The 72089-nt window shown below is 36.4% G+C and overlaps 6 protein-coding genes across 6 annotated transcripts; all 6 read right to left on the minus strand.

The window, feature by feature from the left end:
* Window positions 1-7224: 7224 nt before the first annotated feature.
* LOC131872288 (aspartic proteinase nepenthesin-1-like) lies at window positions 7225-8550 on the minus strand. Its single transcript, XM_059216044.1, has one exon. It carries the CDS (start codon window positions 8548-8550, stop codon window positions 7225-7227), a length of 1326 nt encoding a protein of 441 aa, XP_059072027.1.
* Window positions 8551-18638: 10088 nt separating this feature from the next.
* On the minus strand, window positions 18639-19964 carry LOC131872289 (aspartic proteinase nepenthesin-1-like). Its single transcript, XM_059216045.1, has one exon. It carries the CDS (start codon window positions 19962-19964, stop codon window positions 18639-18641), a length of 1326 nt encoding a protein of 441 aa, XP_059072028.1.
* A 10088-nt stretch (window positions 19965-30052) lies between these two features.
* Window positions 30053-31378, minus strand: LOC131872290 (aspartic proteinase nepenthesin-1-like). Its single transcript, XM_059216046.1, has one exon. It carries the CDS (start codon window positions 31376-31378, stop codon window positions 30053-30055), a length of 1326 nt encoding a protein of 441 aa, XP_059072029.1.
* Window positions 31379-41466: 10088 nt separating this feature from the next.
* LOC131872291 (aspartic proteinase nepenthesin-1-like) lies at window positions 41467-42792 on the minus strand. Its single transcript, XM_059216047.1, has one exon. It carries the CDS (start codon window positions 42790-42792, stop codon window positions 41467-41469), a length of 1326 nt encoding a protein of 441 aa, XP_059072030.1.
* A 10088-nt stretch (window positions 42793-52880) lies between these two features.
* Window positions 52881-54206, minus strand: LOC131872292 (aspartic proteinase nepenthesin-1-like). Its single transcript, XM_059216048.1, has one exon. It carries the CDS (start codon window positions 54204-54206, stop codon window positions 52881-52883), a length of 1326 nt encoding a protein of 441 aa, XP_059072031.1.
* Window positions 54207-64294: 10088 nt separating this feature from the next.
* Window positions 64295-65620, minus strand: LOC131872293 (aspartic proteinase nepenthesin-1-like). The gene has a single exon (XM_059216049.1). The coding sequence runs from the start codon at window positions 65618-65620 to the stop codon at window positions 64295-64297; it is 1326 nt and encodes a 441-aa protein (XP_059072032.1).
* Window positions 65621-72089: the final 6469 nt, after the last annotated feature.

The raw sequence follows: 72089 nt of genomic DNA on the forward strand, positions 1-72089 counted from the left end.
TTTGTATGTGTTAAAATGACTATGTTAGTGGGTTTTAAGTTATTTACTTATTATTCTGTTAATGTATTATATATAATAATAATATTATTGAATAGAAACCTATTTGTTTAAATAGTTCAAGTAATTTATGGTGAAAATGTAAATAGAATAGAATAATTTTTTATTTTCAAATAGAAATAAACTATACAAATCATGTAAATTGTATTAGTATTATTGTAATATTATCATAAAAACTCGACCTTCAAGGACCCAACAAAAAAACAGATGCGAACCAACCCATAAAAACCAGGGAAAAGCAGCCCCATAGAACAACAGACAAGAACAATACAGAATTTCTACATAACAAAACTACAACACTTTGACCAATTTGTCATTCTTCTGAATGACATCCTCATTGATTTTCTGAACTTTCTTAATGATGTTGTCAACACGGGTCACACCCTTATCTTTTCTATGGAGCCTCGTCGCTCGACCAAGTAGGGGCTTCTCTTTCGTATCCAGATCCGCATCCACATCCTCTGAGGGAGCCCTAAGTTTCTTACAGGTACCAGCATTCACAACCTTATCTTTCTTCACCATCTCAGTGCTACCAGTGGGGCACTTGCCCTGAGAAATATAATGAAGAACTTCAGCCTATTCATTGAGTCTACGTAGACCAATGCTAGTATTGTTCATGGCAGACATACTCACCTCCACCACCACACTCAAACTATGCTGATGTTTATAAGTCATTTTCCAAAGCCTTAATGTGCTCTTCATGTTCCTCCTTAAGGTCTTTAATACCATTAGCCAGGGTATGCGTATTCGAGACCTAGTACTGTCGAGGTCCCCATTAGGTGGATTGGCCTTCTCTTTGAGATTATTAATCTCTTGAAAAATCTAGGTGAATTGGGCATTTTGGTTATCCTTTAAATTCCTCAAGTTAATATTCGTAATCGTATTCTCAGGGACCGACAAACCATCTCCTTAGGAGTAAACCCACCACCAAGAGTAGGTATAGAAACATTGACACCCTAATCCTCCGCAGGCCCGTCCAAATCAATCTGAGAGGCATTCGGTCGCTTAGAATAATTCTCGTTGACATTGTTAAATACTTTGGTTTTGTCAATAGCTCTTGACATAGAAACGCTGGCCACTCTTTTAACCTTCACATCAGAACTACCGTCCACCGAATTAGGGACATGTTCAGGGTCATCCTCCTCGTTAGATAAAATAATTTATTTTCTGCTAGTACGGTTAGGGATTTTAGACGATGAGGGTCCTTGTTTGTTATAAATGTGAAAGACTTCGTTCCCATCGAAGTCCACCTCTTCATCAGAAGAGATTTCCCCATAATGAATATGGACATTCTTCTTGTATTCTATACCAGTTTTAGCACTCGTATTCCTCTCGACATTGATAGTCTTGGCATACTTCATAATCAACGGGAATAAGCCCTCATGGAGAACAAGGGAGGATGCACATTTCTCGTGAGCCCTAATGCTATTATTCAATGATGAGACCAAATAAAAGGCCAAGGAAATGCACTTGTGATGCCGAAAATGATTAATAATGACAAAGTGATAGCTAAGTAAGCTACAGAATTTACCATCAACGGTGAGGCGGCGCACGATAACCTCTGAGACCTCGTACCATGGCTTTGAAAGTGATTTTTTCTCCCACCCAACATTATTATTCTTTCTCACCTTCTCCCTTTCCTTCGGCGGGAAAAAGGTTTTCATCGCCACCATCGCACATTTCTTATGCTTGTAGAATTTGGTGCCCTTGTTCAGAATTTTGGACACCTTAGCCACCATCTCCTCATTAACCTCCAGCTCCATACCATAGACACAGATAAAACCATCCTTCCACCCATTAAGAAAGGCCTCAGTAACAAGGGCATCCACACCATGAAGCATCTCGATATAACTAGTCAAAACTCCTACCGAAAGTTCTTTCCATACTGCTTCCTTATTTCGTCATTTTTCGCAGACTATGGGATCCAAACGGTTCCTATCTCCCCTAATATTAAAAAATACTAATTCTCAACAACCTGCAACACAAACAGAGTTGACATAAACCATATAAAAACAATTAAAAAAGCCACCAGAAAGTTCGTCTTTCCCCTCATAAAAGAAGTCTTGCCCACGACACTTTGGAAGATGTCATTCTCCATCATTTCCAAAAGCCCCTTGAGCTTCGCAAGCATCATAATCATTACGGAGTAGGTTAAGAAGATCCACTGGGATCTTATCATAAATGTTCCAAAGTTTCCTACTTGCCAAGTCGGCCCCAATGTTGGCCTAAATATCCGCAACCTTATTACCTTCATGGTAGACATGTGAAATGTTAAATTCACAGAAGCCCCTGAGAGGAATTAGGCTATCTTGAATAATATGTTTAATCAACCAAATAGGAGAGGAGGAAGTCGTTAAACAATGATGTTTAGGGAGTCACACTCCAACCAGACCCTTCTCAAACCTTTCTCTTTGGCCAATTTGATATTGGTATAAATTGTGAAGGCCTCATTAAAGTGATTTGTCTGGGTACCCAAAGAGAGGGCCATTGTCGAGACCATCCTGCCATTGTTATCACGCACCACTTCCCCACATCCAGCAGGTCTGGGATTCCCATTCGCCACACCATCAATTAATGTTACTTTAGGTCCAATATTTTTTTTAAATGTTATAAAAATTGATTAACAAGATATGAGAAAGAGTTTATTGAATTAATAGATAGAGAGAGAAATCAATCCAATGTCATTTCTTTCAATGAAATGGAAAATATTTTTGCAGGAAGAGCATCATCAAGAATCAAGACAATAGATAAAGTAGTAAATGTTGTCAAGTGAGTGCTAAGATCAACTTTCCCATTGGACTTCTCAAAACATGGTACCTCTGTTTTCTTTGAGATGGGATTCTTTAGGACGGTATATGAAAGTAGTCCACGTGTGCAATATGGTGGAAGAGTTAGTTGGGATTAGGTTTGGCTTGTGCTGGCCAATTATTCAGATGTCCAAATCTCTACTACGATACATAATTTATAAGGATTATTTCCATAAAAAAATAAACCAACTGAATAATTGTAGTGCTCTATTGTATTTAAGTTAAGAGTGTAAAATTATCCCTTTCCCAATTGAATGATCCTTCTTCCTTTCTAGCTATACATTGAATAATAAATAAGTATTTTCCAGCATCTATATCCGTTGCGACAAGAATCTTCGATAGAAAAATAATAATAATAAGTAAAGAAAAATGAAATGGCATTATACTAGAATACATTATTTTCATGACCCAAAATAGTAAATTAATGGATACTAAGCGATTGGAGCTAGTTAAATGCCTTGCTGAAGGAGTAATTACCAAAATAAAAGAAAAAAGAGAAAAGAGGAGACTATGTTTAAACTGGTTCAATTTAAAACTTCCTAATAGTATCCTCATGTGGCATACATTGCCAAGCACTAAGAAAGAATTTTTTATATCATTGTAGATCTAAATGCATCTCACCTTAGGTGGTTAATCGGGTCAATGGAGATGGAAAAATCCTTTACAAAGGCTGCACATTATCTAGTAAGCACAATAGTTTTAAAAGATAATAAATAAATAATAAGAATGAAATTAGAACAAGAATTTAATCAAGTGTAAATGCACTCCACTCATCACCTTCGTCGCCCAATTGAATAAACTAAGAAAATATAAGCTAAGCTACTAGTTTAGATGTTGTCCAATGCCCTTAGAAACTATATGAATAGCATGTTGGACACCTTATCCACCATCTCCTCATCAACCTCCAGCTCCATACCATAGACACAGAGCACACCATACTTCCACCCATGAACAAAGGCCTCGGTAACAAGGGCATCCGCACCATGAAGCGTCTCGATATAACTAGTAAAAACACTTATCGAAAGTTCTTTGCATACTGCTTCCTTATTTCATCATTTTTCATAGACTATGGGCTCCAAACGGTTCCTATCTCCCCCAATCTTGGAAAATACCGATTCTCAACAACCTGCAACACAAACAGAGTTGAGCTAAACAAAAACAATCAAAAACGCCACCAGAAAGTTTGACTTTCCCCTCATAGAAGAAGTCTTGCCCAGGACACTTTGGAAGACGTCATTCTCCATCATTTCCGAAAGCCCCTTGAGCTTCGCACGCATCATGATCATTACGGAGTAGGTTAAGAAGATCCTCTGGGATCCGATCATAAATGTTCCAAACTTTCCTACTTGGCAAGTCGGCCCCAATGTTGGCCTAAATATCGGCAACCTTATTACCTTCACGATAGACATGTGAAATGGTAAATTCGTAGAATCCCCTGAGAAGCATTAGGCTATCTTCAATAATATGTTTAATCGACCAACTAGGGGAGGAGGAAGTTGTTAAACAATTAATGATGTTTAGGGAGTCACACTCCAAGAAGACCCTTCTCAAACCTTTCTCTTTGGCCAATTTGATATTGGTATACGTTGTGAAGGCCTCACTAAAGTGGTTTGTCTAGGTACCCAAAGAGAGGGCCACCATCGAGACCATCCTGCCATTATTATCACGCACCACTCCCCCATATCCAGCAGGTCCGGGATTCCCCTTCGCTGCACCATCAATTAATGTTACTTTAGGTCCAATATTTTTTTTTAAACGTTATAAAAATTGATTAACAAGATATGAGAAAGAGTTTATTGAATTAATAGATAAAGGGAAAAATCAATCCAATGTCATTTGTTTCAATGAAATGAAAAAGATTTTTGCAGGAAGAGAATCCTCAAGAATCAAGCCAATAGATAAAGTAGTAAATGTTGTCAAGTGAGTGCTAAGATCAACTTTCCCATTGGACTTCTCGAAACATGGTACCTCTATGTGCTTTGAGATGGGATTCTTTAGGACGGTATATGAAAGTAGTCTACGTGTGCAATATGATGGAAGAGTTAGTTGGGATTAGGTTTGGCCTGTGCCGGCCAATTATTCAAATGTCGACATCTCTACTATGATACATGATTTATAAGGAGTGCTTCCATAAAAAAGTAAACCAACCGAATAATTGTAGTGCTCTATTGTATTTAAGTTAAGAGTGTAAAATTATCCCTTTCCCAATTGAATGATCCTTCTTCCTTTCTAGCTATACATTGAATAATAAATAAATATTTTCCAGCATCTATATCCGTTGCAACAAGAATCTTCGATAGAAAAATAATAATAATAATAATAAGTAAAGAAAAATGAAATGGCATTATACTAGAATACATTATTTTCATGACCCAAAATAGTAAATTAATGGATACAAAGCAATTGTAGCTAGTTAAATGCCTTGCTGAAGGAGTAATTACCAAAATAAAATAAAAAAAGAAAAGAGGAGGCTCTGTTTAAACTGGTTCAATCTAAAACTTCCTAATATTATCCTCGTGTGACATACATTGTCGAGCATTGAGAAACATAGAATTTTTTATATCGCTTGTAGCTCTAAATGCATCTCACCTTAGGTGGTTGATAGGGTCGAGGGAGATGGAAAAATCCTTAACAAAGGTTGCACATTATCTAGTTAGCACAATAGTTTTACAAGATAATAAATAAATAATAAGAATGAAATTAGAACAAGAATTTAATCAAATGTAAATGCACTCCACTCTTCACCTTCATCGCCCAATTGGATAAACTAAGAAAATATAAGCTAAGATGTTAGTTTAGATGTTGTCCAATGCCCTTAGAAACTATATGAATAGCATATTGGGCCGCCATCCCTCCTCTTACCCTCCTTGCATTGTCAAGGTGAAATAAGTATGAGGTTGATTTAATAATTATTTTAAATTTATATGTTTTATTTATTATTCATTGTGTGTTTCTTACTTGTTAATGCTTTATCAATTGTAAACTATGTAATACTACGAATACTTTTTCCTTGGAATATATAATTAGTTCTCTCTCCCTCTATATTAAGGATATTTTTTAAGAAATTATTGTTTATTTAAATAAATATAATAATATCTATTTAAGAATTATCTCAACCAATATTTTATTCATCTGAGAAGTTTTTTGGCTATCTAAAAATCTAATAAGTGTCAACTCTCTCAAATAATTGATTTTAGTATCCTTTGTGTTCATTGGACTATAATAATACGTAAGTAGACACTGCAACATAGATCATGTGAAATTGAAATTAACATGTTAGGATTTACAAGGTGAAAGAGTGAAGATACTATGATTTTTTGTAGGCAATCAAAACTTTTCTCAATAATTGTGTTATTATGTTGTAGTCCACTAATATTTTAATTTTTTAGGTCACGAAAAAAAGTTCCAAAACCTAATGCAATCCTATTAAAATGTTGAAAACAAGTAATCATGTCACATTATCAATGGCTGAAAATTGATGTGTGGTCTAACATCCATACTCTGAAGCACAAATACATTACATAATTTAATTTTATTATCTAAGGTGCGTTGTAGTGTAGTAGCAACCTTTCAAATGAGAGGCCCCGATTCACCATCAATAAGTTTTCTATATAAGATTTGTGTAAGATGTCATCGAATGCACTATAAAGCGCTGATAGGTAATCGTGAATCGTGATATAGGCATAGCCTTAAATATTAGCACTTTTAAATAAATTGCAAAGGCTCCAAAATGATATTCTTAATTCTCGAGAACTCGTCTTCTCTAGTAGAAAATTATACAATAGTAATTGTGAGAAAATTAGAGAGACCTTCTTAGCAACAACCTTACCTTATATATAGGCTACATTAAATTGTGTTTGATCTTAGTAATGTGAAATGCGGACATGATTGAAAATAAGTATTATTTGAATGTATAAATCACAGACACGGATCTTAAAGTTAAATACCATTAAAAATATTCATAGGCATACAATAATTTATTTTACACTTAAGACTTGAAGAAAAGATAAGACCATTACAAATGCTTTATAATTATATAAATTCTCTTGTCGTTGTTTTAACTCGCAATTTATATTTTGATAATCAATTATCGCACCTTCATTTCCATGCCAAAATAACACACATAGTGTAGCATATCATAAGGAACCATAAATGAAGGTCCCCGAGAACAACAGGGGCCAAACAATTTTACTGAAAATAAGCAGCTACGAAGATGAAAATTTACATGATTCGCATATCGGACAGTGCAATAGGCAGACGCAGGAGACGAGATCACATATTGCATTCGAAGGACAGAGGAAGAGGAAATGAGAGAGACAGAAAAAGAGAAGAAGAAGAATTAGAAGAGGGAGATGATGATTTAAAGAGAATCACACTTAGTGGGCTTGAAAGAGAGCGTGTTCTGAGCATTGTTGTAAAGGATATGGAAGTTTTGCTGCTGTATGTTTCCGAAGATGGAAGGATTCCCCGATGGTTCACCCAACATTGCCAGGCACAAGAGATTTTCAGATGCCTGAATGAAAAAGTTGTCTGCCGGAAGCTCGTAATCCACGCCGCCTTTGAAGTTGAAGACGAGGGTTGGCAAGGTGAGGTGAGCGGATGATGTGTGGTAACAAAGATCCAAACCTGTAGAAGAGCCGTCTACAGGAGTGAGATCAATGGCGGACTGAATTGCTTCCTTAAGAGGAGAGTAGGCAGCCTGGTCCAGGATGGTAACAGTGGTTCCGGAGTCGATGATCATACCTCCGCTGCCGTCCGATTGCAGATCGAAAGTTCCAGGAGGAATATCTAGTGCCTTACCATTGAGGGTGATTCCTGTAATAGGAATGTACCAGAAAGTGGGAATGATACTGCTCTTGATGAGTGGGAGAGTCTTGGCTCCTCCGCTCAAGGAAGCACCCTCGCCGAAAAAGAGGGGGCTGGTTTGTGAAGAAGAGTCGGTGATGGGCAAAAGACAGTAAGAGAACATGTTCTCTGCTTTGGAACCCAGCTGTGAGATAAGGGAGAGACCACCTCTTCCCAGTCCCACAAGGCCACCACCCTGAGAGAATCCTTGTCCTTCGTTGTCATGCCCGCATCCAAATGCAATGCCTTTAACCTTGCTGCTCCCAATTGACAATGTCTCGTAAGCCAGGTCGCCGCTGGTGAAGGAACCATCGCCATACTGATACATAAAGGTACAATCTGGATTGCATCCGGTTTGCGTACTCCCCAAGGCGTCACAAAGAGAATCACCGCAGGGAATTGTGGAAAATGTGGGGGACTTGGAGGGGTCGAAGATTGGCGTAGGCTGAGAGAAGCAGTCCTTGCAAGGCTTGCACTGAGTCCAAATCAGATCGCTCCCCGTGTCCACAATCGCTTCGAAGCTCACAGAGGGCGTTCCCAGTGCAACGCTCATCAGAAATTCTCCATCCCCTACTTCAACGGGCGTTTCAGCGTCTAATTGCCCTCTTATCAATGCCTCTATCTTCTTCATTCGCTTCTTACTTCGATCCACAGCCAAACCCAATCTCTCAGAAAAACCCAACTCTCTCTCTGATCTGCGCGTCATATTCACCCTTATTTTTACATTTTCATCGCTGCTAGACTTCGGCCAACCACTAAACAGTCTGTCCGAAGAACATGATATCGTTGGAATAGTAAAGCATATCAAGACCACAAAACCCAACAGCTTTGAACGCTCCATTTCTCTTTTTCTTTTCTAAACCTCGAAACCTTTTTCTGCTCTCATCTACTCCACTCCATGCAATATATATACACAGAGAGAGTGAGAAGGAGCCTTAAATCAAAATCAACAGATTCCCCGACGTGTCCACATAACAATATCGATCCTCTTAGAAGGATAGACGAATTTATTTAATTTCCCCTTCTCTATCTCTGCCCGTCTGGAATTGTTCTAGAAGTAGAATAGACTGCTGCAATTCGAAGTGAATCGTATTTTTTTCTGTCCATACCTTCACTAAGTATTTCCGTACACTTAACTCGTAATCCAGTTCCCTCTTCCCATTGAATTTTGTGGACCCATTCAGATCGAAATTCCAAAACGTGTTGTAACCGGAGGGTTAGTTTTCTAAAAATATTTAAAATTAGTTTACACATAATTATTCTTAGTCGGTTTATCCGGCTTTCCAACTTATTCTCATTCTTGTTTATCTCATTCTTAAATTTTGCTCTAATTAGTTTATTCATTTTTAAGATTTAGAGATTTTACTTGTACAAAACTGTTATATTCAATGCTCTATTATGTATTCACATTACCGTATCCTATCATAAAGTTCTATTCAAGGATTTATACCAGAAAGAAAAAGTACATGAAAGTTAATGTAATCTATGTGGTTGAACATCCACATATATAAATCATCTAAATTGAATTTTATTTTTATTCTCGTTCTTATTTATCTTATTTCTCAATTTTACTTGTGCAGAAGTGTTATATGCAATGTTCTATTATATATTCACATTGCCATATCCTATCATAACGTTTTGCTCAAGGATTTATACCAGAAGGAAAAAGTAGATAAAAGTTAGCGTAATCTATGTGGTTGAACATGCAAGTATATAAATCATCTAAATTGAATTTAAGAATCCATCTTTTAAGAATTGGGTATGTAGTTGTATCAGTGATAAGCATGAAAGTCATGTCAACTAGGGATCACTCCCCATGTCCACGATTGTTTTATGTCAAATCCATAGATATGCGTAAGTTCTATATGTGTGAATATAAATTCTTCCCTAACATTTGATCTAATAAATCTCACTTTTCGTCAATTTACCTTGAAGTTAACTCTTCACTAATTGTCAAGTATTCGCAATAGTTAAAATCACATTAGGGAGCCTGGTAGATCACTAGGGTCAAGTTCTCCTAGGTTATCCTTCGGAATGGTCGGCTTCACGAGCCTGGCCAATTTAGGTAAATGGAAAAGAAGCATGCAAATTTCCCAAGATGAAAACTTTGATGGAGATAGATTCATCTTGGTGCTCCAACCAAAAGCGTTTCTATGATAAATGTTTCATTTATGCAAATTCGTATTCAATGAATTCTCAAAGCGACTGCATGTTAAATAAATGCACATTGAATTCTTTCAAAAACCAAAATGTTCAATAAATCACATAAAACAGGTACTAAATGTAATTATGATAGAATAAAAGGTTTGGAGTTAAAAAATTCGAATTTAAATTGCTAAATCTCAAGGGTCAGTATTGTATGGTGCAATATTGATTGGACGCCCCATTATTGACCAATAACAGAAAAAAGGCTAATACTTATGTAGAGAATAAATGCCTAGACATTGAGGTGTGGATGGAGAATAATCTAATAATAAATGTGATACATACGAATGTGTGCATGAATCCACGGGATAAGATAGAATATAACGGGGTGTATGTAAATTAATAAGGGTGGCTAATTAGAGAATGGGCCAAGATTTCGACAAGATTGCATCATTTCTTGATATATGGTTGAATTAATCCATCCTCTAATAATATACCCAAAACTAAGGATAGTTTGACTAGATTAAAATATTTTACCATTATGTTTTGACCATACATTGACGTGCATGTGAATCCTAAAATAGTAATACATCTCAAAGCATATGGAATGTGGAATATATCGTTTAAATTAGATGCTTGGACGTCAAATAATAGTTAATATAGATAGAGTAATGGACCTTGGCACATACTAGCATGTGATACTCATTCTTTACATTTGAATCCTTCATGAGAGCCTAAAAAATAGAGAAATTATGTATAGTGAGTAGCTTATATCTCAAGAATTAAATAGACATCAATAAAATACGTGAACCTATTTAACAATCTAGAAGATTAAGAAATATGAAAATGAGTAGTAAGTTTAGGGGTATCTTCATGTGCAAAAGGTTCTGTGACGTAGTGCCCTATGGTATATTGATACTACCACATCCTATCATATAAAAGCTTTATTTAGAAATGGTGATTGCATGCTTCATATGAGAGAAATTATAGAAGAGGGAAAATAGTACATGAATTTATTATGCCGAAGGCGTCTCTTATATGAATTGGATGAGCTGTTTTTGGGCATCAACGATTGTGAGTAAAGGAGACAGCATTGCAAGACGATTGGGAATATTGGAGCTGCCCGCTGTCCATTAGTTTTATTCTTCATTTTTTGTCAGAATGTGTGCACTGCCCATCATCTCTCGATCTTCTCATTTTACCACTATCTCTCCTCTTGCAGTCACGATCAGATGAGATTTTTTCGAAAATTCTACTCCTCCATTAATGCAAACATAGTACTCTCAAATATTTGAGCTCTCACAATCTAAATTTTAGGGTTCCTGCCACTTGTTCCGTGTGCCTCTTTAATAATTCATAAATGTCATTATTTTCTTGTTTTTTATTTCTATACAATTTAGTTGTTGCACGGTTTCCCATGATAAGTGAATGGTGGGACCTTTTTTAATTACTAAGTACACTCAACCTTTATGTTTCCATTTGTCTAAATCAAACCATCTAGTAATTCCGAAACCCTAAAAAAGTTGTATGGGTTTTATAGACACTTCAAAATTTACTATGTTTGTATGTGTTAAAATGACTATGTTAGTGGGTTTTAAGTTATTTACTTATTATTCTGTTAATGTATTATATATAATAATAATATTATTGAATAGAAACCTATTTGTTTAAATAGTTCAAGTAATTTATGGTGAAAATGTAAATAGAATAGAATAATTTTTTATTTTCAAATAGAAATAAACTATACAAATCATGTAAATTGTATTAGTATTATTGTAATATTATCATAAAAACTCGACCTTCAAGGACCCAACAAAAAAACAGATGCGAACCAACCCATAAAAACCAGGGAAAAGCAGCCCCATAGAACAACAGACAAGAACAATACAGAATTTCTACATAACAAAACTACAACACTTTGACCAATTTGTCATTCTTCTGAATGACATCCTCATTGATTTTCTGAACTTTCTTAATGATGTTGTCAACACGGGTCACACCCTTATCTTTTCTATGGAGCCTCGTCGCTCGACCAAGTAGGGGCTTCTCTTTCGTATCCAGATCCGCATCCACATCCTCTGAGGGAGCCCTAAGTTTCTTACAGGTACCGGCATTCACAACCTTATCTTTCTTCACCATCTCAGTGCTACCAGTGGGGCACTTGCCCTGAGAAATATAATGAAGAACTTCAGCCTATTCATTGAGTCTACGTAGACCAATGCTAGTATTGTTCATGGCAGACATACTCACCTCCACCACCACACTCAAACTATGCTGATGTTTATAAGTCATTTTCCAAAGCCTTAATGTGCTCTTCATGTTCCTCCTTAAGGTCTTTAATACCATTAGCCAGGGTATGCGTATTCGAGACCTAGTACTGTCGAGGTCCCCATTAGGTGGATTGGCCTTCTCTTTGAGATTATTAATCTCTTGAAAAATCTAGGTGAATTGGGCATTTTGGTTATCCTTTAAATTCCTCAAGTTAATATTCGTAATCGTATTCTCAGGGACCGACAAACCATCTCCTTAGGAGTAAACCCACCACCAAGAGTAGGTATAGAAACATTGACACCCTAATCCTCCGCAGGCCCGTCCAAATCAATCTGAGAGGCATTCGGTCGCTTAGAATAATTCTCGTTGACATTGTTAAATACTTTGGTTTTGTCAATAGCTCTTGACATAGAAACGCTGGCCACTCTTTTAACCTTCACATCAGAACTACCGTCCACCGAATTAGGGACATGTTCAGGGTCATCCTCCTCGTTAGATAAAATAATTTATTTTCTGCTAGTACGGTTAGGGATTTTAGACGATGAGGGTCCTTGTTTGTTATAAATGTGAAAGACTTCGTTCCCATCGAAGTCCACCTCTTCATCAGAAGAGATTTCCCCATAATGAATATGGACATTCTTCTTGTATTCTATACCAGTTTTAGCACTCGTATTCCTCTCGACATTGATAGTCTTGGCATACTTCATAATCAACGGGAATAAGCCCTCATGGAGAACAAGGGAGGATGCACATTTCTCGTGAGCCCTAATGCTATTATTCAATGATGAGACCAAATAAAAGGCCAAGGAAATGCACTTGTGATGCCGAAAATGATTAATAATGACAAAGTGATAGCTAAGTAAGCTACAGAATTTACCATCAACGGTGAGGCGGCGCACGATAACCTCTGAGACCTCGTACCATGGCTTTGAAAGTGATTTTTTCTCCCACCCAACATTATTATTCTTTCTCACCTTCTCCCTTTCCTTCGGCGGGAAAAAGGTTTTCATCGCCACCATCGCACATTTCTTATGCTTGTAGAATTTGGTGCCCTTGTTCAGAATTTTGGACACCTTAGCCACCATCTCCTCATTAACCTCCAGCTCCATACCATAGACACAGATAAAACCATCCTTCCACCCATTAAGAAAGGCCTCAGTAACAAGGGCATCCACACCATGAAGCATCTCGATATAACTAGTCAAAACTCCTACCGAAAGTTCTTTCCATACTGCTTCCTTATTTCGTCATTTTTCGCAGACTATGGGATCCAAACGGTTCCTATCTCCCCTAATATTAAAAAATACTAATTCTCAACAACCTGCAACACAAACAGAGTTGACATAAACCATATAAAAACAATTAAAAAAGCCACCAGAAAGTTCGTCTTTCCCCTCATAAAAGAAGTCTTGCCCACGACACTTTGGAAGATGTCATTCTCCATCATTTCCAAAAGCCCCTTGAGCTTCGCAAGCATCATAATCATTACGGAGTAGGTTAAGAAGATCCACTGGGATCTTATCATAAATGTTCCAAAGTTTCCTACTTGCCAAGTCGGCCCCAATGTTGGCCTAAATATCCGCAACCTTATTACCTTCATGGTAGACATGTGAAATGTTAAATTCACAGAAGCCCCTGAGAGGAATTAGGCTATCTTGAATAATATGTTTAATCAACCAAATAGGAGAGGAGGAAGTCGTTAAACAATGATGTTTAGGGAGTCACACTCCAACCAGACCCTTCTCAAACCTTTCTCTTTGGCCAATTTGATATTGGTATAAATTGTGAAGGCCTCATTAAAGTGATTTGTCTGGGTACCCAAAGAGAGGGCCATTGTCGAGACCATCCTGCCATTGTTATCACGCACCACTTCCCCACATCCAGCAGGTCTGGGATTCCCATTCGCCACACCATCAATTAATGTTACTTTAGGTCCAATATTTTTTTTAAATGTTATAAAAATTGATTAACAAGATATGAGAAAGAGTTTATTGAATTAATAGATAGAGAGAGAAATCAATCCAATGTCATTTCTTTCAATGAAATGGAAAATATTTTTGCAGGAAGAGCATCATCAAGAATCAAGACAATAGATAAAGTAGTAAATGTTGTCAAGTGAGTGCTAAGATCAACTTTCCCATTGGACTTCTCAAAACATGGTACCTCTGTTTTCTTTGAGATGGGATTCTTTAGGACGGTATATGAAAGTAGTCCACGTGTGCAATATGGTGGAAGAGTTAGTTGGGATTAGGTTTGGCTTGTGCTGGCCAATTATTCAGATGTCCAAATCTCTACTACGATACATAATTTATAAGGATTATTTCCATAAAAAAATAAACCAACTGAATAATTGTAGTGCTCTATTGTATTTAAGTTAAGAGTGTAAAATTATCCCTTTCCCAATTGAATGATCCTTCTTCCTTTCTAGCTATACATTGAATAATAAATAAGTATTTTCCAGCATCTATATCCGTTGCGACAAGAATCTTCGATAGAAAAATAATAATAATAAGTAAAGAAAAATGAAATGGCATTATACTAGAATACATTATTTTCATGACCCAAAATAGTAAATTAATGGATACTAAGCGATTGGAGCTAGTTAAATGCCTTGCTGAAGGAGTAATTACCAAAATAAAAGAAAAAAGAGAAAAGAGGAGACTATGTTTAAACTGGTTCAATTTAAAACTTCCTAATAGTATCCTCATGTGGCATACATTGCCAAGCACTAAGAAAGAATTTTTTATATCATTGTAGATCTAAATGCATCTCACCTTAGGTGGTTAATCGGGTCAATGGAGATGGAAAAATCCTTTACAAAGGCTGCACATTATCTAGTAAGCACAATAGTTTTAAAAGATAATAAATAAATAATAAGAATGAAATTAGAACAAGAATTTAATCAAGTGTAAATGCACTCCACTCATCACCTTCGTCGCCCAATTGAATAAACTAAGAAAATATAAGCTAAGCTACTAGTTTAGATGTTGTCCAATGCCCTTAGAAACTATATGAATAGCATGTTGGACACCTTATCCACCATCTCCTCATCAACCTCCAGCTCCATACCATAGACACAGAGCACACCATACTTCCACCCATGAACAAAGGCCTCGGTAACAAGGGCATCCGCACCATGAAGCGTCTCGATATAACTAGTAAAAACACTTATCGAAAGTTCTTTGCATACTGCTTCCTTATTTCATCATTTTTCATAGACTATGGGCTCCAAACGGTTCCTATCTCCCCCAATCTTGGAAAATACCGATTCTCAACAACCTGCAACACAAACAGAGTTGAGCTAAACAAAAACAATCAAAAACGCCACCAGAAAGTTTGACTTTCCCCTCATAGAAGAAGTCTTGCCCAGGACACTTTGGAAGACGTCATTCTCCATCATTTCCGAAAGCCCCTTGAGCTTCGCACGCATCATGATCATTACGGAGTAGGTTAAGAAGATCCTCTGGGATCCGATCATAAATGTTCCAAACTTTCCTACTTGGCAAGTCGGCCCCAATGTTGGCCTAAATATCGGCAACCTTATTACCTTCACGATAGACATGTGAAATGGTAAATTCGTAGAATCCCCTGAGAAGCATTAGGCTATCTTCAATAATATGTTTAATCGACCAACTAGGGGAGGAGGAAGTTGTTAAACAATTAATGATGTTTAGGGAGTCACACTCCAAGAAGACCCTTCTCAAACCTTTCTCTTTGGCCAATTTGATATTGGTATACGTTGTGAAGGCCTCACTAAAGTGGTTTGTCTAGGTACCCAAAGAGAGGGCCACCATCGAGACCATCCTGCCATTATTATCACGCACCACTCCCCCATATCCAGCAGGTCCGGGATTCCCCTTCGCTGCACCATCAATTAATGTTACTTTAGGTCCAATATTTTTTTTTAAACGTTATAAAAATTGATTAACAAGATATGAGAAAGAGTTTATTGAATTAATAGATAAAGGGAAAAATCAATCCAATGTCATTTGTTTCAATGAAATGAAAAAGATTTTTGCAGGAAGAGAATCCTCAAGAATCAAGCCAATAGATAAAGTAGTAAATGTTGTCAAGTGAGTGCTAAGATCAACTTTCCCATTGGACTTCTCGAAACATGGTACCTCTATGTGCTTTGAGATGGGATTCTTTAGGACGGTATATGAAAGTAGTCTACGTGTGCAATATGATGGAAGAGTTAGTTGGGATTAGGTTTGGCCTGTGCCGGCCAATTATTCAAATGTCGACATCTCTACTATGATACATGATTTATAAGGAGTGCTTCCATAAAAAAGTAAACCAACCGAATAATTGTAGTGCTCTATTGTATTTAAGTTAAGAGTGTAAAATTATCCCTTTCCCAATTGAATGATCCTTCTTCCTTTCTAGCTATACATTGAATAATAAATAAATATTTTCCAGCATCTATATCCGTTGCAACAAGAATCTTCGATAGAAAAATAATAATAATAATAATAAGTAAAGAAAAATGAAATGGCATTATACTAGAATACATTATTTTCATGACCCAAAATAGTAAATTAATGGATACAAAGCAATTGTAGCTAGTTAAATGCCTTGCTGAAGGAGTAATTACCAAAATAAAATAAAAAAAGAAAAGAGGAGGCTCTGTTTAAACTGGTTCAATCTAAAACTTCCTAATATTATCCTCGTGTGACATACATTGTCGAGCATTGAGAAACATAGAATTTTTTATATCGCTTGTAGCTCTAAATGCATCTCACCTTAGGTGGTTGATAGGGTCGAGGGAGATGGAAAAATCCTTAACAAAGGTTGCACATTATCTAGTTAGCACAATAGTTTTACAAGATAATAAATAAATAATAAGAATGAAATTAGAACAAGAATTTAATCAAATGTAAATGCACTCCACTCTTCACCTTCATCGCCCAATTGGATAAACTAAGAAAATATAAGCTAAGATGTTAGTTTAGATGTTGTCCAATGCCCTTAGAAACTATATGAATAGCATATTGGGCCGCCATCCCTCCTCTTACCCTCCTTGCATTGTCAAGGTGAAATAAGTATGAGGTTGATTTAATAATTATTTTAAATTTATATGTTTTATTTATTATTCATTGTGTGTTTCTTACTTGTTAATGCTTTATCAATTGTAAACTATGTAATACTACGAATACTTTTTCCTTGGAATATATAATTAGTTCTCTCTCCCTCTATATTAAGGATATTTTTTAAGAAATTATTGTTTATTTAAATAAATATAATAATATCTATTTAAGAATTATCTCAACCAATATTTTATTCATCTGAGAAGTTTTTTGGCTATCTAAAAATCTAATAAGTGTCAACTCTCTCAAATAATTGATTTTAGTATCCTTTGTGTTCATTGGACTATAATAATACGTAAGTAGACACTGCAACATAGATCATGTGAAATTGAAATTAACATGTTAGGATTTACAAGGTGAAAGAGTGAAGATACTATGATTTTTTGTAGGCAATCAAAACTTTTCTCAATAATTGTGTTATTATGTTGTAGTCCACTAATATTTTAATTTTTTAGGTCACGAAAAAAAGTTCCAAAACCTAATGCAATCCTATTAAAATGTTGAAAACAAGTAATCATGTCACATTATCAATGGCTGAAAATTGATGTGTGGTCTAACATCCATACTCTGAAGCACAAATACATTACATAATTTAATTTTATTATCTAAGGTGCGTTGTAGTGTAGTAGCAACCTTTCAAATGAGAGGCCCCGATTCACCATCAATAAGTTTTCTATATAAGATTTGTGTAAGATGTCATCGAATGCACTATAAAGCGCTGATAGGTAATCGTGAATCGTGATATAGGCATAGCCTTAAATATTAGCACTTTTAAATAAATTGCAAAGGCTCCAAAATGATATTCTTAATTCTCGAGAACTCGTCTTCTCTAGTAGAAAATTATACAATAGTAATTGTGAGAAAATTAGAGAGACCTTCTTAGCAACAACCTTACCTTATATATAGGCTACATTAAATTGCGTTTGATCTTAGTAATGTGAAATGCGGACATGATTGAAAATAAGTATTATTTGAATGTATAAATCACAGACACGGATCTTAAAGTTAAATACCATTAAAAATATTCATAGGCATACAATAATTTATTTTACACTTAAGACTTGAAGAAAAGATAAGACCATTACAAATGCTTTATAATTATATAAATTCTCTTGTCGTTGTTTTAACTCGCAATTTATATTTTGATAATCAATTATCGCACCTTCATTTCCATGCCAAAATAACACACATAGTGTAGCATATCATAAGGAACCATAAATGAAGGTCCCCGAGAACAACAGGGGCCAAACAATTTTACTGAAAATAAGCAGCTACGAAGATGAAAATTTACATGATTCGCATATCGGACAGTGCAATAGGCAGACGCAGGAGACGAGATCACATATTGCATTCGAAGGACAGAGGAAGAGGAAATGAGAGAGACAGAAAAAGAGAAGAAGAAGAATTAGAAGAGGGAGATGATGATTTAAAGAGAATCACACTTAGTGGGCTTGAAAGAGAGCGTGTTCTGAGCATTGTTGTAAAGGATATGGAAGTTTTGCTGCTGTATGTTTCCGAAGATGGAAGGATTCCCCGATGGTTCACCCAACATTGCCAGGCACAAGAGATTTTCAGATGCCTGAATGAAAAAGTTGTCTGCCGGAAGCTCGTAATCCACGCCGCCTTTGAAGTTGAAGACGAGGGTTGGCAAGGTGAGGTGAGCGGATGATGTGTGGTAACAAAGATCCAAACCTGTAGAAGAGCCGTCTACAGGAGTGAGATCAATGGCGGACTGAATTGCTTCCTTAAGAGGAGAGTAGGCAGCCTGGTCCAGGATGGTAACAGTGGTTCCGGAGTCGATGATCATACCTCCGCTGCCGTCCGATTGCAGATCGAAAGTTCCAGGAGGAATATCTAGTGCCTTACCATTGAGGGTGATTCCTGTAATAGGAATGTACCAGAAAGTGGGAATGATACTGCTCTTGATGAGTGGGAGAGTCTTGGCTCCTCCGCTCAAGGAAGCACCCTCGCCGAAAAAGAGGGGGCTGGTTTGTGAAGAAGAGTCGGTGATGGGCAAAAGACAGTAAGAGAACATGTTCTCTGCTTTGGAACCCAGCTGTGAGATAAGGGAGAGACCACCTCTTCCCAGTCCCACAAGGCCACCACCCTGAGAGAATCCTTGTCCTTCGTTGTCATGCCCGCATCCAAATGCAATGCCTTTAACCTTGCTGCTCCCAATTGACAATGTCTCGTAAGCCAGGTCGCCGCTGGTGAAGGAACCATCGCCATACTGATACATAAAGGTACAATCTGGATTGCATCCGGTTTGCGTACTCCCCAAGGCGTCACAAAGAGAATCACCGCAGGGAATTGTGGAAAATGTGGGGGACTTGGAGGGGTCGAAGATTGGCGTAGGCTGAGAGAAGCAGTCCTTGCAAGGCTTGCACTGAGTCCAAATCAGATCGCTCCCCGTGTCCACAATCGCTTCGAAGCTCACAGAGGGCGTTCCCAGTGCAACGCTCATCAGAAATTCTCCATCCCCTACTTCAACGGGCGTTTCAGCGTCTAATTGCCCTCTTATCAATGCCTCTATCTTCTTCATTCGCTTCTTACTTCGATCCACAGCCAAACCCAATCTCTCAGAAAAACCCAACTCTCTCTCTGATCTGCGCGTCATATTCACCCTTATTTTTACATTTTCATCGCTGCTAGACTTCGGCCAACCACTAAACAGTCTGTCCGAAGAACATGATATCGTTGGAATAGTAAAGCATATCAAGACCACAAAACCCAACAGCTTTGAACGCTCCATTTCTCTTTTTCTTTTCTAAACCTCGAAACCTTTTTCTGCTCTCATCTACTCCACTCCATGCAATATATATACACAGAGAGAGTGAGAAGGAGCCTTAAATCAAAATCAACAGATTCCCCGACGTGTCCACATAACAATATCGATCCTCTTAGAAGGATAGACGAATTTATTTAATTTCCCCTTCTCTATCTCTGCCCGTCTGGAATTGTTCTAGAAGTAGAATAGACTGCTGCAATTCGAAGTGAATCGTATTTTTTTCTGTCCATACCTTCACTAAGTATTTCCGTACACTTAACTCGTAATCCAGTTCCCTCTTCCCATTGAATTTTGTGGACCCATTCAGATCGAAATTCCAAAACGTGTTGTAACCGGAGGGTTAGTTTTCTAAAAATATTTAAAATTAGTTTACACATAATTATTCTTAGTCGGTTTATCCGGCTTTCCAACTTATTCTCATTCTTGTTTATCTCATTCTTAAATTTTGCTCTAATTAGTTTATTCATTTTTAAGATTTAGAGATTTTACTTGTACAAAACTGTTATATTCAATGCTCTATTATGTATTCACATTACCGTATCCTATCATAAAGTTCTATTCAAGGATTTATACCAGAAAGAAAAAGTACATGAAAGTTAATGTAATCTATGTGGTTGAACATCCACATATATAAATCATCTAAATTGAATTTTATTTTTATTCTCGTTCTTATTTATCTTATTTCTCAATTTTACTTGTGCAGAAGTGTTATATGCAATGTTCTATTATATATTCACATTGCCATATCCTATCATAACGTTTTGCTCAAGGATTTATACCAGAAGGAAAAAGTAGATAAAAGTTAGCGTAATCTATGTGGTTGAACATGCAAGTATATAAATCATCTAAATTGAATTTAAGAATCCATCTTTTAAGAATTGGGTATGTAGTTGTATCAGTGATAAGCATGAAAGTCATGTCAACTAGGGATCACTCCCCATGTCCACGATTGTTTTATGTCAAATCCATAGATATGCGTAAGTTCTATATGTGTGAATATAAATTCTTCCCTAACATTTGATCTAATAAATCTCACTTTTCGTCAATTTACCTTGAAGTTAACTCTTCACTAATTGTCAAGTATTCGCAATAGTTAAAATCACATTAGGGAGCCTGGTAGATCACTAGGGTCAAGTTCTCCTAGGTTATCCTTCGGAATGGTCGGCTTCACGAGCCTGGCCAATTTAGGTAAATGGAAAAGAAGCATGCAAATTTCCCAAGATGAAAACTTTGATGGAGATAGATTCATCTTGGTGCTCCAACCAAAAGCGTTTCTATGATAAATGTTTCATTTATGCAAATTCGTATTCAATGAATTCTCAAAGCAACTGCATGTTAAATAAATGCACATTGAATTCTTTCAAAAACCAAAATGTTCAATAAATCACATAAAACAGGTACTAAATGTAATTATGATAGAATAAAAGGTTTGGAGTTAAAAAATTCGAATTTAAATTGCTAAATCTCAAGGGTCAGTATTGTATGGTGCAATATTGATTGGACGCCCCATTATTGACCAATAACAGAAAAAAGGCTAATACTTATGTAGAGAATAAATGCCTAGACATTGAGGTGTGGATGGAGAATAATCTAATAATAAATGTGATACATACGAATGTGTGCATGAATCCACGGGATAAGATAGAATATAAGGGGGTGTATGTAAATTAATAAGGGTGGCTAATTAGAGAATGGGCCAAGATTTCGACAAGATTGCATCATTTCTTGATATATGGTTGAATTAATCCATCCTCTAATAATATACCCAAAACTAAGGATAGTTTGACTAGATTAAAATATTTTACCATTATGTTTTGACCATACATTGACGTGCATGTGAATCCTAAAATAGTAATACATCTCAAAGCATATGGAATGTGGAATATATCGTTTAAATTAGATGCTTGGACGTCAAATAATAGTTAATATAGATAGAGTAATGGACCTTGGCACATACTAGCATGTGATACTCATTCTTTACATTTGAATCCTTCATGAGAGCCTAAAAAATAGAGAAATTATGTATAGTGAGTAGCTTATATCTCAAGAATTAAATAGACATCAATAAAATACGTGAACCTATTTAACAATCTAGAAGATTAAGAAATATGAAAATGAGTAGTAAGTTTAGGGGTATCTTCATGTGCAAAAGGTTCTGTGACGTAGTGCCCTATGGTATATTGATACTACCACATCCTATCATATAAAAGCTTTATTTAGAAATGGTGATTGCATGCTTCATATGAGAGAAATTATAGAAGAGGGAAAATAGTACATGAATTTATTATGCCGAAGGCGTCTCTTATATGAATTGGATGAGCTGTTTTTGGGCATCAACGATTGTGAGTAAAGGAGACAGCATTGCAAGACGATTGGGAATATTGGAGCTGCCCGCTGTCCATTAGTTTTATTCTTCATTTTTTGTCAGAATGTGTGCACTGCCCATCATCTCTCGATCTTCTCATTTTACCACTATCTCTCCTCTTGCAGTCACGATCAGATGAGATTTTTTTGAAAATTCTACTCCTCCATTAATGCAAACATAGTACTCTCAAATATTTGAGCTCTCACAATCTAAATTTTAGGGTTCCTGCCACTTGTTCCGTGTGCCTCTTTAATAATTCATAAATGTCATTATTTTCTTGTTTTTTATTTCTATACAATTTAGTTGTTGCACGGTTTCCCATGATAAGTGAATGGTGGGACCTTTTTTAATTACTAAGTACACTCAACCTTTATGTTTCCATTTGTCTAAATCAAACCATCTAGTAATTCCGAAACCCTAAAAAAGTTGTATGGGTTTTATAGACACTTCAAAATTTACTATGTTTGTATGTGTTAAAATGACTATGTTAGTGGGTTTTAAGTTATTTACTTATTATTCTGTTAATGTATTATATATAATAATAATATTATTGAATAGAAACCTATTTGTTTAAATAGTTCAAGTAATTTATGGTGAAAATGTAAATAGAATAGAATAATTTTTTATTTTCAAATAGAAATAAACTATACAAATCATGTAAATTGTATTAGTATTATTGTAATATTATCATAAAAACTCGACCTTCAAGGACCCAACAAAAAAACAGATGCGAACCAACCCATAAAAACCAGGGAAAAGCAGCCCCATAGAACAACAGACAAGAACAATACAGAATTTCTACATAACAAAACTACAACACTTTGACCAATTTGTCATTCTTCTGAATGACATCCTCATTGATTTTCTGAACTTTCTTAATGATGTTGTCAACACGGGTCACACCCTTATCTTTTCTATGGAGCCTCGTCGCTCGACCAAGTAGGGGCTTCTCTTTCGTATCCAGATCCGCATCCACATCCTCTGAGGGAGCCCTAAGTTTCTTACAGGTACCAGCATTCACAACCTTATCTTTCTTCACCATCTCAGTGCTACCAGTGGGGCACTTGCCCTGAGAAATATAATGAAGAACTTCAGCCTATTCATTGAGTCTACGTAGACCAATGCTAGTATTGTTCATGGCAGACATACTCACCTCCACCACCACACTCAAACTATGCTGATGTTTATAAGTCATTTTCCAAAGCCTTAATGTGCTCTTCATGTTCCTCCTTAAGGTCTTTAATACCATTAGCCAGGGTATGCGTATTCGAGACCTAGTACTGTCGAGGTCCCCATTAGGTGGATTGGCCTTCTCTTTGAGATTATTAATCTCTTGAAAAATCTAGGTGAATTGGGCATTTTGGTTATCCTTTAAATTCCTCAAGTTAATATTCGTAATCGTATTCTCAGGGACCGACAAACCATCTCCTTAGGAGTAAACCCACCACCAAGAGTAGGTATAGAAACATTGACACCCTAATCCTCCGCAGGCCCGTCCAAATCAATCTGAGAGGCATTCGGTCGCTTAGAATAATTCTCGTTGACATTGTTAAATACTTTGGTTTTGTCAATAGCTCTTGACATAGAAACGCTGGCCACTCTTTTAACCTTCACATCAGAACTACCGTCCACCGAATTAGGGACATGTTCAGGGTCATCCTCCTCGTTAGATAAAATAATTTATTTTCTGCTAGTACGGTTAGGGATTTTAGACGATGAGGGTCCTTGTTTGTTATAAATGTGAAAGACTTCGTTCCCATCGAAGTCCACCTCTTCATCAGAAGAGATTTCCCCATAATGAATATGGACATTCTTCTTGTATTCTATACCAGTTTTAGCACTCGTATTCCTCTCGACATTGATAGTCTTGGCATACTTCATAATCAACGGGAATAAGCCCTCATGGAGAACAAGGGAGGATGCACATTTCTCGTGAGCCCTAATGCTATTATTCAATGATGAGACCAAATAAAAGGCCAAGGAAATGCACTTGTGATGCCGAAAATGATTAATAATGACAAAGTGATAGCTAAGTAAGCTACAGAATTTACCATCAACGGTGAGGCGGCGCACGATAACCTCTGAGACCTCGTACCATGGCTTTGAAAGTGATTTTTTCTCCCACCCAACATTATTATTCTTTCTCACCTTCTCCCTTTCCTTCGGCGGGAAAAAGGTTTTCATCGCCACCATCGCACATTTCTTATGCTTGTAGAATTTGGTGCCCTTGTTCAGAATTTTGGACACCTTAGCCACCATCTCCTCATTAACCTCCAGCTCCATACCATAGACACAGATAAAACCATCCTTCCACCCATTAAGAAAGGCCTCAGTAACAAGGGCATCCACACCATGAAGCATCTCGATATAACTAGTCAAAACTCCTACCGAAAGTTCTTTCCATACTGCTTCCTTATTTCGTCATTTTTCGCAGACTATGGGATCCAAACGGTTCCTATCTCCCCTAATATTAAAAAATACTAATTCTCAACAACCTGCAACACAAACAGAGTTGACATAAACCATATAAAAACAATTAAAAAAGCCACCAGAAAGTTCGTCTTTCCCCTCATAAAAGAAGTCTTGCCCACGACACTTTGGAAGATGTCATTCTCCATCATTTCCAAAAGCCCCTTGAGCTTCGCAAGCATCATAATCATTACGGAGTAGGTTAAGAAGATCCACTGGGATCTTATCATAAATGTTCCAAAGTTTCCTACTTGCCAAGTCGGCCCCAATGTTGGCCTAAATATCCGCAACCTTATTACCTTCATGGTAGACATGTGAAATGTTAAATTCACAGAAGCCCCTGAGAGGAATTAGGCTATCTTGAATAATATGTTTAATCAACCAAATAGGAGAGGAGGAAGTCGTTAAACAATGATGTTTAGGGAGTCACACTCCAACCAGACCCTTCTCAAACCTTTCTCTTTGGCCAATTTGATATTGGTATAAATTGTGAAGGCCTCATTAAAGTGATTTGTCTGGGTACCCAAAGAGAGGGCCATTGTCGAGACCATCCTGCCATTGTTATCACGCACCACTTCCCCACATCCAGCAGGTCTGGGATTCCCATTCGCCACACCATCAATTAATGTTACTTTAGGTCCAATATTTTTTTTAAATGTTATAAAAATTGATTAACAAGATATGAGAAAGAGTTTATTGAATTAATAGATAGAGAGAGAAATCAATCCAATGTCATTTCTTTCAATGAAATGGAAAATATTTTTGCAGGAAGAGCATCATCAAGAATCAAGACAATAGATAAAGTAGTAAATGTTGTCAAGTGAGTGCTAAGATCAACTTTCCCATTGGACTTCTCAAAACATGGTACCTCTGTTTTCTTTGAGATGGGATTCTTTAGGACGGTATATGAAAGTAGTCCACGTGTGCAATATGGTGGAAGAGTTAGTTGGGATTAGGTTTGGCTTGTGCTGGCCAATTATTCAGATGTCCAAATCTCTACTACGATACATAATTTATAAGGATTATTTCCATAAAAAAATAAACCAACTGAATAATTGTAGTGCTCTATTGTATTTAAGTTAAGAGTGTAAAATTATCCCTTTCCCAATTGAATGATCCTTCTTCCTTTCTAGCTATACATTGAATAATAAATAAGTATTTTCCAGCATCTATATCCGTTGCGACAAGAATCTTCGATAGAAAAATAATAATAATAAGTAAAGAAAAATGAAATGGCATTATACTAGAATACATTATTTTCATGACCCAAAATAGTAAATTAATGGATACTAAGCGATTGGAGCTAGTTAAATGCCTTGCTGAAGGAGTAATTACCAAAATAAAAGAAAAAAGAGAAAAGAGGAGACTATGTTTAAACTGGTTCAATTTAAAACTTCCTAATAGTATCCTCATGTGGCATACATTGCCAAGCACTAAGAAAGAATTTTTTATATCATTGTAGATCTAAATGCATCTCACCTTAGGTGGTTAATCGGGTCAATGGAGATGGAAAAATCCTTTACAAAGGCTGCACATTATCTAGTAAGCACAATAGTTTTAAAAGATAATAAATAAATAATAAGAATGAAATTAGAACAAGAATTTAATCAAGTGTAAATGCACTCCACTCATCACCTTCGTCGCCCAATTGAATAAACTAAGAAAATATAAGCTAAGCTACTAGTTTAGATGTTGTCCAATGCCCTTAGAAACTATATGAATAGCATGTTGGACACCTTATCCACCATCTCCTCATCAACCTCCAGCTCCATACCATAGACACAGAGCACACCATACTTCCACCCATGAACAAAGGCCTCGGTAACAAGGGCATCCGCACCATGAAGCGTCTCGATATAACTAGTAAAAACACTTATCGAAAGTTCTTTGCATACTGCTTCCTTATTTCATCATTTTTCATAGACTATGGGCTCCAAACGGTTCCTATCTCCCCCAATCTTGGAAAATACCGATTCTCAACAACCTGCAACACAAACAGAGTTGAGCTAAACAAAAACAATCAAAAACGCCACCAGAAAGTTTGACTTTCCCCTCATAGAAGAAGTCTTGCCCAGGACACTTTGGAAGACGTCATTCTCCATCATTTCCGAAAGCCCCTTGAGCTTCGCACGCATCATGATCATTACGGAGTAGGTTAAGAAGATCCTCTGGGATCCGATCATAAATGTTCCAAACTTTCCTACTTGGCAAGTCGGCCCCAATGTTGGCCTAAATATCGGCAACCTTATTACCTTCACGATAGACATGTGAAATGGTAAATTCGTAGAATCCCCTGAGAAGCATTAGGCTATCTTCAATAATATGTTTAATCGACCAACTAGGGGAGGAGGAAGTTGTTAAACAATTAATGATGTTTAGGGAGTCACACTCCAAGAAGACCCTTCTCAAACCTTTCTCTTTGGCCAATTTGATATTGGTATACGTTGTGAAGGCCTCACTAAAGTGGTTTGTCTAGGTACCCAAAGAGAGGGCCACCATCGAGACCATCCTGCCATTATTATCACGCACCACTCCCCCATATCCAGCAGGTCCGGGATTCCCCTTCGCTGCACCATCAATTAATGTTACTTTAGGTCCAATATTTTTTTTTAAACGTTATAAAAATTGATTAACAAGATATGAGAAAGAGTTTATTGAATTAATAGATAAAGGGAAAAATCAATCCAATGTCATTTGTTTCAATGAAATGAAAAAGATTTTTGCAGGAAGAGAATCCTCAAGAATCAAGCCAATAGATAAAGTAGTAAATGTTGTCAAGTGAGTGCTAAGATCAACTTTCCCATTGGACTTCTCGAAACATGGTACCTCTATGTGCTTTGAGATGGGATTCTTTAGGACGGTATATGAAAGTAGTCTACGTGTGCAATATGATGGAAGAGTTAGTTGGGATTAGGTTTGGCCTGTGCCGGCCAATTATTCAAATGTCGACATCTCTACTATGATACATGATTTATAAGGAGTGCTTCCATAAAAAAGTAAACCAACCGAATAATTGTAGTGCTCTATTGTATTTAAGTTAAGAGTGTAAAATTATCCCTTTCCCAATTGAATGATCCTTCTTCCTTTCTAGCTATACATTGAATAATAAATAAATATTTTCCAGCATCTATATCCGTTGCAACAAGAATCTTCGATAGAAAAATAATAATAATAATAATAAGTAAAGAAAAATGAAATGGCATTATACTAGAATACATTATTTTCATGACCCAAAATAGTAAATTAATGGATACAAAGCAATTGTAGCTAGTTAAATGCCTTGCTGAAGGAGTAATTACCAAAATAAAATAAAAAAAGAAAAGAGGAGGCTCTGTTTAAACTGGTTCAATCTAAAACTTCCTAATATTATCCTCGTGTGACATACATTGTCGAGCATTGAGAAACATAGAATTTTTTATATCGCTTGTAGCTCTAAATGCATCTCACCTTAGGTGGTTGATAGGGTCGAGGGAGATGGAAAAATCCTTAACAAAGGTTGCACATTATCTAGTTAGCACAATAGTTTTACAAGATAATAAATAAATAATAAGAATGAAATTAGAACAAGAATTTAATCAAATGTAAATGCACTCCACTCTTCACCTTCATCGCCCAATTGGATAAACTAAGAAAATATAAGCTAAGATGTTAGTTTAGATGTTGTCCAATGCCCTTAGAAACTATATGAATAGCATATTGGGCCGCCATCCCTCCTCTTACCCTCCTTGCATTGTCAAGGTGAAATAAGTATGAGGTTGATTTAATAATTATTTTAAATTTATATGTTTTATTTATTATTCATTGTGTGTTTCTTACTTGTTAATGCTTTATCAATTGTAAACTATGTAATACTACGAATACTTTTTCCTTGGAATATATAATTAGTTCTCTCTCCCTCTATATTAAGGATATTTTTTAAGAAATTATTGTTTATTTAAATAAATATAATAATATCTATTTAAGAATTATCTCAACCAATATTTTATTCATCTGAGAAGTTTTTTGGCTATCTAAAAATCTAATAAGTGTCAACTCTCTCAAATAATTGATTTTAGTATCCTTTGTGTTCATTGGACTATAATAATACGTAAGTAGACACTGCAACATAGATCATGTGAAATTGAAATTAACATGTTAGGATTTACAAGGTGAAAGAGTGAAGATACTATGATTTTTTGTAGGCAATCAAAACTTTTCTCAATAATTGTGTTATTATGTTGTAGTCCACTAATATTTTAATTTTTTAGGTCACGAAAAAAAGTTCCAAAACCTAATGCAATCCTATTAAAATGTTGAAAACAAGTAATCATGTCACATTATCAATGGCTGAAAATTGATGTGTGGTCTAACATCCATACTCTGAAGCACAAATACATTACATAATTTAATTTTATTATCTAAGGTGCGTTGTAGTGTAGTAGCAACCTTTCAAATGAGAGGCCCCGATTCACCATCAATAAGTTTTCTATATAAGATTTGTGTAAGATGTCATCGAATGCACTATAAAGCGCTGATAGGTAATCGTGAATCGTGATATAGGCATAGCCTTAAATATTAGCACTTTTAAATAAATTGCAAAGGCTCCAAAATGATATTCTTAATTCTCGAGAACTCGTCTTCTCTAGTAGAAAATTATACAATAGTAATTGTGAGAAAATTAGAGAGACCTTCTTAGCAACAACCTTACCTTATATATAGGCTACATTAAATTGCGTTTGATCTTAGTAATGTGAAATGCGGACATGATTGAAAATAAGTATTATTTGAATGTATAAATCACAGACACGGATCTTAAAGTTAAATACCATTAAAAATATTCATAGGCATACAATAATTTATTTTACACTTAAGACTTGAAGAAAAGATAAGACCATTACAAATGCTTTATAATTATATAAATTCTCTTGTCGTTGTTTTAACTCGCAATTTATATTTTGATAATCAATTATCGCACCTTCATTTCCATGCCAAAATAACACACATAGTGTAGCATATCATAAGGAACCATAAATGAAGGTCCCCGAGAACAACAGGGGCCAAACAATTTTACTGAAAATAAGCAGCTACGAAGATGAAAATTTACATGATTCGCATATCGGACAGTGCAATAGGCAGACGCAGGAGACGAGATCACATATTGCATTCGAAGGACAGAGGAAGAGGAAATGAGAGAGACAGAAAAAGAGAAGAAGAAGAATTAGAAGAGGGAGATGATGATTTAAAGAGAATCACACTTAGTGGGCTTGAAAGAGAGCGTGTTCTGAGCATTGTTGTAAAGGATATGGAAGTTTTGCTGCTGTATGTTTCCGAAGATGGAAGGATTCCCCGATGGTTCACCCAACATTGCCAGGCACAAGAGATTTTCAGATGCCTGAATGAAAAAGTTGTCTGCCGGAAGCTCGTAATCCACGCCGCCTTTGAAGTTGAAGACGAGGGTTGGCAAGGTGAGGTGAGCGGATGATGTGTGGTAACAAAGATCCAAACCTGTAGAAGAGCCGTCTACAGGAGTGAGATCAATGGCGGACTGAATTGCTTCCTTAAGAGGAGAGTAGGCAGCCTGGTCCAGGATGGTAACAGTGGTTCCGGAGTCGATGATCATACCTCCGCTGCCGTCCGATTGCAGATCGAAAGTTCCAGGAGGAATATCTAGTGCCTTACCATTGAGGGTGATTCCTGTAATAGGAATGTACCAGAAAGTGGGAATGATACTGCTCTTGATGAGTGGGAGAGTCTTGGCTCCTCCGCTCAAGGAAGCACCCTCGCCGAAAAAGAGGGGGCTGGTTTGTGAAGAAGAGTCGGTGATGGGCAAAAGACAGTAAGAGAACATGTTCTCTGCTTTGGAACCCAGCTGTGAGATAAGGGAGAGACCACCTCTTCCCAGTCCCACAAGGCCACCACCCTGAGAGAATCCTTGTCCTTCGTTGTCATGCCCGCATCCAAATGCAATGCCTTTAACCTTGCTGCTCCCAATTGACAATGTCTCGTAAGCCAGGTCGCCGCTGGTGAAGGAACCATCGCCATACTGATACATAAAGGTACAATCTGGATTGCATCCGGTTTGCGTACTCCCCAAGGCGTCACAAAGAGAATCACCGCAGGGAATTGTGGAAAATGTGGGGGACTTGGAGGGGTCGAAGATTGGCGTAGGCTGAGAGAAGCAGTCCTTGCAAGGCTTGCACTGAGTCCAAATCAGATCGCTCCCCGTGTCCACAATCGCTTCGAAGCTCACAGAGGGCGTTCCCAGTGCAACGCTCATCAGAAATTCTCCATCCCCTACTTCAACGGGCGTTTCAGCGTCTAATTGCCCTCTTATCAATGCCTCTATCTTCTTCATTCGCTTCTTACTTCGATCCACAGCCAAACCCAATCTCTCAGAAAAACCCAACTCTCTCTCTGATCTGCGCGTCATATTCACCCTTATTTTTACATTTTCATCGCTGCTAGACTTCGGCCAACCACTAAACAGTCTGTCCGAAGAACATGATATCGTTGGAATAGTAAAGCATATCAAGACCACAAAACCCAACAGCTTTGAACGCTCCATTTCTCTTTTTCTTTTCTAAACCTCGAAACCTTTTTCTGCTCTCATCTACTCCACTCCATGCAATATATATACACAGAGAGAGTGAGAAGGAGCCTTAAATCAAAATCAACAGATTCCCCGACGTGTCCACATAACAATATCGATCCTCTTAGAAGGATAGACGAATTTATTTAATTTCCCCTTCTCTATCTCTGCCCGCCTGGAATTGTTCTAGAAGTAGAATAGACTGCTGCAATTCGAAGTGAATCGTATTTTTTTCTGTCCATACCTTCACTAAGTATTTCCGTACACTTAACTCGTAATCCAGTTCCCTCTTCCCATTGAATTTTGTGGACCCATTCAGATCGAAATTCCAAAACGTGTTGTAACCGGAGGGTTAGTTTTCTAAAAATATTTAAAATTAGTTTACACATAATTATTCTTAGTCGGTTTATCCGGCTTTCCAACTTATTCTCATTCTTGTTTATCTCATTCTTAAATTTTGCTCTAATTAGTTTATTCATTTTTAAGATTTAGAGATTTTACTTGTACAAAACTGTTATATTCAATGCTCTATTATGTATTCACATTACCGTATCCTATCATAAAGTTCTATTCAAGGATTTATACCAGAAAGAAAAAGTACATGAAAGTTAATGTAATCTATGTGGTTGAACATCCACATATATAAATCATCTAAATTGAATTTTATTTTTATTCTCGTTCTTATTTATCTTATTTCTCAATTTTACTTGTGCAGAAGTGTTATATGCAATGTTCTATTATATATTCACATTGCCATATCCTATCATAACGTTTTGCTCAAGGATTTATACCAGAAGGAAAAAGTAGATAAAAGTTAGCGTAATCTATGTGGTTGAACATGCAAGTATATAAATCATCTAAATTGAATTTAAGAATCCATCTTTTAAGAATTGGGTATGTAGTTGTATCAGTGATAAGCATGAAAGTCATGTCAACTAGGGATCACTCCCCATGTCCACGATTGTTTTATGTCAAATCCATAGATATGCGTAAGTTCTATATGTGTGAATATAAATTCTTCCCTAACATTTGATCTAATAAATCTCACTTTTCGTCAATTTACCTTGAAGTTAACTCTTCACTAATTGTCAAGTATTCGCAATAGTTAAAATCACATTAGGGAGCCTGGTAGATCACTAGGGTCAAGTTCTCCTAGGTTATCCTTCGGAATGGTCGGCTTCACGAGCCTGGCCAATTTAGGTAAATGGAAAAGAAGCATGCAAATTTCCCAAGATGAAAACTTTGATGGAGATAGATTCATCTTGGTGCTCCAACCAAAAGCGTTTCTATGATAAATGTTTCATTTATGCAAATTCGTATTCAATGAATTCTCAAAGCGACTGCATGTTAAATAAATGCACATTGAATTCTTTCAAAAACCAAAATGTTCAATAAATCACATAAAACAGGTACTAAATGTAATTATGATAGAATAAAAGGTTTGGAGTTAAAAAATTCGAATTTAAATTGCTAAATCTCAAGGGTCAGTATTGTATGGTGCAATATTGATTGGACGCCCCATTATTGACCAATAACAGAAAAAAGGCTAATACTTATGTAGAGAATAAATGCCTAGACATTGAGGTGTGGATGGAGAATAATCTAATAATAAATGTGATACATACGAATGTGTGCATGAATCCACGGGATAAGATAGAATATAAGGGGGTGTATGTAAATTGATAAGGGTGGCTAATTAGAGAATGGGCCAAGATTTCGACAAGATTGCATCATTTCTTGATATATGGTTGAATTAATCCATCCTCTAATAATATACCCAAAACTAAGGATAGTTTGACTAGATTAAAATATTTTACCATTATGTTTTGACCATACATTGACGTGCATGTGAATCCTAAAATAGTAATACATCTCAAAGCATATGGAATGTGGAATATATCGTTTAAATTAGATGCTTGGACGTCAAATAATAGTTAATATAGATAGAGTAATGGACCTTGGCACATACTAGCATGTGATACTCATTCTTTACATTTGAATCCTTCATGAGAGCCTAAAAAATAGAGAAATTATGTATAGTGAGTAGCTTATATCTCAAGAATTAAATAGACATCAATAAAATACGTGAACCTATTTAACAATCTAGAAGATTAAGAAATATGAAAATGAGTAGTAAGTTTAGGGGTATCTTCATGTGCAAAAGGTTCTGTGACGTAGTGCCCTATGGTATATTGATACTACCACATCCTATCATATAAAAGCTTTATTTAGAAATGGTGATTGCATGCTTCATATGAGAGAAATTATAGAAGAGGGAAAATAGTACATGAATTTATTATGCCGAAGGCGTCTCTTATATGAATTGGATGAGCTGTTTTTGGGCATCAACGATTGTGAGTAAAGGAGACAGCATTGCAAGACGATTGGGAATATTGGAGCTGCCCGCTGTCCATTAGTTTTATTCTTCATTTTTTGTCAGAATGTGTGCACTGCCCATCATCTCTCGATCTTCTCATTTTACCACTATCTCTCCTCTTGCAGTCACGATCAGATGAGATTTTTTCGAAAATTCTACTCCTCCATTAATGCAAACATAGTACTCTCAAATATTTGAGCTCTCACAATCTAAATTTTAGGGTTCCTGCCACTTGTTCCGTGTGCCTCTTTAATAATTCATAAATGTCATTATTTTCTTGTTTTTTATTTCTATACAATTTAGTTGTTGCACGGTTTCCCATGATAAGTGAATGGTGGGACCTTTTTTAATTACTAAGTACACTCAACCTTTATGTTTCCATTTGTCTAAATCAAACCATCTAGTAATTCCGAAACCCTAAAAAAGTTGTATGGGTTTTATAGACACTTCAAAATTTACTATGTTTGTATGTGTTAAAATGACTATGTTAGTGGGTTTTAAGTTATTTACTTATTATTCTGTTAATGTATTATATATAATAATAATATTATTGAATAGAAACCTATTTGTTTAAATAGTTCAAGTAATTTATGGTGAAAATGTAAATAGAATAGAATAATTTTTTATTTTCAAATAGAAATAAACTATACAAATCATGTAAATTGTATTAGTATTATTGTAATATTATCATAAAAACTCGACCTTCAAGGACCCAACAAAAAAACAGATGCGAACCAACCCATAAAAACCAGGGAAAAGCAGCCCCATAGAACAACAGACAAGAACAATACAGAATTTCTACATAACAAAACTACAACACTTTGACCAATTTGTCATTCTTCTGAATGACATCCTCATTGATTTTCTGAACTTTCTTAATGATGTTGTCAACACGGGTCACACCCTTATCTTTTCTATGGAGCCTCGTCGCTCGACCAAGTAGGGGCTTCTCTTTCGTATCCAGATCCGCAACCACATCCTCTGAGGGAGCCCTAAGTTTCTTACAGGTACCAGCATTCACAACCTTATCTTTCTTCACCATCTCAGTGCTACCAGTGGGGCACTTGCCCTGAGAAATATAATGAAGAACTTCAGCCTATTCATTGAGTCTACGTAGACCAATGCTAGTATTGTTCATGGCAGACATACTCACCTCCACCACCACACTCAAACTATGCTGATGTTTATAAGTCATTTTCCAAAGCCTTAATGTGCTCTTCATGTTCCTCCTTAAGGTCTTTAATACCATTAGCCAGGGTATGCGTATTCGAGACCTAGTACTGTCGAGGTCCCCATTAGGTGGATTGGCCTTCTCTTTGAGATTATTAATCTCTTGAAAAATCTAGGTGAATTGGGCATTTTGGTTATCCTTTAAATTCCTCAAGTTAATATTCGTAATCGTATTCTCAGGGACCGACAAACCATCTCCTTAGGAGTAAACCCACCACCAAGAGTAGGTATAGAAACATTGACACCCTAATCCTCCGCAGGCCCGTCCAAATCAATCTGAGAGGCATTCGGTCGCTTAGAATAATTCTCGTTGACATTGTTAAATACTTTGGTTTTGTCAATAGCTCTTGACATAGAAACGCTGGCCACTCTTTTAACCTTCACATCAGAACTACCGTCCACCGAATTAGGGACATGTTCAGGGTCATCCTCCTCGTTAGATAAAATAATTTATTTTCTGCTAGTACGGTTAGGGATTTTAGACGATGAGGGTCCTTGTTTGTTATAAATGTGAAAGACTTCGTTCCCATCGAAGTCCACCTCTTCATCAGAAGAGATTTCCCCATAATGAATATGGACATTCTTCTTGTATTCTATACCAGTTTTAGCACTCGTATTCCTCTCGACATTGATAGTCTTGGCATACTTCATAATCAACGGGAATAAGCCCTCATGGAGAACAAGGGAGGATGCACATTTCTCGTGAGCCCTAATGCTATTATTCAATGATGAGACCAAATAAAAGGCCAAGGAAATGCACTTGTGATGCCGAAAATGATTAATAATGACAAAGTGATAGCTAAGTAAGCTACAGAATTTACCATCAACGGTGAGGCGGCGCACGATAACCTCTGAGACCTCGTACCATGGCTTTGAAAGTGATTTTTTCTCCCACCCAACATTATTATTCTTTCTCACCTTCTCCCTTTCCTTCGGCGGGAAAAAGGTTTTCATCGCCACCATCGCACATTTCTTATGCTTGTAGAATTTGGTGCCCTTGTTCAGAATTTTGGACACCTTAGCCACCATCTCCTCATTAACCTCCAGCTCCATACCATAGACACAGATAAAACCATCCTTCCACCCATTAAGAAAGGCCTCAGTAACAAGGGCATCCACACCATGAAGCATCTCGATATAACTAGTCAAAACTCCTACCGAAAGTTCTTTCCATACTGCTTCCTTATTTCGTCATTTTTCGCAGACTATGGGATCCAAACGGTTCCTATCTCCCCTAATATTAAAAAATACTAATTCTCAACAACCTGCAACACAAACAGAGTTGACATAAACCATATAAAAACAATTAAAAAAGCCACCAGAAAGTTCGTCTTTCCCCTCATAAAAGAAGTCTTGCCCACGACACTTTGGAAGATGTCATTCTCCATCATTTCCAAAAGCCCCTTGAGCTTCGCAAGCATCATAATCATTACGGAGTAGGTTAAGAAGATCCACTGGGATCTTATCATAAATGTTCCAAAGTTTCCTACTTGCCAAGTCGGCCCCAATGTTGGCCTAAATATCCGCAACCTTATTACCTTCATGGTAGACATGTGAAATGTTAAATTCACAGAAGCCCCTGAGAGGAATTAGGCTATCTTGAATAATATGTTTAATCAACCAAATAGGAGAGGAGGAAGTCGTTAAACAATGATGTTTAGGGAGTCACACTCCAACCAGACCCTTCTCAAACCTTTCTCTTTGGCCAATTTGATATTGGTATAAATTGTGAAGGCCTCATTAAAGTGATTTGTCTGGGTACCCAAAGAGAGGGCCATTGTCGAGACCATCCTGCCATTGTTATCACGCACCACTTCCCCACATCCAGCAGGTCTGGGATTCCCATTCGCCACACCATCAATTAATGTTACTTTAGGTCCAATATTTTTTTTAAATGTTATAAAAATTGATTAACAAGATATGAGAAAGAGTTTATTGAATTAATAGATAGAGAGAGAAATCAATCCAATGTCATTTCTTTCAATGAAATGGAAAATATTTTTGCAGGAAGAGCATCATCAAGAATCAAGACAATAGATAAAGTAGTAAATGTTGTCAAGTGAGTGCTAAGATCAACTTTCCCATTGGACTTCTCAAAACATGGTACCTCTGTTTTCTTTGAGATGGGATTCTTTAGGACGGTATATGAAAGTAGTCCACGTGTGCAATATGGTGGAAGAGTTAGTTGGGATTAGGTTTGGCTTGTGCTGGCCAATTATTCAGATGTCCAAATCTCTACTACGATACATAATTTATAAGGATTATTTCCATAAAAAAATAAACCAACTGAATAATTGTAGTGCTCTATTGTATTTAAGTTAAGAGTGTAAAATTATCCCTTTCCCAATTGAATGATCCTTCTTCCTTTCTAGCTATACATTGAATAATAAATAAGTATTTTCCAGCATCTATATCCGTTGCGACAAGAATCTTCGATAGAAAAATAATAATAATAAGTAAAGAAAAATGAAATGGCATTATACTAGAATACATTATTTTCATGACCCAAAATAGTAAATTAATGGATACTAAGCGATTGGAGCTAGTTAAATGCCTTGCTGAAGGAGTAATTACCAAAATAAAAGAAAAAAGAGAAAAGAGGAGACTATGTTTAAACTGGTTCAATTTAAAACTTCCTAATAGTATCCTCATGTGGCATACATTGCCAAGCACTAAGAAAGAATTTTTTATATCATTGTAGATCTAAATGCATCTCACCTTAGGTGGTTAATCGGGTCAATGGAGATGGAAAAATCCTTTACAAAGGCTGCACATTATCTAGTAAGCACAATAGTTTTAAAAGATAATAAATAAATAATAAGAATGAAATTAGAACAAGAATTTAATCAAGTGTAAATGCACTCCACTCATCACCTTCGTCGCCCAATTGAATAAACTAAGAAAATATAAGCTAAGCTACTAGTTTAGATGTTGTCCAATGCCCTTAGAAACTATATGAATAGCATGTTGGACACCTTATCCACCATCTCCTCATCAACCTCCAGCTCCATACCATAGACACAGAGCACACCATACTTCCACCCATGAACAAAGGCCTCGGTAACAAGGGCATCCGCACCATGAAGCGTCTCGATATAACTAGTAAAAACACTTATCGAAAGTTCTTTGCATACTGCTTCCTTATTTCATCATTTTTCATAGACTATGGGCTCCAAACGGTTCCTATCTCCCCCAATCTTGGAAAATACCGATTCTCAACAACCTGCAACACAAACAGAGTTGAGCTAAACAAAAACAATCAAAAACGCCACCAGAAAGTTTGACTTTCCCCTCATAGAAGAAGTCTTGCCCAGGACACTTTGGAAGACGTCATTCTCCATCATTTCCGAAAGCCCCTTGAGCTTCGCACGCATCATGATCATTACGGAGTAGGTTAAGAAGATCCTCTGGGATCCGATCATAAATGTTCCAAACTTTCCTACTTGGCAAGTCGGCCCCAATGTTGGCCTAAATATCGGCAACCTTATTACCTTCACGATAGACATGTGAAATGGTAAATTCGTAGAATCCCCTGAGAAGCATTAGGCTATCTTCAATAATATGTTTAATCGACCAACTAGGGGAGGAGGAAGTTGTTAAACAATTAATGATGTTTAGGGAGTCACACTCCAAGAAGACCCTTCTCAAACCTTTCTCTTTGGCCAATTTGATATTGGTATACGTTGTGAAGGCCTCACTAAAGTGGTTTGTCTAGGTACCCAAAGAGAGGGCCACCATCGAGACCATCCTGCCATTATTATCACGCACCACTCCCCCATATCCAGCAGGTCCGGGATTCCCCTTCGCTGCACCATCAATTAATGTTACTTTAGGTCCAATATTTTTTTTTAAACGTTATAAAAATTGATTAACAAGATATGAGAAAGAGTTTATTGAATTAATAGATAAAGGGAAAAATCAATCCAATGTCATTTGTTTCAATGAAATGAAAAAGATTTTTGCAGGAAGAGAATCCTCAAGAATCAAGCCAATAGATAAAGTAGTAAATGTTGTCAAGTGAGTGCTAAGATCAACTTTCCCATTGGACTTCTCGAAACATGGTACCTCTATGTGCTTTGAGATGGGATTCTTTAGGACGGTATATGAAAGTAGTCTACGTGTGCAATATGATGGAAGAGTTAGTTGGGATTAGGTTTGGCCTGTGCCGGCCAATTATTCAAATGTCGACATCTCTACTATGATACATGATTTATAAGGAGTGCTTCCATAAAAAAGTAAACCAACCGAATAATTGTAGTGCTCTATTGTATTTAAGTTAAGAGTGTAAAATTATCCCTTTCCCAATTGAATGATCCTTCTTCCTTTCTAGCTATACATTGAATAATAAATAAATATTTTCCAGCATCTATATCCGTTGCAACAAGAATCTTCGATAGAAAAATAATAATAATAATAATAAGTAAAGAAAAATGAAATGGCATTATACTAGAATACATTATTTTCATGACCCAAAATAGTAAATTAATGGATACAAAGCAATTGTAGCTAGTTAAATGCCTTGCTGAAGGAGTAATTACCAAAATAAAATAAAAAAAGAAAAGAGGAGGCTCTGTTTAAACTGGTTCAATCTAAAACTTCCTAATATTATCCTCGTGTGACATACATTGTCGAGCATTGAGAAACATAGAATTTTTTATATCGCTTGTAGCTCTAAATGCATCTCACCTTAGGTGGTTGATAGGGTCGAGGGAGATGGAAAAATCCTTAACAAAGGTTGCACATTATCTAGTTAGCACAATAGTTTTACAAGATAATAAATAAATAATAAGAATGAAATTAGAACAAGAATTTAATCAAATGTAAATGCACTCCACTCTTCACCTTCATCGCCCAATTGGATAAACTAAGAAAATATAAGCTAAGATGTTAGTTTAGATGTTGTCCAATGCCCTTAGAAACTATATGAATAGCATATTGGGCCGCCATCCCTCCTCTTACCCTCCTTGCATTGTCAAGGTGAAATAAGTATGAGGTTGATTTAATAATTATTTTAAATTTATATGTTTTATTTATTATTCATTGTGTGTTTCTTACTTGTTAATGCTTTATCAATTGTAAACTATGTAATACTACGAATACTTTTTCCTTGGAATATATAATTAGTTCTCTCTCCCTCTATATTAAGGATATTTTTTAAGAAATTATTGTTTATTTAAATAAATATAATAATATCTATTTAAGAATTATCTCAACCAATATTTTATTCATCTGAGAAGTTTTTTGGCTATCTAAAAATCTAATAAGTGTCAACTCTCTCAAATAATTGATTTTAGTATCCTTTGTGTTCATTGGACTATAATAATACGTAAGTAGACACTGCAACATAGATCATGTGAAATTGAAATTAACATGTTAGGATTTACAAGGTGAAAGAGTGAAGATACTATGATTTTTTGTAGGCAATCAAAACTTTTCTCAATAATTGTGTTATTATGTTGTAGTCCACTAATATTTTAATTTTTTAGGTCACGAAAAAAAGTTCCAAAACCTAATGCAATCCTATTAAAATGTTGAAAACAAGTAATCATGTCACATTATCAATGGCTGAAAATTGATGTGTGGTCTAACATCCATACTCTGAAGCACAAATACATTACATAATTTAATTTTATTATCTAAGGTGCGTTGTAGTGTAGTAGCAACCTTTCAAATGAGAGGCCCCGATTCACCATCAATAAGTTTTCTATATAAGATTTGTGTAAGATGTCATCGAATGCACTATAAAGCGCTGATAGGTAATCGTGAATCGTGATATAGGCATAGCCTTAAATATTAGCACTTTTAAATAAATTGCAAAGGCTCCAAAATGATATTCTTAATTCTCGAGAACTCGTCTTCTCTAGTAGAAAATTATACAATAGTAATTGTGAGAAAATTAGAGAGACCTTCTTAGCAACAACCTTACCTTATATATAGGCTACATTAAATTGCGTTTGATCTTAGTAATGTGAAATGCGGACATGATTGAAAATAAGTATTATTTGAATGTATAAATCACAGACACGGATCTTAAAGTTAAATACCATTAAAAATATTCATAGGCATACAATAATTTATTTTACACTTAAGACTTGAAGAAAAGATAAGACCATTACAAATGCTTTATAATTATATAAATTCTCTTGTCGTTGTTTTAACTCGCAATTTATATTTTGATAATCAATTATCGCACCTTCATTTCCATGCCAAAATAACACACATAGTGTAGCATATCATAAGGAACCATAAATGAAGGTCCCCGAGAACAACAGGGGCCAAACAATTTTACTGAAAATAAGCAGCTACGAAGATGAAAATTTACATGATTCGCATATCGGACAGTGCAATAGGCAGACGCAGGAGACGAGATCACATATTGCATTCGAAGGACAGAGGAAGAGGAAATGAGAGAGACAGAAAAAGAGAAGAAGAAGAATTAGAAGAGGGAGATGATGATTTAAAGAGAATCACACTTAGTGGGCTTGAAAGAGAGCGTGTTCTGAGCATTGTTGTAAAGGATATGGAAGTTTTGCTGCTGTATGTTTCCGAAGATGGAAGGATTCCCCGATGGTTCACCCAACATTGCCAGGCACAAGAGATTTTCAGATGCCTGAATGAAAAAGTTGTCTGCCGGAAGCTCGTAATCCACGCCGCCTTTGAAGTTGAAGACGAGGGTTGGCAAGGTGAGGTGAGCGGATGATGTGTGGTAACAAAGATCCAAACCTGTAGAAGAGCCGTCTACAGGAGTGAGATCAATGGCGGACTGAATTGCTTCCTTAAGAGGAGAGTAGGCAGCCTGGTCCAGGATGGTAACAGTGGTTCCGGAGTCGATGATCATACCTCCGCTGCCGTCCGATTGCAGATCGAAAGTTCCAGGAGGAATATCTAGTGCCTTACCATTGAGGGTGATTCCTGTAATAGGAATGTACCAGAAAGTGGGAATGATACTGCTCTTGATGAGTGGGAGAGTCTTGGCTCCTCCGCTCAAGGAAGCACCCTCGCCGAAAAAGAGGGGGCTGGTTTGTGAAGAAGAGTCGGTGATGGGCAAAAGACAGTAAGAGAACATGTTCTCTGCTTTGGAACCCAGCTGTGAGATAAGGGAGAGACCACCTCTTCCCAGTCCCACAAGGCCACCACCCTGAGAGAATCCTTGTCCTTCGTTGTCATGCCCGCATCCAAATGCAATGCCTTTAACCTTGCTGCTCCCAATTGACAATGTCTCGTAAGCCAGGTCGCCGCTGGTGAAGGAACCATCGCCATACTGATACATAAAGGTACAATCTGGATTGCATCCGGTTTGCGTACTCCCCAAGGCGTCACAAAGAGAATCACCGCAGGGAATTGTGGAAAATGTGGGGGACTTGGAGGGGTCGAAGATTGGCGTAGGCTGAGAGAAGCAGTCCTTGCAAGGCTTGCACTGAGTCCAAATCAGATCGCTCCCCGTGTCCACAATCGCTTCGAAGCTCACAGAGGGCGTTCCCAGTGCAACGCTCATCAGAAATTCTCCATCCCCTACTTCAACGGGCGTTTCAGCGTCTAATTGCCCTCTTATCAATGCCTCTATCTTCTTCATTCGCTTCTTACTTCGATCCACAGCCAAACCCAATCTCTCAGAAAAACCCAACTCTCTCTCTGATCTGCGCGTCATATTCACCCTTATTTTTACATTTTCATCGCTGCTAGACTTCGGCCAACCACTAAACAGTCTGTCCGAAGAACATGATATCGTTGGAATAGTAAAGCATATCAAGACCACAAAACCCAACAGCTTTGAACGCTCCATTTCTCTTTTTCTTTTCTAAACCTCGAAACCTTTTTCTGCTCTCATCTACTCCACTCCATGCAATATATATACACAGAGAGAGTGAGAAGGAGCCTTAAATCAAAATCAACAGATTCCCCGACGTGTCCACATAACAATATCGATCCTCTTAGAAGGATAGACGAATTTATTTAATTTCCCCTTCTCTATCTCTGCCCGTCTGGAATTGTTCTAGAAGTAGAATAGACTGCTGCAATTCGAAGTGAATCGTATTTTTTTCTGTCCATACCTTCACTAAGTATTTCCGTACACTTAACTCGTAATCCAGTTCCCTCTTCCCATTGAATTTTGTGGACCCATTCAGATCGAAATTCCAAAACGTGTTGTAACCGGAGGGTTAGTTTTCTAAAAATATTTAAAATTAGTTTACACATAATTATTCTTAGTCGGTTTATCCGGCTTTCCAACTTATTCTCATTCTTGTTTATCTCATTCTTAAATTTTGCTCTAATTAGTTTATTCATTTTTAAGATTTAGAGATTTTACTTGTACAAAACTGTTATATTCAATGCTCTATTATGTATTCACATTACCGTATCCTATCATAAAGTTCTATTCAAGGATTTATACCAGAAAGAAAAAGTACATGAAAGTTAATGTAATCTATGTGGTTGAACATCCACATATATAAATCATCTAAATTGAATTTTATTTTTATTCTCGTTCTTATTTATCTTATTTCTCAATTTTACTTGTGCAGAAGTGTTATATGCAATGTTCTATTATATATTCACATTGCCATATCCTATCATAACGTTTTGCTCAAGGATTTATACCAGAAGGAAAAAGTAGATAAAAGTTAGCGTAATCTATGTGGTTGAACATGCAAGTATATAAATCATCTAAATTGAATTTAAGAATCCATCTTTTAAGAATTGGGTATGTAGTTGTATCAGTGATAAGCATGAAAGTCATGTCAACTAGGGATCACTCCCCATGTCCACGATTGTTTTATGTCAAATCCATAGATATGCGTAAGTTCTATATGTGTGAATATAAATTCTTCCCTAACATTTGATCTAATAAATCTCACTTTTCGTCAATTTACCTTGAAGTTAACTCTTCACTAATTGTCAAGTATTCGCAATAGTTAAAATCACATTAGGGAGCCTGGTAGATCACTAGGGTCAAGTTCTCCTAGGTTATCCTTCGGAATGGTCGGCTTCACGAGCCTGGCCAATTTAGGTAAATGGAAAAGAAGCATGCAAATTTCCCAAGATGAAAACTTTGATGGAGATAGATTCATCTTGGTGCTCCAACCAAAAGCGTTTCTATGATAAATGTTTCATTTATGCAAATTCGTATTCAATGAATTCTCAAAGCGACTGCATGTTAAATAAATGCACATTGAATTCTTTCAAAAACCAAAATGTTCAATAAATCACATAAAACAGGTACTAAATGTAATTATGATAGAATAAAAGGTTTGGAGTTAAAAAATTCGAATTTAAATTGCTAAATCTCAAGGGTCAGTATTGTATGGTGCAATATTGATTGGACGCCCCATTATTGACCAATAACAGAAAAAAGGCTAATACTTATGTAGAGAATAAATGCCTAGACATTGAGGTGTGGATGGAGAATAATCTAATAATAAATGTGATACATACGAATGTGTGCATGAATCCACGGGATAAGATAGAATATAAGGGGGTGTATGTAAATTAATAAGGGTGGCTAATTAGAGAATGGGCCAAGATTTCGACAAGATTGCATCATTTCTTGATATATGGTTGAATTAATCCATCCTCTAATAATATACCCAAAACTAAGGATAGTTTGACTAGATTAAAATATTTTACCATTATGTTTTGACCATACATTGACGTGCATGTGAATCCTAAAATAGTAATACATCTCAAAGCATATGGAATGTGGAATATATCGTTTAAATTAGATGCTTGGACGTCAAATAATAGTTAATATAGATAGAGTAATGGACCTTGGCACATACTAGCATGTGATACTCATTCTTTACATTTGAATCCTTCATGAGAGCCTAAAAAATAGAGAAATTATGTATAGTGAGTAGCTTATATCTCAAGAATTAAATAGACATCAATAAAATACGTGAACCTATTTAACAATCTAGAAGATTAAGAAATATGAAAATGAGTAGTAAGTTTAGGGGTATCTTCATGTGCAAAAGGTTCTGTGACGTAGTGCCCTATGGTATATTGATACTACCACATCCTATCATATAAAAGCTTTATTTAGAAATGGTGATTGCATGCTTCATATGAGAGAAATTATAGAAGAGGGAAAATAGTACATGAATTTATTATGCCGAAGGCGTCTCTTATATGAATTGGATGAGCTGTTTTTGGGCATCAACGATTGTGAGTAAAGGAGACAGCATTGCAAGACGATTGGGAATATTGGAGCTGCCCGCTGTCCATTAGTTTTATTCTTCATTTTTTGTCAGAATGTGTGCACTGCCCATCATCTCTCGATCTTCTCATTTTACCACTATCTCTCCTCTTGCAGTCACGATCAGATGAGATTTTTTCGAAAATTCTACTCCTCCATTAATGCAAACATAGTACTCTCAAATATTTGAGCTCTCACAATCTAAATTTTAGGGTTCCTGCCACTTGTTCCGTGTGCCTCTTTAATAATTCATAAATGTCATTATTTTCTTGTTTTTTATTTCTATACAATTTAGTTGTTGCACGGTTTCCCATGATAAGTGAATGGTGGGACCTTTTTTAATTACTAAGTACACTCAACCTTTATGTTTCCATTTGTCTAAATCAAACCATCTAGTAATTCCGAAACCCTAAAAAAGTTGTATGGGTTTTATAGACACTTCAAAATTTACTATGTTTGTATGTGTTAAAATGACTATGTTAGTGGGTTTTAAGTTATTTACTTATTATTCTGTTAATGTATTATATATAATAATAATATTATTGAATAGAAACCTATTTGTTTAAATAGTTCAAGTAATTTATGGTGAAAATGTAAATAGAATAGAATAATTTTTTATTTTCAAATAGAAATAAACTATACAAATCATGTAAATTGTATTAGTATTATTGTAATATTATCATAAAAACTCGACCTTCAAGGACCCAACAAAAAAACAGATGCGAACCAACCCATAAAAACCAGGGAAAAGCAGCCCCATAGAACAACAGACAAGAACAATACAGAATTTCTACATAACAAAACTACAACACTTTGACCAATTTGTCATTCTTCTGAATGACATCCTCATTGATTTTCTGAACTTTCTTAATGATGTTGTCAACACGGGTCACACCCTTATCTTTTCTATGGAGCCTCGTCGCTCGACCAAGTAGGGGCTTCTCTTTCGTATCCAGATCCGCATCCACATCCTCTGAGGGAGCCCTAAGTTTCTTACAGGTACCAGCATTCACAACCTTATCTTTCTTCACCATCTCAGTGCTACCAGTGGGGCACTTGCCCTGAGAAATATAATGAAGAACTTCAGCCTATTCATTGAGTCTACGTAGACCAATGCTAGTATTGTTCATGGCAGACATACTCACCTCCACCACCACACTCAAACTATGCTGATGTTTATAAGTCATTTTCCAAAGCCTTAATGTGCTCTTCATGTTCCTCCTTAAGGTCTTTAATACCATTAGCCAGGGTATGCGTATTCGAGACCTAGTACTGTCGAGGTCCCCATTAGGTGGATTGGCCTTCTCTTTGAGATTATTAATCTCTTGAAAAATCTAGGTGAATTGGGCATTTTGGTTATCCTTTAAATTCCTCAAGTTAATATTCGTAATCGTATTCTCAGGGACCGACAAACCATCTCCTTAGGAGTAAACCCACCACCAAGAGTAGGTATAGAAACATTGACACCCTAATCCTCCGCAGGCCCGTCCAAATCAATCTGAGAGGCATTCGGTCGCTTAGAATAATTCTCGTTGACATTGTTAAATACTTTGGTTTTGTCAATAGCTCTTGACATAGAAACGCTGGCCACTCTTTTAACCTTCACATCAGAACTACCGTCCACCGAATTAGGGACATGTTCAGGGTCATCCTCCTCGTTAGATAAAATAATTTATTTTCTGCTAGTACGGTTAGGGATTTTAGACGATGAGGGTCCTTGTTTGTTATAAATGTGAAAGACTTCGTTCCCATCGAAGTCCACCTCTTCATCAGAAGAGATTTCCCCATAATGAATATGGACATTCTTCTTGTATTCTATACCAGTTTTAGCACTCGTATTCCTCTCGACATTGATAGTCTTGGCATACTTCATAATCAACGGGAATAAGCCCTCATGGAGAACAAGGGAGGATGCACATTTCTCGTGAGCCCTAATGCTATTATTCAATGATGAGACCAAATAAAAGGCCAAGGAAATGCACTTGTGATGCCGAAAATGATTAATAATGACAAAGTGATAGCTAAGTAAGCTACAGAATTTACCATCAACGGTGAGGCGGCGCACGATAACCTCTGAGACCTCGTACCATGGCTTTGAAAGTGATTTTTTCTCCCACCCAACATTATTATTCTTTCTCACCTTCTCCCTTTCCTTCGGCGGGAAAAAGGTTTTCATCGCCACCATCGCACATTTCTTATGCTTGTAGAATTTGGTGCCCTTGTTCAGAATTTTGGACACCTTAGCCACCATCTCCTCATTAACCTCCAGCTCCATACCATAGACACAGATAAAACCATCCTTCCACCCATTAAGAAAGGCCTCAGTAACAAGGGCATCCACACCATGAAGCATCTCGATATAACTAGTCAAAACTCCTACCGAAAGTTCTTTCCATACTGCTTCCTTATTTCGTCATTTTTCGCAGACTATGGGATCCAAACGGTTCCTATCTCCCCTAATATTAAAAAATACTAATTCTCAACAACCTGCAACACAAACAGAGTTGACATAAACCATATAAAAACAATTAAAAAAGCCACCAGAAAGTTCGTCTTTCCCCTCATAAAAGAAGTCTTGCCCACGACACTTTGGAAGATGTCATTCTCCATCATTTCCAAAAGCCCCTTGAGCTTCGCAAGCATCATAATCATTACGGAGTAGGTTAAGAAGATCCACTGGGATCTTATCATAAATGTTCCAAAGTTTCCTACTTGCCAAGTCGGCCCCAATGTTGGCCTAAATATCCGCAACCTTATTACCTTCATGGTAGACATGTGAAATGTTAAATTCACAGAAGCCCCTGAGAGGAATTAGGCTATCTTGAATAATATGTTTAATCAACCAAATAGGAGAGGAGGAAGTCGTTAAACAATGATGTTTAGGGAGTCACACTCCAACCAGACCCTTCTCAAACCTTTCTCTTTGGCCAATTTGATATTGGTATAAATTGTGAAGGCCTCATTAAAGTGATTTGTCTGGGTACCCAAAGAGAGGGCCATTGTCGAGACCATCCTGCCATTGTTATCACGCACCACTTCCCCACATCCAGCAGGTCTGGGATTCCCATTCGCCACACCATCAATTAATGTTACTTTAGGTCCAATATTTTTTTTAAATGTTATAAAAATTGATTAACAAGATATGAGAAAGAGTTTATTGAATTAATAGATAGAGAGAGAAATCAATCCAATGTCATTTCTTTCAATGAAATGGAAAATATTTTTGCAGGAAGAGCATCATCAAGAATCAAGACAATAGATAAAGTAGTAAATGTTGTCAAGTGAGTGCTAAGATCAACTTTCCCATTGGACTTCTCAAAACATGGTACCTCTGTTTTCTTTGAGATGGGATTCTTTAGGACGGTATATGAAAGTAGTCCACGTGTGCAATATGGTGGAAGAGTTAGTTGGGATTAGGTTTGGCTTGTGCTGGCCAATTATTCAGATGTCCAAATCTCTACTACGATACATAATTTATAAGGATTATTTCCATAAAAAAATAAACCAACTGAATAATTGTAGTGCTCTATTGTATTTAAGTTAAGAGTGTAAAATTATCCCTTTCCCAATTGAATGATCCTTCTTCCTTTCTAGCTATACATTGAATAATAAATAAGTATTTTCCAGCATCTATATCCGTTGCGACAAGAATCTTCGATAGAAAAATAATAATAATAAGTAAAGAAAAATGAAATGGCATTATACTAGAATACATTATTTTCATGACCCAAAATAGTAAATTAATGGATACTAAGCGATTGGAGCTAGTTAAATGCCTTGCTGAAGGAGTAATTACCAAAATAAAAGAAAAAAGAGAAAAGAGGAGACTATGTTTAAACTGGTTCAATTTAAAACTTCCTAATAGTATCCTCATGTGGCATACATTGCCAAGCACTAAGAAAGAATTTTTTATATCATTGTAGATCTAAATGCATCTCACCTTAGGTGGTTAATCGGGTCAATGGAGATGGAAAAATCCTTTACAAAGGCTGCACATTATCTAGTAAGCACAATAGTTTTAAAAGATAATAAATAAATAATAAGAATGAAATTAGAACAAGAATTTAATCAAGTGTAAATGCACTCCACTCATCACCTTCGTCGCCCAATTGAATAAACTAAGAAAATATAAGCTAAGCTACTAGTTTAGATGTTGTCCAATGCCCTTAGAAACTATATGAATAGCATGTTGGACACCTTATCCACCATCTCCTCATCAACCTCCAGCTCCATACCATAGACACAGAGCACACCATACTTCCACCCATGAACAAAGGCCTCGGTAACAAGGGCATCCGCACCATGAAGCGTCTCGATATAACTAGTAAAAACACTTATCGAAAGTTCTTTGCATACTGCTTCCTTATTTCATCATTTTTCATAGACTATGGGCTCCAAACGGTTCCTATCTCCCCCAATCTTGGAAAATACCAATTCTCAACAACCTGCAACACAAACAGAGTTGAGCTAAACAAAAACAATCAAAAACGCCACCAGAAAGTTTGACTTTCCCCTCATAGAAGAAGTCTTGCCCAGGACACTTTGGAAGACGTCATTCTCCATCATTTCCGAAAGCCCCTTGAGCTTCGCACGCATCATGATCATTACGGAGTAGGTTAAGAAGATCCTCTGGGATCCGATCATAAATGTTCCAAACTTTCCTACTTGGCAAGTCGGCCCCAATGTTGGCCTAAATATCGGCAACCTTATTACCTTCACGATAGACATGTGAAATGGTAAATTCGTAGAATCCCCTGAGAAGCATTAGGCTATCTTCAATAATATGTTTAATCGACCAACTAGGGGAGGAGGAAGTTGTTAAACAATTAATGATGTTTAGGGAGTCACACTCCAAGAAGACCCTTCTCAAACCTTTCTCTTTGGCCAATTTGATATTGGTATACGTTGTGAAGGCCTCACTAAAGTGGTTTGTCTAGGTACCCAAAGAGAGGGCCACCATCGAGACCATCCTGCCATTATTATCACGCACCACTCCCCCATATCCAGCAGGTCCGGGATTCCCCTTCGCTGCACCATCAATTAATGTTACTTTAGGTCCAATATTTTTTTTTAAACGTTATAAAAATTGATTAACAAGATATGAGAAAGAGTTTATTGAATTAATAGATAAAGGGAAAAATCAATCCAATGTCATTTGTTTCAATGAAATGAAAAAGATTTTTGCAGGAAGAGAATCCTCAAGAATCAAGCCAATAGATAAAGTAGTAAATGTTGTCAAGTGAGTGCTAAGATCAACTTTCCCATTGGACTTCTCGAAACATGGTACCTCTATGTGCTTTGAGATGGGATTCTTTAGGACGGTATATGAAAGTAGTCTACGTGTGCAATATGATGGAAGAGTTAGTTGGGATTAGGTTTGGCCTGTGCCGGCCAATTATTCAAATGTCGACATCTCTACTATGATACATGATTTATAAGGAGTGCTTCCATAAAAAAGTAAACCAACCGAATAATTGTAGTGCTCTATTGTATTTAAGTTAAGAGTGTAAAATTATCCCTTTCCCAATTGAATGATCCTTCTTCCTTTCTAGCTATACATTGAATAATAAATAAATATTTTCCAGCATCTATATCCGTTGCAACAAGAATCTTCGATAGAAAAATAATAATAATAATAATAAGTAAAGAAAAATGAAATGGCATTATACTAGAATACATTATTTTCATGACCCAAAATAGTAAATTAATGGATACAAAGCAATTGTAGCTAGTTAAATGCCTTGCTGAAGGAGTAATTACCAAAATAAAATAAAAAAAGAAAAGAGGAGGCTCTGTTTAAACTGGTTCAATCTAAAACTTCCTAATATTATCCTCGTGTGACATACATTGTCGAGCATTGAGAAACATAGAATTTTTTATATCGCTTGTAGCTCTAAATGCATCTCACCTTAGGTGGTTGATAGGGTCGAGGGAGATGGAAAAATCCTTAACAAAGGTTGCACATTATCTAGTTAGCACAATAGTTTTACAAGATAATAAATAAATAATAAGAATGAAATTAGAACAAGAATTTAATCAAATGTAAATGCACTCCACTCTTCACCTTCATCGCCCAATTGGATAAACTAAGAAAATATAAGCTAAGATGTTAGTTTAGATGTTGTCCAATGCCCTTAGAAACTATATGAATAGCATATTGGGCCGCCATCCCTCCTCTTACCCTCCTTGCATTGTCAAGGTGAAATAAGTATGAGGTTGATTTAATAATTATTTTAAATTTATATGTTTTATTTATTATTCATTGTGTGTTTCTTACTTGTTAATGCTTTATCAATTGTAAACTATGTAATACTACGAATACTTTTTCCTTGGAATATATAATTAGTTCTCTCTCCCTCTATATTAAGGATATTTTTTAAGAAATTATTGTTTATTTAAATAAATATAATAATATCTATTTAAGAATTATCTCAACCAATATTTTATTCATCTGAGAAGTTTTTTGGCTATCTAAAAATCTAATAAGTGTCAACTCTCTCAAATAATTGATTTTAGTATCCTTTGTGTTCATTGGACTATAATAATACGTAAGTAGACACTGCAACATAGATCATGTGAAATTGAAATTAACATGTTAGGATTTACAAGGTGAAAGAGTGAAGATACTATGATTTTTTGTAGGCAATCAAAACTTTTCTCAATAATTGTGTTATTATGTTGTAGTCCACTAATATTTTAATTTTTTAGGTCACGAAAAAAAGTTCCAAAACCTAATGCAATCCTATTAAAATGTTGAAAACAAGTAATCATGTCACATTATCAATGGCTGAAAATTGATGTGTGGTCTAACATCCATACTCTGAAGCACAAATACATTACATAATTTAATTTTATTATCTAAGGTGCGTTGTAGTGTAGTAGCAACCTTTCAAATGAGAGGCCCCGATTCACCATCAATAAGTTTTCTATATAAGATTTGTGTAAGATGTCATCGAATGCACTATAAAGCGCTGATAGGTAATCGTGAATCGTGATATAGGCATAGCCTTAAATATTAGCACTTTTAAATAAATTGCAAAGGCTCCAAAATGATATTCTTAATTCTCGAGAACTCGTCTTCTCTAGTAGAAAATTATACAATAGTAATTGTGAGAAAATTAGAGAGACCTTCTTAGCAACAACCTTACCTTATATATAGGCTACATTAAATTGCGTTTGATCTTAGTAATGTGAAATGCGGACATGATTGAAAATAAGTATTATTTGAATGTATAAATCACAGACACGGATCTTAAAGTTAAATACCATTAAAAATATTCATAGGCATACAATAATTTATTTTACACTTAAGACTTGAAGAAAAGATAAGACCATTACAAATGCTTTATAATTATATAAATTCTCTTGTCGTTGTTTTAACTCGCAATTTATATTTTGATAATCAATTATCGCACCTTCATTTCCATGCCAAAATAACACACATAGTGTAGCATATCATAAGGAACCATAAATGAAGGTCCCCGAGAACAACAGGGGCCAAACAATTTTACTGAAAATAAGCAGCTACGAAGATGAAAATTTACATGATTCGCATATCGGACAGTGCAATAGGCAGACGCAGGAGACGAGATCACATATTGCATTCGAAGGACAGAGGAAGAGGAAATGAGAGAGACAGAAAAAGAGAAGAAGAAGAATTAGAAGAGGGAGATGATGATTTAAAGAGAATCACACTTAGTGGGCTTGAAAGAGAGCGTGTTCTGAGCATTGTTGTAAAGGATATGGAAGTTTTGCTGCTGTATGTTTCCGAAGATGGAAGGATTCCCCGATGGTTCACCCAACATTGCCAGGCACAAGAGATTTTCAGATGCCTGAATGAAAAAGTTGTCTGCCGGAAGCTCGTAATCCACGCCGCCTTTGAAGTTGAAGACGAGGGTTGGCAAGGTGAGGTGAGCGGATGATGTGTGGTAACAAAGATCCAAACCTGTAGAAGAGCCGTCTACAGGAGTGAGATCAATGGCGGACTGAATTGCTTCCTTAAGAGGAGAGTAGGCAGCCTGGTCCAGGATGGTAACAGTGGTTCCGGAGTCGATGATCATACCTCCGCTGCCGTCCGATTGCAGATCGAAAGTTCCAGGAGGAATATCTAGTGCCTTACCATTGAGGGTGATTCCTGTAATAGGAATGTACCAGAAAGTGGGAATGATACTGCTCTTGATGAGTGGGAGAGTCTTGGCTCCTCCGCTCAAGGAAGCACCCTCGCCGAAAAAGAGGGGGCTGGTTTGTGAAGAAGAGTCGGTGATGGGCAAAAGACAGTAAGAGAACATGTTCTCTGCATTGGAACCCAGCTGTGAGATAAGGGAGAGACCACCTCTTCCCAGTCCCACAAGGCCACCACCCTGAGAGAATCCTTGTCCTTCGTTGTCATGCCCGCATCCAAATGCAATGCCTTTAACCTTGCTGCTCCCAATTGACAATGTCTCGTAAGCCAGGTCGCCGCTGGTGAAGGAACCATCGCCATACTGATACATAAAGGTACAATCTGGATTGCATCCGGTTTGCGTACTCCCCAAGGCGTCACAAAGAGAATCACCGCAGGGAATTGTGGAAAATGTGGGGGACTTGGAGGGGTCGAAGATTGGCGTAGGCTGAGAGAAGCAGTCCTTGCAAGGCTTGCACTGAGTCCAAATCAGATCGCTCCCCGTGTCCACAATCGCTTCGAAGCTCACAGAGGGCGTTCCCAGTGCAACGCTCATCAGAAATTCTCCATCCCCTACTTCAACGGGCGTTTCAGCGTCTAATTGCCCTCTTATCAATGCCTCTATCTTCTTCATTCGCTTCTTACTTCGATCCACAGCCAAACCCAATCTCTCAGAAAAACCCAACTCTCTCTCTGATCTGCGCGTCATATTCACCCTTATTTTTACATTTTCATCGCTGCTAGACTTCGGCCAACCACTAAACAGTCTGTCCGAAGAACATGATATCGTTGGAATAGTAAAGCATATCAAGACCACAAAACCCAACAGCTTTGAACGCTCCATTTCTCTTTTTCTTTTCTAAACCTCGAAACCTTTTTCTGCTCTCATCTACTCCACTCCATGCAATATATATACACAGAGAGAGTGAGAAGGAGCCTTAAATCAAAATCAACAGATTCCCCGACGTGTCCACATAACAATATCGATCCTCTTAGAAGGATAGACGAATTTATTTAATTTCCCCTTCTCTATCTCTGCCCGTCTGGAATTGTTCTAGAAGTAGAATAGACTGCTGCAATTCGAAGTGAATCGTATTTTTTTCTGTCCATACCTTCACTAAGTATTTCCGTACACTTAACTCGTAATCCAGTTCCCTCTTCCCATTGAATTTTGTGGACCCATTCAGATCGAAATTCCAAAACGTGTTGTAACCGGAGGGTTAGTTTTCTAAAAATATTTAAAATTAGTTTACACATAATTATTCTTAGTCGGTTTATCCGGCTTTCCAACTTATTCTCATTCTTGTTTATCTCATTCTTAAATTTTGCTCTAATTAGTTTATTCATTTTTAAGATTTAGAGATTTTACTTGTACAAAACTGTTATATTCAATGCTCTATTATGTATTCACATTACCGTATCCTATCATAAAGTTCTATTCAAGGATTTATACCAGAAAGAAAAAGTACATGAAAGTTAATGTAATCTATGTGGTTGAACATCCACATATATAAATCATCTAAATTGAATTTTATTTTTATTCTCGTTCTTATTTATCTTATTTCTCAATTTTACTTGTGCAGAAGTGTTATATGCAATGTTCTATTATATATTCACATTGCCATATCCTATCATAACGTTTTGCTCAAGGATTTATACCAGAAGGAAAAAGTAGATAAAAGTTAGCGTAATCTATGTGGTTGAACATGCAAGTATATAAATCATCTAAATTGAATTTAAGAATCCATCTTTTAAGAATTGGGTATGTAGTTGTATCAGTGATAAGCATGAAAGTCATGTCAACTAGGGATCACTCCCCATGTCCACGATTGTTTTATGTCAAATCCATAGATATGCGTAAGTTCTATATGTGTGAATATAAATTCTTCCCTAACATTTGATCTAATAAATCTCACTTTTCGTCAATTTACCTTGAAGTTAACTCTTCACTAATTGTCAAGTATTCGCAATAGTTAAAATCACATTAGGGAGCCTGGTAGATCACTAGGGTCAAGTTCTCCTAGGTTATCCTTCGGAATGGTCGGCTTCACGAGCCTGGCCAATTTAGGTAAATGGAAAAGAAGCATGCAAATTTCCCAAGATGAAAACTTTGATGGAGATAGATTCATCTTGGTGCTCCAACCAAAAGCGTTTCTATGATAAATGTTTCATTTATGCAAATTCGTATTCAATGAATTCTCAAAGCGACTGCATGTTAAATAAATGCACATTGAATTCTTTCAAAAACCAAAATGTTCAATAAATCACATAAAACAGGTACTAAATGTAATTATGATAGAATAAAAGGTTTGGAGTTAAAAAATTCGAATTTAAATTGCTAAATCTCAAGGGTCAGTATTGTATGGTGCAATATTGATTGGACGCCCCATTATTGACCAATAACAGAAAAAAGGCTAATACTTATGTAGAGAATAAATGCCTAGACATTGAGGTGTGGATGGAGAATAATCTAATAATAAATGTGATACATACGAATGTGTGCATGAATCCACGGGATAAGATAGAATATAAGGGGGTGTATGTAAATTAATAAGGGTGGCTAATTAGAGAATGGGCCAAGATTTCGACAAGATTGCATCATTTCTTGATATATGGTTGAATTAATCCATCCTCTAATAATATACCCAAAACTAAGGATAGTTTGACTAGATTAAAATATTTTACCATTATGTTTTGACCATACATTGACGTGCATGTGAATCCTAAAATAGTAATACATCTCAAAGCATATGGAATGTGGAATATATCGTTTAAATTAGATGCTTGGACGTCAAATAATAGTTAATATAGATAGAGTAATGGACCTTGGCACATACTAGCATGTGATACTCATTCTTTACATTTGAATCCTTCATGAGAGCCTAAAAAATAGAGAAATTATGTATAGTGAGTAGCTTATATCTCAAGAATTAAATAGACATCAATAAAATACGTGAACCTATTTAACAATCTAGAAGATTAAGAAATATGAAAATGAGTAGTAAGTTTAGGGGTATCTTCATGTGCAAAAGGTTCTGTGACGTAGTGCCCTATGGTATATTGATACTACCACATCCTATCATATAAAAGCTTTATTTAGAAATGGTGATTGCATGCTTCATATGAGAGAAATTATAGAAGAGGGAAAATAGTACATGAATTTATTATGCCGAAGGCGTCTCTTATATGAATTGGATGAGCTGTTTTTGGGCATCAACGATTGTGAGTAAAGGAGACAGCATTGCAAGACGATTGGGAATATTGGAGCTGCCCGCTGTCCATTAGTTTTATTCTTCATTTTTTGTCAGAATGTGTGCACTGCCCATCATCTCTCGATCTTCTCATTTTACCACTATCTCTCCTCTTGCAGTCACGATCAGATGAGATTTTTTCGAAAATTCTACTCCTCCATTAATGCAAACATAGTACTCTCAAATATTTGAGCTCTCACAATCTAAATTTTAGGGTTCCTGCCACTTGTTCCGTGTGCCTCTTTAATAATTCATAAATGTCATTATTTTCTTGTTTTTTATTTCTATACAATTTAGTTGTTGCACGGTTTCCCATGATAAGTGAATGGTGGGACCTTTTTTAATTACTAAGTACACTCAACCTTTATGTTTCCATTTGTCTAAATCAAACCATCTAGTAATTCCGAAACCCTAAAAAAGTTGTATGGGTTTTATAGACACTTCAAAATTTACTATGTTTGTATGTGTTAAAATGACTATGTTAGTGGGTTTTAAGTTATTTACTTATTATTCTGTTAATGTATTATATATAATAATAATATTATTGAATAGAAACCTATTTGTTTAAATAGTTCAAGTAATTTATGGTGAAAATGTAAATAGAATAGAATAATTTTTTATTTTCAAATAGAAATAAACTATACAAATCATGTAAATTGTATTAGTATTATTGTAATATTATCATAAAAACTCGACCTTCAAGGACCCAACAAAAAAACAGATGCGAACCAACCCATAAAAACCAGGGAAAAGCAGCCCCATAGAACAACAGACAAGAACAATACAGAATTTCTACATAACAAAACTACAACACTTTGACCAATTTGTCATTCTTCTGAATGACATCCTCATTGATTTTCTGAACTTTCTTAATGATGTTGTCAACACGGGTCACACCCTTATCTTTTCTATGGAGCCTCGTCGCTGGACCAAGTAGGGGCTTCTCTTTCGTATCCAGATCCGCATCCACATCCTCTGAGGGAGCCCTAAGTTTCTTACAGGTACCAGCATTCACAACCTTATCTTTCTTCACCATCTCAGTGCTACCAGTGGGGCACTTGCCCTGAGAAATATAATGAAGAACTTCAGCCTATTCATTGAGTCTACGTAGACCAATGCTAGTATTGTTCATGGCAGACATACTCACCTCCACCACCACACTCAAACTATGCTGATGTTTATAAGTCATTTTCCAAAGCCTTAATGTGCTCTTCATGTTCCTCCTTAAGGTCTTTAATACCATTAGCCAGGGTATGCGTATTCGAGACCTAGTACTGTCGAGGTCCCCATTAGGTGGATTGGCCTTCTCTTTGAGATTATTAATCTCTTGAAAAATCTAGGTGAATTGGGCATTTTGGTTATCCTTTAAATTCCTCAAGTTAATATTCGTAATCGTATTCTCAGGGACCGACAAACCATCTCCTTAGGAGTAAACCCACCACCAAGAGTAGGTATAGAAACATTGACACCCTAATCCTCCGCAGGCCTGTCCAAATCAATCTGAGAGGCATTCGGTCGCTTAGAATAATTCTCGTTGACATTGTTAAATACTTTGGTTTTGTCAATAGCTCTTGACATAGAAACGCTGGCCACTCTTTTAACCTTCACATCAGAACTACCGTCCACCGAATTAGGGACATGTTCAGGGTCATCCTCCTCGTTAGATAAAATAATTTATTTTCTGCTAGTACGGTTAGGGATTTTAGACGATGAGGGTCCTTGTTTGTTATAAATGTGAAAGACTTCGTTCCCATCGAAGTCCACCTCTTCATCAGAAGAGATTTCCCCATAATGAATATGGACATTCTTCTTGTATTCTATACCAGTTTTAGCACTCGTATTCCTCTCGACATTGATAGTCTTGGCATACTTCATAATCAACGGGAATAAGCCCTCATGGAGAACAAGGGAGGATGCACATTTCTCGTGAGCCCTAATGCTATTATTCAATGATGAGACCAAATAAAAGGCCAAGGAAATGCACTTGTGATGCCGAAAATGATTAATAATGACAAAGTGATAGCTAAGTAAGCTACAGAATTTACCATCAACGGTGAGGCGGCGCACGATAACCTCTGAGACCTCGTACCATGGCTTTGAAAGTGATTTTTTCTCCCACCCAACATTATTATTCTTTCTCACCTTCTCCCTTTCCTTCGGCGGGAAAAAGGTTTTCATCGCCACCATCGCACATTTCTTATGCTTGTAGAATTTGGTGCCCTTGTTCAGAATTTTGGACACCTTAGCCACCATCTCCTCATTAACCTCCAGCTCCATACCATAGACACAGATAAAACCATCCTTCCACCCATTAAGAAAGGCCTCAGTAACAAGGGCATCCACACCATGAAGCATCTCGATATAACTAGTCAAAACTCCTACCGAAAGTTCTTTCCATACTGCTTCCTTATTTCGTCATTTTTCGCAGACTATGGGATCCAAACGGTTCCTATCTCCCCTAATATTAAAAAATACTAATTCTCAACAACCTGCAACACAAACAGAGTTGACATAAACCATATAAAAACAATTAAAAAAGCCACCAGAAAGTTCGTCTTTCCCCTCATAAAAGAAGTCTTGCCCACGACACTTTGGAAGATGTCATTCTCCATCATTTCCAAAAGCCCCTTGAGCTTCGCAAGCATCATAATCATTACGGAGTAGGTTAAGAAGATCCACTGGGATCTTATCATAAATGTTCCAAAGTTTCCTACTTGCCAAGTCGGCCCCAATGTTGGCCTAAATATCCGCAACCTTATTACCTTCATGGTAGACATGTGAAATGTTAAATTCACAGAAGCCCCTGAGAGGAATTAGGCTATCTTGAATAATATGTTTAATCAACCAAATAGGAGAGGAGGAAGTCGTTAAACAATGATGTTTAGGGAGTCACACTCCAACCAGACCCTTCTCAAACCTTTCTCTTTGGCCAATTTGATATTGGTATAAATTGTGAAGGCCTCATTAAAGTGATTTGTCTGGGTACCCAAAGAGAGGGCCATTGTCGAGACCATCCTGCCATTGTTATCACGCACCACTTCCCCACATCCAGCAGGTCTGGGATTCCCATTCGCCACACCATCAATTAATGTTACTTTAGGTCCAATATTTTTTTTAAATGTTATAAAAATTGATTAACAAGATATGAGAAAGAGTTTATTGAATTAATAGATAGAGAGAGAAATCAATCCAATGTCATTTCTTTCAATGAAATGGAAAATATTTTTGCAGGAAGAGCATCATCAAGAATCAAGACAATAGATAAAGTAGTAAATGTTGTCAAGTGAGTGCTAAGATCAACTTTCCCATTGGACTTCTCAAAACATGGTACCTCTGTTTTCTTTGAGATGGGATTCTTTAGGACGGTATATGAAAGTAGTCCACGTGTGCAATATGGTGGAAGAGTTAGTTGGGATTAGGTTTGGCTTGTGCTGGCCAATTATTCAGATGTCCAAATCTCTACTACGATACATAATTTATAAGGATTATTTCCATAAAAAAATAAACCAACTGAATAATTGTAGTGCTCTATTGTATTTAAGTTAAGAGTGTAAAATTATCCCTTTCCCAATTGAATGATCCTTCTTCCTTTCTAGCTATACATTGAATAATAAATAAGTATTTTCCAGCATCTATATCCGTTGCGACAAGAATCTTCGATAGAAAAATAATAATAATAAGTAAAGAAAAATGAAATGGCATTATACTAGAATACATTATTTTCATGACCCAAAATAGTAAATTAATGGATACTAAGCGATTGGAGCTAGTTAAATGCCTTGCTGAAGGAGTAATTACCAAAATAAAAGAAAAAAGAGAAAAGAGGAGACTATGTTTAAACTGGTTCAATTTAAAACTTCCTAATAGTATCCTCATGTGGCATACATTGCCAAGCACTAAGAAAGAATTTTTTATATCATTGTAGATCTAAATGCATCTCACCTTAGGTGGTTAATCGGGTCAATGGAGATGGAAAAATCCTTTACAAAGGCTGCACATTATCTAGTAAGCACAATAGTTTTAAAAGATAATAAATAAATAATAAGAATGAAATTAGAACAAGAATTTAATCAAGTGTAAATGCACTCCACTCATCACCTTCGTCGCCCAATTGAATAAACTAAGAAAATATAAGCTAAGCTACTAGTTTAGATGTTGTCCAATGCCCTTAGAAACTATATGAATAGCATGTTGGACACCTTATCCACCATCTCCTCATCAACCTCCAGCTCCATACCATAGACACAGAGCACACCATACTTCCACCCATGAACAAAGGCCTCGGTAACAAGGGCATCCGCACCATGAAGCGTCTCGATATAACTAGTAAAAACACTTATCGAAAGTTCTTTGCATACTGCTTCCTTATTTCATCATTTTTCATAGACTATGGGCTCCAAACGGTTCCTATCTCCCCCAATCTTGGAAAATACCGATTCTCAACAACCTGCAACACAAACAGAGTTGAGCTAAACAAAAACAATCAAAAACGCCACCAGAAAGTTTGACTTTCCCCTCATAGAAGAAGTCTTGCCCAGGACACTTTGGAAGACGTCATTCTCCATCATTTCCGAAAGCCCCTTGAGCTTCGCACGCATCATGATCATTACGGAGTAGGTTAAGAAGATCCTCTGGGATCCGATCATAAATGTTCCAAACTTTCCTACTTGGCAAGTCGGCCCCAATGTTGGCCTAAATATCGGCAACCTTATTACCTTCACGATAGACATGTGAAATGGTAAATTCGTAGAATCCCCTGAGAAGCATTAGGCTATCTTCAATAATATGTTTAATCGACCAACTAGGGGAGGAGGAAGTTGTTAAACAATTAATGATGTTTAGGGAGTCACACTCCAAGAAGACCCTTCTCAAACCTTTCTCTTTGGCCAATTTGATATTGGTATACGTTGTGAAGGCCTCACTAAAGTGGTTTGTCTAGGTACCCAAAGAGAGGGCCACCATCGAGACCATCCTGCCATTATTATCACGCACCACTCCCCCATATCCAGCAGGTCCGGGATTCCCCTTCGCTGCACCATCAATTAATGTTACTTTAGGTCCAATATTTTTTTTTAAACGTTATAAAAATTGATTAACAAGATATGAGAAAGAGTTTATTGAATTAATAGATAAAGGGAAAAATCAATCCAATGTCATTTGTTTCAATGAAATGAAAAAGATTTTTGCAGGAAGAGAATCCTCAAGAATCAAGCCAATAGATAAAGTAGTAAATGTTGTCAAGTGAGTGCTAAGATCAACTTTCCCATTGGACTTCTCGAAACATGGTACCTCTATGTGCTTTGAGATGGGATTCTTTAGGACGGTATATGAAAGTAGTCTACGTGTGCAATATGATGGAAGAGTTAGTTGGGATTAGGTTTGGCCTGTGCCGGCCAATTATTCAAATGTCGACATCTCTACTATGATACATGATTTATAAGGAGTGCTTCCATAAAAAAGTAAACCAACCGAATAATTGTAGTGCTCTATTGTATTTAAGTTAAGAGTGTAAAATTATCCCTTTCCCAATTGAATGATCCTTCTTCCTTTCTAGCTATACATTGAATAATAAATAAATATTTTCCAGCATCTATATCCGTTGCAACAAGAATCTTCGATAGAAAAATAATAATAATAATAATAAGTAAAGAAAAATGAAATGGCATTATACTAGAATACATTATTTTCATGACCCAAAATAGTAAATTAATGGATACAAAGCAATTGTAGCTAGTTAAATGCCTTGCTGAAGGAGTAATTACCAAAATAAAATAAAAAAAGAAAAGAGGAGGCTCTGTTTAAACTGGTTCAATCTAAAACTTCCTAATATTATCCTCGTGTGACATACATTGTCGAGCATTGAGAAACATAGAATTTTTTATATCGCTTGTAGCTCTAAATGCATCTCACCTTAGGTGGTTGATAGGGTCGAGGGAGATGGAAAAATCCTTAACAAAGGTTGCACATTATCTAGTTAGCACAATAGTTTTACAAGATAATAAATAAATAATAAGAATGAAATTAGAACAAGAATTTAATCAAATGTAAATGCACTCCACTCTTCACCTTCATCGCCCAATTGGATAAACTAAGAAAATATAAGCTAAGATGTTAGTTTAGATGTTGTCCAATGCCCTTAGAAACTATATGAATAGCATATTGGGCCGCCATCCCTCCTCTTACCCTCCTTGCATTGTCAAGGTGAAATAAGTATGAGGTTGATTTAATAATTATTTTAAATTTATATGTTTTATTTATTATTCATTGTGTGTTTCTTACTTGTTAATGCTTTATCAATTGTAAACTATGTAATACTACGAATACTTTTTCCTTGGAATATATAATTAGTTCTCTCTCCCTCTATATTAAGGATATTTTTTAAGAAATTATTGTTTATTTAAATAAATATAATAATATCTATTTAAGAATTATCTCAACCAATATTTTATTCATCTGAGAAGTTTTTTGGCTATCTAAAAATCTAATAAGTGTCAACTCTCTCAAATAATTGATTTTAGTATCCTTTGTGTTCATTGGACTATAATAATACGTAAGTAGACACTGCAACATAGATCATGTGAAATTGAAATTAACATGTTAGGATTTACAAGGTGAAAGAGTGAAGATACTATGATTTTTTGTAGGCAATCAAAACTTTTCTCAATAATTGTGTTATTATGTTGTAGTCCACTAATATTTTAATTTTTTAGGTCACGAAAAAAAGTTCCAAAACCTAATGCAATCCTATTAAAATGTTGAAAACAAGTAATCATGTCACATTATCAATGGCTGAAAATTGATGTGTGGTCTAACATCCATACTCTGAAGCACAAATACATTACATAATTTAATTTTATTATCTAAGGTGCGTTGTAGTGTAGTAGCAACCTTTCAAATGAGAGGCCCCGATTCACCATCAATAAGTTTTCTATATAAGATTTGTGTAAGATGTCATCGAATGCACTATAAAGCGCTGATAGGTAATCGTGAATCGTGATATAGGCATAGCCTTAAATATTAGCACTTTTAAATAAATTGCAAAGGCTCCAAAATGATATTCTTAATTCTCGAGAACTCGTCTTCTCTAGTAGAAAATTATACAATAGTAATTGTGAGAAAATTAGAGAGACCTTCTTAGCAACAACCTTACCTTATATATAGGCTACATTAAATTGTGTTTGATCTTAGTAATGTGAAATGCGGACATGATTGAAAATAAGTATTATTTGAATGTATAAATCACAGACACGGATCTTAAAGTTAAATACCATTAAAAATATTCATAGGCATACAATAATTTATTTTACACTTAAGACTTGAAGAAAAGATAAGACCATTACAAATGCTTTATAATTATATAAATTCTCTTGTCGTTGTTTTAACTCGCAATTTATATTTTGATAATCAATTATCGCACCTTCATTTCCATGCCAAAATAACACACATAGTGTAGCATATCATAAGGAACCATAAATGAAGGTCCCCGAGAACAACAGGGGCCAAACAATTTTACTGAAAATAAGCAGCTACGAAGATGAAAATTTACATGATTCGCATATCGGACAGTGCAATAGGCAGACGCAGGAGACGAGATCACATATTGCATTCGAAGGACAGAGGAAGAGGAAATGAGAGAGACAGAAAAAGAGAAGAAGAAGAATTAGAAGAGGGAGATGATGATTTAAAGAGAATCACACTTAGTGGGCTTGAAAGAGAGCGTGTTCTGAGCATTGTTGTAAAGGATATGGAAGTTTTGCTGCTGTATGTTTCCGAAGATGGAAGGATTCCCCGATGGTTCACCCAACATTGCCAGGCACAAGAGATTTTCAGATGCCTGAATGAAAAAGTTGTCTGCCGGAAGCTCGTAATCCACGCCGCCTTTGAAGTTGAAGACGAGGGTTGGCAAGGTGAGGTGAGCGGATGATGTGTGGTAACAAAGATCCAAACCTGTAGAAGAGCCGTCTACAGGAGTGAGATCAATGGCGGACTGAATTGCTTCCTTAAGAGGAGAGTAGGCAGCCTGGTCCAGGATGGTAACAGTGGTTCCGGAGTCGATGATCATACCTCCGCTGCCGTCCGATTGCAGATCGAAAGTTCCAGGAGGAATATCTAGTGCCTTACCATTGAGGGTGATTCCTGTAATAGGAATGTACCAGAAAGTGGGAATGATACTGCTCTTGATGAGTGGGAGAGTCTTGGCTCCTCCGCTCAAGGAAGCACCCTCGCCGAAAAAGAGGGGGCTGGTTTGTGAAGAAGAGTCGGTGATGGGCAAAAGACAGTAAGAGAACATGTTCTCTGCTTTGGAACCCAGCTGTGAGATAAGGGAGAGACCACCTCTTCCCAGTCCCACAAGGCCACCACCCTGAGAGAATCCTTGTCCTTCGTTGTCATGCCCGCATCCAAATGCAATGCCTTTAACCTTGCTGCTCCCAATTGACAATGTCTCGTAAGCCAGGTCGCCGCTGGTGAAGGAACCATCGCCATACTGATACATAAAGGTACAATCTGGATTGCATCCGGTTTGCGTACTCCCCAAGGCGTCACAAAGAGAATCACCGCAGGGAATTGTGGAAAATGTGGGGGACTTGGAGGGGTCGAAGATTGGCGTAGGCTGAGAGAAGCAGTCCTTGCAAGGCTTGCACTGAGTCCAAATCAGATCGCTCCCCGTGTCCACAATCGCTTCGAAGCTCACAGAGGGCGTTCCCAGTGCAACGCTCATCAGAAATTCTCCATCCCCTACTTCAACGGGCGTTTCAGCGTCTAATTGCCCTCTTATCAATGCCTCTATCTTCTTCATTCGCTTCTTACTTCGATCCACAGCCAAACCCAATCTCTCAGAAAAACCCAACTCTCTCTCTGATCTGCGCGTCATATTCACCCTTATTTTTACATTTTCATCGCTGCTAGACTTCGGCCAACCACTAAACAGTCTGTCCGAAGAACATGATATCGTTGGAATAGTAAAGCATATCAAGACCACAAAACCCAACAGCTTTGAACGCTCCATTTCTCTTTTTCTTTTCTAAACCTCGAAACCTTTTTCTGCTCTCATCTACTCCACTCCATGCAATATATATACACAGAGAGAGTGAGAAGGAGCCTTAAATCAAAATCAACAGATTCCCCGACGTGTCCACATAACAATATCGATCCTCTTAGAAGGATAGACGAATTTATTTAATTTCCCCTTCTCTATCTCTGCCCGCCTGGAATTGTTCTAGAAGTAGAATAGACTGCTGCAATTCGAAGTGAATCGTATTTTTTTCTGTCCATACCTTCACTAAGTATTTCCGTACACTTAACTCGTAATCCAGTTCCCTCTTCCCATTGAATTTTGTGGACCCATTCAGATCGAAATTCCAAAACGTGTTGTAACCGGAGGGTTAGTTTTCTAAAAATATTTAAAATTAGTTTACACATAATTATTCTTAGTCGGTTTATCCGGCTTTCCAACTTATTCTCATTCTTGTTTATCTCATTCTTAAATTTTGCTCTAATTAGTTTATTCATTTTTAAGATTTAGAGATTTTACTTGTACAAAACTGTTATATTCAATGCTCTATTATGTATTCACATTACCGTATCCTATCATAAAGTTCTATTCAAGGATTTATACCAGAAAGAAAAAGTACATGAAAGTTAATGTAATCTATGTGGTTGAACATCCACATATATAAATCATCTAAATTGAATTTTATTTTTATTCTCGTTCTTATTTATCTTATTTCTCAATTTTACTTGTGCAGAAGTGTTATATGCAATGTTCTATTATATATTCACATTGCCATATCCTATCATAACGTTTTGCTCAAGGATTTATACCAGAAGGAAAAAGTAGATAAAAGTTAGCGTAATCTATGTGGTTGAACATGCAAGTATATAAATCATCTAAATTGAATTTAAGAATCCATCTTTTAAGAATTGGGTATGTAGTTGTATCAGTGATAAGCATGAAAGTCATGTCAACTAGGGATCACTCCCCATGTCCACGATTGTTTTATGTCAAATCCATAGATATGCGTAAGTTCTATATGTGTGAATATAAATTCTTCCCTAACATTTGATCTAATAAATCTCACTTTTCGTCAATTTACCTTGAAGTTAACTCTTCACTAATTGTCAAGTATTCGCAATAGTTAAAATCACATTAGGGAGCCTGGTAGATCACTAGGGTCAAGTTCTCCTAGGTTATCCTTCGGAATGGTCGGCTTCACGAGCCTGGCCAATTTAGGTAAATGGAAAAGAAGCATGCAAATTTCCCAAGATGAAAACTTTGATGGAGATAGATTCATCTTGGTGCTCCAACCAAAAGCGTTTCTATGATAAATGTTTCATTTATGCAAATTCGTATTCAATGAATTCTCAAAGCGACTGCATGTTAAATAAATGCACATTGAATTCTTTCAAAAACCAAAATGTTCAATAAATCACATAAAACAGGTACTAAATGTAATTATGATAGAATAAAAGGTTTGGAGTTAAAAAATTCGAATTTAAATTGCTAAATCTCAAGGGTCAGTATTGTATGGTGCAATATTGATTGGACGCCCCATTATTGACCAATAACAGAAAAAAGGCTAATACTTATGTAGAGAATAAATGCCTAGACATTGAGGTGTGGATGGAGAATAATCTAATAATAAATGTGATACATACGAATGTGTGCATGAATCCACGGGATAAGATAGAATATAAGGGGGTGTATGTAAATTGATAAGGGTGGCTAATTAGAGAATGGGCCAAGATTTCGACAAGATTGCATCATTTCTTGATATATGGTTGAATTAATCCATCCTCTAATAATATACCCAAAACTAAGGATAGTTTGACTAGATTAAAATATTTTACCATTATGTTTTGACCATACATTGACGTGCATGTGAATCCTAAAATAGTAATACATCTCAAAGCATATGGAATGTGGAATATATCGTTTAAATTAGATTCTTGGACGTCAAATAATAGTTAATATAGATAGAGTAATGGACCTTGGCACATACTAGCATGTGATACTCATTCTTTACATTTGAATCCTTCATGAGAGCCTAAAAAATAGAGAAATTATGTATAGTGAGTAGCTTATATCTCAAGAATTAAATAGACATCAATAAAATACGTGAACCTATTTAACAATCTAGAAGATTAAGAAATATGAAAATGAGTAGTAAGTTTAGGGGTATCTTCATGTGCAAAAGGTTCTGTGACGTAGTGCCCTATGGTATATTGATACTACCACATCCTATCATATAAAAGCTTTATTTAGAAATGGTGATTGCATGCTTCATATGAGAGAAATTATAGAAGAGGGAAAATAGTACATGAATTTATTATGCCGAAGGCGTCTCTTATATGAATTGGATGAGCTGTTTTTGGGCATCAACGATTGTGAGTAAAGGAGACAGCATTGCAAGACGATTGGGAATATTGGAGCTGCCCGCTGTCCATTAGTTTTATTCTTCATTTTTTGTCAGAATGTGTGCACTGCCCATCATCTCTCGATCTTCTCATTTTACCACTATCTCTCCTCTTGCAGTCACGATCAGATGAGATTTTTTCGAAAATTCTACTCCTCCATTAATGCAAACATAGTACTCTCAAATATTTGAGCTCTCACAATCTAAATTTTAGGGTTCCTGCCACTTGTTCCGTGTGCCTCTTTAATAATTCATAAATGTCATTATTTTCTTGTTTTTTATTTCTATACAATTTAGTTGTTGCACGGTTTCCCATGATAAGTGAATGGTGGGACCTTTTTTAATTACTAAGTACACTCAACCTTTATGTTTCCATTTGTCTAAATCAAACCATCTAGTAATTCCGAAACCCTAAAAAAGTTGTATGGGTTTTATAGACACTTCAAAATTTACTATGTTTGTATGTGTTAAAATGACTATGTTAGTGGGTTTTAAGTTATTTACTTATTATTCTGTTAATGTATTATATATAATAATAATATTATTGAATAGAAACCTATTTGTTTAAATAGTTCAAGTAATTTATGGTGAAAATGTAAATAGAATAGAATAATTTTTTATTTTCAAATAGAAATAAACTATACAAATCATGTAAATTGTATTAGTATTATTGTAATATTATCATAAAAACTCGACCTTCAAGGACCCAACAAAAAAACAGATGCGAACCAACCCATAAAAACCAGGGAAAAGCAGCCCCATAGAACAACAGACAAGAACAATACAGAATTTCTACATAACAAAACTACAACACTTTGACCAATTTGTCATTCTTCTGAATGACATCCTCATTGATTTTCTGAACTTTCTTAATGATGTTGTCAACACGGGTCACACCCTTATCTTTTCTATGGAGCCTCGTCGCTCGACCAAGTAGGGGCTTCTCTTTCGTATCCAGATCCGCATCCACATCCTCTGAGGGAGCCCTAAGTTTCTTACAGGTACCAGCATTCACAACCTTATCTTTCTTCACCATCTCAGTGCTACCAGTGGGGCACTTGCCCTGAGAAATATAATGAAGAACTTCAGCCTATTCATTGAGTCTACGTAGACCAATGCTAGTATTGTTCATGGCAGACATACTCACCTCCACCACCACACTCAAACTATGCTGATGTTTATAAGTCATTTTCCAAAGCCTTAATGTGCTCTTCATGTTCCTCCTTAAGGTCTTTAATACCATTAGCCAGGGTATGCGTATTCGAGACCTAGTACTGTCGAGGTCCCCATTAGGTGGATTGGCCTTCTCTTTGAGATTATTAATCTCTTGAAAAATCTAGGTGAATTGGGCATTTTGGTTATCCTTTAAATTCCTCAAGTTAATATTCGTAATCGTATTCTCAGGGACCGACAAACCATCTCCTTAGGAGTAAACCCACCACCAAGAGTAGGTATAGAAACATTGACACCCTAATCCTCCGCAGGCCCGTCCAAATCAATCTGAGAGGCATTCGGTCGCTTAGAATAATTCTCGTTGACATTGTTAAATACTTTGGTTTTGTCAATAGCTCTTGACATAGAAACGCTGGCCACTCTTTTAACCTTCACATCAGAACTACCGTCCACCGAATTAGGGACATGTTCAGGGTCATCCTCCTCGTTAGATAAAATAATTTATTTTCTGCTAGTACGGTTAGGGATTTTAGACGATGAGGGTCCTTGTTTGTTATAAATGTGAAAGACTTCGTTCCCATCGAAGTCCACCTCTTCATCAGAAGAGATTTCCCCATAATGAATATGGACATTCTTCTTGTATTCTATACCAGTTTTAGCACTCGTATTCCTCTCGACATTGATAGTCTTGGCATACTTCATAATCAACGGGAATAAGCCCTCATGGAGAACAAGGGAGGATGCACATTTCTCGTGAGCCCTAATGCTATTATTCAATGATGAGACCAAATAAAAGGCCAAGGAAATGCACTTGTGATGCCGAAAATGATTAATAATGACAAAGTGATAGCTAAGTAAGCTACAGAATTTACCATCAACGGTGAGGCGGCGCACGATAACCTCTGAGACCTCGTACCATGGCTTTGAAAGTGATTTTTTCTCCCACCCAACATTATTATTCTTTCTCACCTTCTCCCTTTCCTTCGGCGGGAAAAAGGTTTTCATCGCCACCATCGCACATTTCTTATGCTTGTAGAATTTGGTGCCCTTGTTCAGAATTTTGGACACCTTAGCCACCATCTCCTCATTAACCTCCAGCTCCATACCATAGACACAGATAAAACCATCCTTCCACCCATTAAGAAAGGCCTCAGTAACAAGGGCATCCACACCATGAAGCATCTCGATATAACTAGTCAAAACTCCTACCGAAAGTTCTTTCCATACTGCTTCCTTATTTCGTCATTTTTCGCAGACTATGGGATCCAAACGGTTCCTATCTCCCCTAATATTAAAAAATACTAATTCTCAACAACCTGCAACACAAACAGAGTTGACATAAACCATATAAAAACAATTAAAAAAGCCACCAGAAAGTTCGTCTTTCCCCTCATAAAAGAAGTCTTGCCCACGACACTTTGGAAGATGTCATTCTCCATCATTTCCAAAAGCCCCTTGAGCTTCGCAAGCATCATAATCATTACGGAGTAGGTTAAGAAGATCCACTGGGATCTTATCATAAATGTTCCAAAGTTTCCTACTTGCCAAGTCGGCCCCAATGTTGGCCTAAATATCCGCAACCTTATTACCTTCATGGTAGACATGTGAAATGTTAAATTCACAGAAGCCCCTGAGAGGAATTAGGCTATCTTGAATAATATGTTTAATCAACCAAATAGGAGAGGAGGAAGTCGTTAAACAATGATGTTTAGGGAGTCACACTCCAACCAGACCCTTCTCAAACCTTTCTCTTTGGCCAATTTGATATTGGTATAAATTGTGAAGGCCTCATTAAAGTGATTTGTCTGGGTACCCAAAGAGAGGGCCATTGTCGAGACCATCCTGCCATTGTTATCACGCACCACTTCCCCACATCCAGCAGGTCTGGGATTCCCATTCGCCACACCATCAATTAATGTTACTTTAGGTCCAATATTTTTTTTAAATGTTATAAAAATTGATTAACAAGATATGAGAAAGAGTTTATTGAATTAATAGATAGAGAGAGAAATCAATCCAATGTCATTTCTTTCAATGAAATGGAAAATATTTTTGCAGGAAGAGCATCATCAAGAATCAAGACAATAGATAAAGTAGTAAATGTTGTCAAGTGAGTGCTAAGATCAACTTTCCCATTGGACTTCTCAAAACATGGTACCTCTGTTTTCTTTGAGATGGGATTCTTTAGGACGGTATATGAAAGTAGTCCACGTGTGCAATATGGTGGAAGAGTTAGTTGGGATTAGGTTTGGCTTGTGCTGGCCAATTATTCAGATGTCCAAATCTCTACTACGATACATAATTTATAAGGATTATTTCCATAAAAAAATAAACCAACTGAATAATTGTAGTGCTCTATTGTATTTAAGTTAAGAGTGTAAAATTATCCCTTTCCCAATTGAATGATCCTTCTTCCTTTCTAGCTATACATTGAATAATAAATAAGTATTTTCCAGCATCTATATCCGTTGCGACAAGAATCTTCGATAGAAAAATAATAATAATAAGTAAAGAAAAATGAAATGGCATTATACTAGAATACATTATTTTCATGACCCAAAATAGTAAATTAATGGATACTAAGCGATTGGAGCTAGTTAAATGCCTTGCTGAAGGAGTAATTACCAAAATAAAAGAAAAAAGAGAAAAGAGGAGACTATGTTTAAACTGGTTCAATTTAAAACTTCCTAATAGTATCCTCATGTGGCATACATTGCCAAGCACTAAGAAAGAATTTTTTATATCATTGTAGATCTAAATGCATCTCACCTTAGGTGGTTAATCGGGTCAATGGAGATGGAAAAATCCTTTACAAAGGCTGCACATTATCTAGTAAGCACAATAGTTTTAAAAGATAATAAATAAATAATAAGAATGAAATTAGAACAA

Source organism: Cryptomeria japonica, unplaced genomic scaffold (genome assembly GCF_030272615.1).
Source record: "Cryptomeria japonica unplaced genomic scaffold, Sugi_1.0 HiC_scaffold_551, whole genome shotgun sequence".
Classification (NCBI taxonomy): Eukaryota; Viridiplantae; Streptophyta; class Pinopsida; order Cupressales; family Cupressaceae; genus Cryptomeria; species Cryptomeria japonica.

What these genes read in the sequence shown, in the direction of transcription:
- LOC131872288 (XM_059216044.1), bottom strand. Translation starts at nt 8,550, where the DNA reads ATGGAGCGTTCAAAGCTGTTGGGTTTTGTGGTCTTGATATGCTTTACT.
- LOC131872289 (XM_059216045.1), bottom strand. Translation starts at nt 19,964, where the DNA reads ATGGAGCGTTCAAAGCTGTTGGGTTTTGTGGTCTTGATATGCTTTACT.
- LOC131872290 (XM_059216046.1), bottom strand. Translation starts at nt 31,378, where the DNA reads ATGGAGCGTTCAAAGCTGTTGGGTTTTGTGGTCTTGATATGCTTTACT.
- LOC131872291 (XM_059216047.1), bottom strand. Translation starts at nt 42,792, where the DNA reads ATGGAGCGTTCAAAGCTGTTGGGTTTTGTGGTCTTGATATGCTTTACT.
- LOC131872292 (XM_059216048.1), bottom strand. Translation starts at nt 54,206, where the DNA reads ATGGAGCGTTCAAAGCTGTTGGGTTTTGTGGTCTTGATATGCTTTACT.
- LOC131872293 (XM_059216049.1), bottom strand. Translation starts at nt 65,620, where the DNA reads ATGGAGCGTTCAAAGCTGTTGGGTTTTGTGGTCTTGATATGCTTTACT.